This window comes from Aotus nancymaae, unplaced genomic scaffold (genome assembly GCF_030222135.1).
Source record: "Aotus nancymaae isolate 86718 unplaced genomic scaffold, 86718_ANA_hifiasm-v0.15.2.pri h1tg000048l, whole genome shotgun sequence".
NCBI classification, from domain to species: domain Eukaryota; kingdom Metazoa; phylum Chordata; class Mammalia; order Primates; family Aotidae; genus Aotus; species Aotus nancymaae.
Window position 1 is genome coordinate 13,194,727 of NW_026988462.1, and position 72,089 is coordinate 13,266,815.

Here is a 72,089-nt window from a genome sequence, read left to right on the forward strand (position 1 = left end):
CACTGCTCAAAGAAGTAAGAGAGGGCAATAACAAACTGAAAAACATTCCATGATCATGGATAGAAAGAATCAATATTGTGAAAATGGCCATACTACCCAAAGTAATTTAAAGATTCAATGCTATCCTCGTCAAGCTACCATTGACTTTCTTCACGTATTAGAAAAACTACTTTAAATTTCATATGTTCTCATTCTTATATAAAGACTTCAATGGACTGGGCATTTGGGGATCAGAGTCTAGGTCTGCTAACAGGAATTGCAGAGAGCAGATAAGTAACATAAACCTGAGGTTGGTGAGGAACACTCCAAGAAACAGAGTGAAGTTATGCCATGTTGTACCACTGTAGTCATGATAAGGATCGGGGACTACAGGCGTGTACCACCATGCCCGGCTAATTTTTTGTATTTTTAGTACAACAGGTTTTTACCATGTTGGCAAGGCTGGTCTTGAACTCCTGACCTCAGGTGATCCACCCACTTCAGCCTCCCAAAGTGCTGGGATTATAGGTGTGGGACACTGTGCCGGTCCTTCTGATTCTATTTTAAGTGAGGGGATTAGTCATTGGAGATTTTGGGTGAACAAGTATTTCATTGTGATATTTTAAAACAATTACCTTAGTTTTTTTGTAGACAACTGATGGTTGGAAAACGGAAAAAAGGAGGAAGAGCAGTAAGAAAGCATTCACAGTAGTGTAGATGAGAAATGATGGTGCCTTGAACGATAAGTCCACTAGCAAAAGTGATAAGAATTCTTAGTAGCTGGATGTATTTTGAGTTATAGATAACTATCATTGACAAATATTGCTGTAAAAGAAAGTACAGCTAAAGATGTTGGCCAGGTAAGATTATAGGCAACAAATAACAAAGAAGAAAAAAATACAGGTTTTTGAAAATCTTTTTTGATTAAATCACATTAAAGCAAAGAGACAGATGATGAAAAAATACTATAAACTGAAAACCAGTAACATTTCTAAAAATAGGATTGATATTTTAATAAATAAGTCTATAGGTTTAAATAAAAACAACTAAATAAAAGATGTAAATTCACAAGTTAAAAATAAATTTTAAATAATTAAAAAGTTATATCATCTGGTATAAAACATCTATAATTGGACTTAATGCTAATTAACTGTCATGTAGTCTTTAACTCTATTTTATTGATTTGCAGCTTAATAATGCATTTGCTTGCTAGGTAGTTTTAACAAAGGAAACAAATCTTGCTATGTAACTGCAATTTTTAAATTTATAGAAGATATCATATAAATAAATGTGCTTGTTCATGGGATTTCTATATTGAGAATGATAGTATAATGGCAGATTTATTTGGGGATTTTATATGTAAATTTTGAAAATGCCTTATCACATGCAGATCTGAATCTCAACACCTAAGCAGATTGCATTTCTCACATCTTTCCAGGAGAGCATTTAGATTCAATTCAAAATTCTATTTTTGCTGGATATGTAGACCCAAATCACAAAGCTCTGGCTTAGTTTATTGTCACAGAGACAGCATAGCAGAGCCTCAGGTTTTCTTTAGTAGAAAAACTGTAGATGGATAACATTCATTTGTTTATTATGTATAAAAATTTTCTGAGTCAAGTATTGTGCTTGCTTATTAGCAGAACATGAAAGACACAAAAGTCCTAAAGCACTGAACTTTTTAAAGTTTTGGGCTCTAGGAAGCTCAGACTCTACCTGTTAGGGACATAAATAGTTATGTTTTAATAAAAAACTGGTCAATATAATATTCGTATTTAAGTTTGTTAAGTCTGTTAAAAAATCAAGCCCAGTAAAAGTCAAATATATTTTCAAGAAAAAATATTTAGATTAATTTTTATTGTTAAAGTTTTTAAATTAAAATTTACAAATTCTGTGTTCCATGTGTATAATCAATTTTGATTTTTACCTAAGATATGCAAGTATTGAGAATAATTAAGGAATGTTTGTCTTGGAAAGTGTCCAATAATTAACATCTATTTTCCCTGTGTGTTAAATTGGTAAAGGTATATTTCCTTCATGTAAACTACATGTACTGTGTTTAGACTAAGACATTTTCTATATCTTGATGCAAAATTTACTGAAATTCACATGTGTACAGATTACAGTTGTCACAAAACCTCTGAGGAAAAAAAGTAGGCATTTTCCTTTGGGATTCCTAGGGTATTTTATTATCTTCAATTTGGCTACAGTAATATAAGTAAAAAAGCTGATAACCATTGAGACTCAAAATATACTTATTTCCACAATATGCAATGCCATATTAAAATAGCATTTTAAAATTTTTTGAAAAGATCAATAACTTCATGTATTATTCAATATAGTATAGGGATAGGGAGACACTACTGTACACTTATATATAAAAATAAATTCAAAGTTTAATAAATTTAAATAAACTTAAAGATAAGTATAAACAAGATCAAAGTGACAAGCACTCCATAAAAATAAGTGGAAGAAAAAATATAGTGGAAGGAATAGGATTTTGAATTAAGGTTGCATTCATTTTATGTTGGAAATCATGACAAGAAATAAAATTGTTCAGATGGCCATTGTAAGATAAATCTATAGTGTATTTTTTTCTTAAGATGTATTAGTATACACTGAAAATCAAATATTAATTAAATGAATGACATTGTTTATTATTACTCTATTTTAAATATAATTAAAGTTACCTAATATTGATTTTTACTTCATTTCTTAGTACTAATTTTAATAATACTTTTATTCTCAAAACTGGCCTTGAATAAATGCTGAAATACGTGACCACCTATATATAAAATATCATTTACTATAAAATTAAGAGAAAACATAAAATTAATCCAATGAATGTTATAACGTAACTACATAGAGAGAGTAGAAATAGGAAGTGTAGGTGTGGGTGATAAGAGTGTAGAAGAGCAAAGACAGCTTTTTATTCATTTTCCCAGTGAGAGGGAAAGCCTCAAACTAAAAAATCAAGAAAGAGCAGAATAAGCATGTCGTATATACATAAATAAATGCCAAAGGAACAGCGTTTTCCTTTGAAACTCTGTTCCAAAAAGTTGAAAGAGGTTGCCTCTGGGGAGTTAAAGAATGAAGGTGGTTGATGAAGCCAGGGGGTTGCTGCTTTTTATGATAAACCTTAAAGAACGATTTGATTCTCTAAGCTATATGCATGTACAACTTTATTTTTAAAAAATAAAAATAAAAGCTGTGAAATTATATTAACCAAATAATTGGTGAGGATTCATAGGAAGTGATGCTTGAAGGATTTTTTTTTCCCTTTCAAGATATTCATGTAAATGGTATGAATGAAGCATTCTAAAATTCAGGCTATTAATTTTTTTTCAAATTCTGGTTAATAATAATGACAGTTTACTGTGAGTCAGGTACTATGCTATGGTTTTGAAATTATTTTACTAAATATCAGAAATAATTTAATAAAAATTGAGGCCCAGATAGTTTAAATATAACAGAAGGTAACGACTATTAAATGACAATAGTAGGATTTAAACCAAGAACTTTGAGTCTTGAAACTGGGTTATTACTACCTTAAGCCATATAATGTCAATTATCTTTATTAATCATTCTTGTTTAGAGGGAATAATGTCCCCCTAAACATATATCCAACTGTATCCCCAGAACCTATGAATATTTTACTTCACACTCCTAAAGAGACATTACAAATGGTGATTAATGATTAAGTTAAGGGTTTTGAGACGGGCAGGTTATTCTGAACAACCTGGTTTGGCCTAATGTAATAACAAAGATTACAGGGGAGTCAGAGACAGAGATAGAAACATGAGAATGGAAGGAAAGTTAATTGTGTGTATGCGTGTATGTGCATATGTGTGTGAGTGTGAGACAGAGAGAGACAGAAAGAGAGAGAGAGAGAGAGATTAAGATACTATGGTGCTGGTTTTGGCTTTGAAAATAAAGGCATGGGTCATGAGCCAGTGAATGCAGGGAGTCTCTAGACCCCAGAAAAGGCCAGGAAAGACACTCTTTCTTGAGATCTTTGAAGGAACACAACTCTGCTGACCAGTTTTGTATTTCAGACTTTTAGAACTCTAAGACAGATAATAAATATGTGTTAAGTCACTAGTTTTGAAGTAATTTGTTATATACTCAACAGAAAATGTACATCTACATCTTGTATAATATGGCATGGCTGCAATAGGATCATATCAACTGGGGAACAATACATAGGGAAGTTCAGTCTCAATGCATTCACCTAAGAACCTAGAAGGACTCTTGCTTATAATGAAGTATTTGCCACTTAGGTGTATTTCTTTCCCTCCTCTTCTATCAGAAGCGGGCCTTAATTCTCAACTACTTATCTCATCAGTGGTTTATACTGTGGATCAGAATACCTGGTTTCCAGGGCTTCACTGAGCTGATTTACATCATCTTCATCCATGAATACCAATATTTATGTTATCTATTTAAATTTGTAGAAACTTTTATATCCAGAAACAAATAGATGTCAGAGTATACTGACATAAATATTCAAAAAGTGGCAGCGAAGGAGGAAAAAAAAAAGATTTTGCAAGATTTAATAAATTCTTATCCTAATCCTCAGATAACATGGGGAGAAATAGAGGGAGAGGGAGAAGAAGAGGGGGAGAGAGAGAAAGAGAAACAGTATCTGAAATTAAAGACCCTGGAAGTAATTTGGTAATGATAGGTTTTTTACTAACTTTCTTTTTCCTTCCTGTTTTTGTACATTTTGATATCATAACTTCTTTAATGAGCATTAATGTTTCAAATGAAACATTTTTAAAATGGAGAACTTCTATTGATTTAGTCAGACAATTTATTAAATAGAACTAACTGTGTAATCACTACTGAGAACTGTGATAAGACAGTATGTAAGCACACTGAGGACGCTGGCATTCTCGTCATCATAATAGTCTGGGCCATTTAGAAATGTGTTGCACTTTCCCTCTTCTGCATATTACTCTTGCTAAACAAACTGAAATTGTCTTTTCTCAGCTCCTAGAGTGAGAACATCAAAAATGTTGTAGAAATACACTTACAGCTTAAAACTATGCATATTCCTGCTCTTCAATATTTCATTTCTACAAGGTAGTTAAAGATAGGCAGGATTCACTGCTCAAATACAGCAATTTAACTCTGTATTTATTACTAAAGAATATCCTAACAAGAGATCTCAAAAATAAAAAAACACACATATATATGCCATGCTTATTTGAAATAAAATATTTACATTATAGGTTTGCATGTTTGTTATATATAGGTACATGTTCACATATAAACTTATACATATATGCACAAATACTTATATGCACATATACACATACACATAACTATCTCTATATATGTATACTAATCAAAATATTAAAAGTAGTTATATCTAGTCTATCATTGATAGGCATTTGGATTGGTTCCAAGTCTTTGCTATTGTGAACAGTACTACAATAAACATACGTTTGCATGTGTCTTTAGAGTAGAATGATTTATAATTCTTTGGGTATATACCCAGTAATGGGAATGCTGGGTCAAATGGTATAAAGAAAATGTGGCACATATACACCATGTAATACTATGCTGCCATAAAAATGGATGAGTTCATGTCCTCTGCAGGGACATGCATGAAACTGGCAACAATCATTCTCAGCAAACTAACACAAGAACAGAAAACCAAACACTGCATGTTCTCACTCATAAGTGGGAGCTGAGCAATGGGAATACATGGACACAGGGAAGGGAACATCACACAGTGGGCCTGTGAGGGGTTGGGGGAGGCAAGCATTAGGAGAAATACCTGATGTAGATGATGGGTTGACCAGTGCACCAAACCACCATGGCACATGAATACCTATGTAACAAACCTGCACGTTTCCCAGAATTTAAAGTATAATAATAAATAAATAAATATATATATATTTTTTTTAAAAAGTGGTTATATCATGTTCATATTACTTTCTTTGTTGACTAAATTTTAAAATATAGGACATTCATAATTAAAAATTATTCATTTCTATTTTAATATGATCAAGCTTCAGAGAATTTGGATTTAGAATTTCTCATAATGTGGTGATGTAGATATTGAAAATGGTCTTAGTAATTGTTAGGTTGTGCATTGTTCTTAATGAGGATTTCTGAGATAGTTCTCACAGTGACCTCTGTGGGAAGCCTTAATAATAGCTTGGAGGAAACTACTATTTGCCTCAAGGTCTTGTATACTCTAAAGAAAACCCAGTTATACAATCCTCAGGCTGTAAGTCCTGCACATCTGGTGCTGCATTCTGCAAGTTTCTATAAATCACCTTCAGAAAGCAGTAAAATAAATGTGAATTTATTTGGTTACAGCTGGGCAAAGATTGAAGATAATGATGTTATCGAATTCAATGGAAATGTTTGTCACAGAGATCTGTAGGATCACTAACTTAAAATGATGACACTACAGTGTGCACAGTTAGAAAGCATTTACAACACAGGTTTTCATAAATAAATCAGAGGGAATTAAAAGTCCTGCCTGCTACATATAGGTGGTTATAGCAGGATGTGTATTCTGAAGTTTGCCGTGTATTTTGAAGACAAAAGATTTACTAAGTTGAAGTAGGACCTTTCATTGTCAATAAAATGTACTAAGTTATAGCAATGTGAAAATAGAGAGGAGGCCAATAACATGAACACTAGGAAAGGGAAAACTATGAATAGAAGTCAGTGGCTCAAATACCAGTTAGATCCAGGTTACTAAGGATGGATGTTATAGTGATATTAATGAAGAAAGTAAAGAAGGTACAAATCACATATGAAGTGTGAAAGGTGAGTCTGAAAACAGATATGAGTAGATGACAGTGTGTTATGTGTGATAGGGAAAATGGTTCCCCAAAGATTTCCACAACTCTAATCCCTGAAACCTTTGAATGATTTATATCACATGGCAAAATAGACTTTGAAAATATAACTGAGGTCTTACATCAGAACCTGAAATTACTTTGCATTATTCAGACCAGGACAATCTAATCACATGTACCCTTAAAAAACTTTCTCCAGTTGGGAGAAGAGAGCAGGAAAGTTGGACAGATTTCGAGTTTAAAGGGGCCACATGTAAGAATTAGCAAGGGGCACTTAAAAGTCGAAGACAGATCCCAGCTGACAGCCAACAAGGAAATGGTGACTGTGAGTACCCCTCCTTCAGGAACTGGATTTTGTCAAACACTGGACTGATCTTGGAATCAGATTCTCTCTAGAGTCTCTTGATGACAAGTCAGTCTGTTGACACGATTTCTGCCTGGAAAACTTTGAGCAGAGAAACCAGCTGAGCCAACACAAACCTATGAACTACAATACTGTGAAGTCATAAATATACGTTAAAAATAAAAATGTTATTTCAAGCCTCTAAGTAGTTATTAATATATTGAAGTAGCAAGAGGAAACTATATAGTATGCTTTGCTAGAAAGGAACGGGGTTGTTATTACAAACAAAGGAACAGCATGTTAAAAGTGGGGAAGGGTGGTATGGGTAACAAAGAGTGTGTGTGTGTGTGTGTGTGTGTGCGCGCGTGCATGCACGGACATGCACATGTGCATATGTACATGTATTAGGCAAATACACGGTCGCCGCAAGGGAGTTAAGTCAGAATATTTCAAAAGGAATAATAAAAGGAGTAAGATTAATGATGTCAAAACATTTGGATAATGACAAGTAAAATTAATGATGTCTAAAAGTTTGGGTAATGACAATTTTATGACAATTATTAAATTGATGTTTGATATGTAGTTACCCTGAAAGATATGTTAGTTGACGGACATTCATAAAGAGAGAAGTCTTCATGTGAACAGCTATTTTTTTCTTCTCAACTTTTATCAGGGGGTGCATGTGCATGTTTGTTACATGGGTAGACTGTGTGTCACTGAGGTTTGTTGTATGAATGATCCTGCCAGTCACGTAGTGAGCATAGCACCTCAAAGGGAAACTTTCAATTCTCACGCCCCTCCCCACACTAGTAGCCCTGCAGTGCCCAGTGTCTGTGGCTCCAAATGAACAAATACATTCTGTAGCTTTTAAAAATATTTCAGGTACTATAAGTCCGTGGCAGATTAAAGGAGTAAATCAGAACTGCTATTTTTTTTTTTTTTTTTTTTTTTTTTTTTTGAGACGGAGTTTCGCTCTTGTTACCCAGGCTGGAGTGCAATGGCGCGATCTCGGCTCACCGCAACCTCCCCCTCCTGGGTTCAGGCAATTCTCCTGCCTCAGCCTCCTGAGTAGCTGGGATTACAGGCACGCGCCACCGTGCCCAGCTAATTTTTTGTATTAGTAGAGACGGGGTTTCACCATGTTGACCAGGATGGTCTCGATCTCTTGACCTCGGGATCCACCCGCCTCGGCCTCCCAAAGAACTGCTATTTTTTTTCAGACAGAAATGACAAGCATGTGCTTGCATAATGCCAAGATGTGAAAATGACATCTTGAAGGGAGAATAAAAAGTAAGCCATCTTTATACTTTAATTTTCATGAAACAATACTTCTCTAATATCTATAATGTTTGTTTCCTCTTAACTATAGAATTCAAAATCTGATCAACTGTAATTTTATCTATAATTATAGGTAGGCCTGTATTATTTAAATATATCTTTAATTTTATATTATTTCATAAGTTTTCTCATTTCTAAATGATTCTTCCAATGCCCTCTCTTTCCAGTGTTTAAAGTTGTTTCTGTCATTGATGTTACACCTCTCCTTATCTTAGACACTAACTCTTCCAGTTTTGACTTAGTCAAATTGTGTCACTGCCAATCACCATGACCCTTAAAATTTCCATTTCTATTATTATATTTTACAATTAAAATATTTATTTATTTTTTGAGATGGAGTCTGACTCTGTGCAACTCTATGGCATGATCTCTGCTCACTGCAACCTGCGCTTCCCAGGTTCAAGCAATTCTCCTGCCTCAGCCTCGTGAATAGCTGGGACTACAGGCGCCCACCACCATGCCCAGCTAATTTCTGTATTTTTAGTAGAGACACGGTTTCTCCATATTGGCCAGGCTGGTCTGGAACTCCTGGCCTTGTGATCTGCCTGCCTCAGCCTCCCAAAGTGCTGGGATTACAGGCATGAGCCACCCGCCTGGCCAACAATTATTATATATTTTTTTATCTCCTTCCTTCTACTATACCTCATACCACAGCTGACTTACTCTCTCCATTTTTCATGCCTTTCTCTCCCCATATTCATGCCTTTCCTACTATTTTTACCTAGTGTATTAGGGTTCTCTAGAGGGACAGGACATACATACTTATATATATGTATGTGTGTGTATATATATGTATGTATGTTCTGTCTACATACATGCATGTCTATATATACACATATGTATATGTGTTCTATCTACATAGATGTATACATATACATACATACATATATATATGTATGTTCTGTCCCTCTAGAGAACCCTAATACACTAGGTAAAAATAGTATATTTTTATATATACTATATATATATGGGGGTTTATTAAGTAGTGTTAACTCACACAGTCACAAGGTCACACAATAGCCCATCTGCAAGCTGAGGAGGAAGGAAGCCAGTCTGCATCTCAAAACTGAAGAACTTGGAGTTTGTTGTTCGAGGGTAGGACATCCAGCATGGGAGAAAGATGTAGGCTGGGAAGCTAAGCCAGTGTGGCCTTTTCATGTTTTTCTGCCTGTTTTATATTCTGGCTGTGCTGGCAACTGATTAGATTGAGCCCACCCAAATTAGCATGGGCTGCCTTTCCCAACCCACTGACTCAAATGTTAATCTCCTTTGGCAACACCCTCACCAACACACCTAGGTCTGATACTTCGCGTCCTTCAATCGAATGAAATTGACACTCACTATTAACCATCACATTTAGTTTATATGAGCAACTAATATCCATCCCAGAGGTCCCAGTAGAGCTTTTTATCTCCCTTACAACTCCATCCTCCCAGTTACTCCAGCCAGAAATCCTGGACTCTTTTTTTTTTTTCCTCACATAGCATATCCAGTCCGTCATTATTTTCTGTAGACTTTGACTGCAAAATATAAACAGACTACGATCAGTTCTGTTTCTATTGACACCCTTACCCAGACACTATTTCTCATTGGGATTTCTGAAATTTTCTCCCACCTACTTTCTGCTTTTGCCCTCACTCTTACATAGCCTATTTTTTTTTTTTTTTTTTTTTTTTGAGATGGAGTCTTGCTCTGTAGCCAGGGTGGAGTATAGTGGCACAATCTCGGCTCACTGCAACCTCCACCTCTTGGGTTTAAGGGATTCTCATGTCTCAGCCCCCTGAGTAGCTAGAATTACAGGCATGTGCTAACACACCCAGCTAATTTTTGTACTTTTAGTAGAGATGGGGTTTCCCCGTGTTGGCCAGGATGGTCTGGATCTCCTGACCTCATGATCAGCCCACCTCAGCCTCCCAAAGTGCTAGGATTAGAGGCATGAGCCACCGCGCCTGGCTAATAGTCTATTTTTAAAACAGGACTCATAGTGTTCCTGCTATTTTGTAAATCAGATCAGATTATTTCATTCATGTCAATCTGCTCATTACTCCATCACTTCTCTCACTTCTCAGTGTAAAACCAATGTAATAACATAGACTAAAAACTTTATCTGATCTGATTCCAGTACATTCTTAGACCTGATCTTCCAGAAACTTCTTTTTCAGTGTACCTCAGTCCTTCTCCCTTCCTTGCTCAAAGTTGAACATTTGCATCTCTTTGTACCCTCTTTTCCTCTTTGGGATGTAATGCCCCTGAACAACTGCCGATCCTTCCTTTCAGGACTGTAGAGGACCTCAATGAAGCCTTCAGGAGTTTTGGTAGTAAAAGTACATATATTTTCACCCTTATCTGTCACAATCTCCTTAGCTTTCTGGTTTTGTTGTGGTTGCCAAATAAGTGTTGAGTATCATCTATTACAATCAAATATGTTATATATTTGTTACTACATATTTATTAAGTGACTGTCTCTCCTAATAAGATTGATAGTATGTGGGAGTTGGGATTTTGTTTGCTTAATTCATTTCTATCTACACATACACATGTATACACACACACGAAAGAAGCAAAATAGGCCAGGTGTGGTGGCTCACCTTTGTAATCCTATCACTTTGGGAAGCCAAGGTGGGTAGATCACATGAGGTCAAGGGTTCGAGATCAGCCTGGCCAACATGGCGAAAGCCTGTCTCTTCTAAAAATACAAACATTAGCTGGGTGTGGTGGCACATGCCTGTAATCCCAGCTACTTGGGGGCTGAGGCAAAAGAATCATTTGAATACAGGAGGCGAAGGTTGCAGTGAGCCAAGATCTCACCACCGTACTCCAGCCTGTGTAACAAAGTGAGACTTCATCTCAAAAAAACCCAAAATCAAACAAAAACAACAAAAAACAAACAACATAAATATGTAACTAGTAAAAACATAATGAAGCAACTTTAATCTATATACTTTTATGAGTGAAGGAAATGTATCAATATCGGTCAGTGGGGAAAAAAGCAGAATACTATTCTTATGTGCTACTATTGGGTAAAAATTATATTAAAAGGTAGAATGTTTAGTTTATTCTGGAATATCTCCATATACATGCAGAAAGAATCCTAATAGAGGAAGATAAAGAAATGCTGAATGAGTAGTAAGACAGAACTCTTATATTTTACTTTCAATATATAATCTGTTTCTTTGATCATGCACAAGTTAGATATTTCCAAATATATACATTACTCAGAATAATAAAACTAACAAAATTCGACTATTCATGCACTGAGTATGCCCCCAAAACAGGTAAATTTGTGAAACTATAAACCAACACAAATTTATTATCTACTATACTTAAAAGCTGAGGTAGGTGCTTCAAGGATATTAGAAACATGTAAATTACACCTCTTTCTTAATAGGGCACACAATCAAGTTGAAAAGACAAGATGTAATTTTTGAAATTTTAAATAAATACCTGATATGAATTTAGAATTTTAATCCAGGAATATCTTCTGTGAATAGTACATGCATGGATATTTCTGGGTTATATGAGATACATAAATCTATTTTGGTATTCCAAGCATTCATACTCTAAATGAAAGGTAAGAACATACTGCCGTGTCCTTCCTCAATAAACACAGGGATTCTGCATGTTGTTATCCAGAGTGCACAGTGACCCAAGTCCTTAATGAGAAAGTGTTCAAAGAGTTACTGATGATGATGGAAAACCAGAGTTGAACCAGAACACACAAGCCCCTTTAAGTTTGCACTGTTTTTCCATTTAAAAGTCAGGTTTGGACAGCAAAATTATCAAGAAGAGAATTCCATGAGAGAATACCCTTCCCTCACATAGCTTGTTATGTGTGTATGCTATCCCAAAACAGGCTAAAGCATCTTTATATTATTTGCAACAGGAAACATGACATGAAAACTCAATCCAAGAAAACAAATGTAGAGCTCTACGAGAGAGATTTCATATTAACCTTGCTGATATTAGTTAGATGTCTGGATATTCCTCTGAGAACCAGTTTAGTGCAGCTAAACAGCCCTGTGCCAGAATACATGGAACAGAAAAGTATACAGGAGGAGCCATTTACCCACAGGCTTCTCTCTTCTCTCTCCACTCTATCACTGATCCAAAGAGTCCTATTAGATGTATAGTTCCCAGTCTAACATCACAGTCATTTGAACTTTAATGGGGCCTTCAATGCCTGCTTGCAGAGCTAAAGATGTAGCAAAATTCAAAAGATTACAAAACATATGACATAAAGTCTATCACACCAAAACCAATTGGGACACTAGAAATGATCTGCCTGCTCCTTCAGATATTTCATTGAGATTTCAATTTGAGCTACAGTATTGCAACTGGGGGAGCGTCCCCAGCTCCCAGTTCCAAAGGTTGTTGGCCTCTCTTACCCCAAAGAATGGGGAAAGGGGCCCTGGATACGTGGTGAGCTTACCATTTAAATAAATATTGTGGATCTAAAGAGTTCTACAGGAGAGTGATTTATTAGAGAGAGAGACAGCTCTCATTCTGTTGTTGGAGGGGAGCCCGGAGTGGGCTATCTGTTCAGGTAAGGAACAGCTGAAGTTTTAATCCTTGAGTTTTCTCCCCATTCATGTTCTCACTCAATGAGGGGAATTCTTTCAAACTTCCTCTGCAGTGATTGATCTTTGACTCTGATACCGGATGGGCTACTTGGTCCACAATCCTGAGTTACAGAGCCCCCTCCTCCCAGAACTTTCGACAGGTTTTTTTGGGACAAAGGAGCCTCATCTGACTTTCTCTTCCTAGCCCACAGGTGGGAAGCCCAGAGAAAGAACTTTACATTTGAAACCCCTCTGGTTCTCAGATGGAGGTGTGGAGCTGGGAAACTCCTGCCTTTGAAACCACGCCCTCAGGGACCCAGGAAGAGAAGTCCCTCAGTCCCTCCTCTGAACAGGAAAGTCCAACTGGTGCTGGAACATGGGAGTTAATCACTCTTTAACTACTTCCTGCTGAATTGGGGCATAGAAGGGTCCCTGCAGTTGAGGTTTCCTCCAAAGGGGAATCTTCCCGGGATGCAGGTTGATCCAGAGGTTCACAATAGAACTCATGAGCCAAGGCATTTGGGGTTTCATTTGCAGGACCATTTGTAGCCTTATGGCCTCAATTTTAAAAGAAATGAATTTGACAAGAAGGTTAAAGATGAGATGCCCGAAGGCCAGCAACAATAGAATGGTTATAAATGGGCCTGGAAGAGGGTAGAGCCAGGACAGCCAGTTGTTAAACAAGCTCCAGGATCCTGTTTTTTGAAGGTTTTTAGCCCTGCATTTGATTCAGTCCCGTCCCCATGTTCTGAGTCAGGATCCTCGCGAGGGTTCATGCTAGGGACTGCCTGTCTACTACCTGTAGGGAATCTATCCTTCCCCTCTGATGTCATTTGATCATGTACTTGACTAAGGTACCACGTGTCCCCAAACTCTTGAGCCGCTCCTAGAGCAGCCTCTCTCTCATTGCTGGTTAGGGTCTGACTAAGCAGTAACATGGTATCTTTCCAATCTAATAGAAGGACTGACCCAGGCCCTGCAGAACATCCATGTACCTGTCTGGGTCATCTGAAAATTTTCCTAAGTCCGCCTTGATTTGCTGTAAGTCAGAAAGTGAAAAGGGAGTATGTACTTTGGTTGGGCCAAATTTTCCTCCTACTGCCTCTAGGGGGCAGAGCTAGGCCATCCTAGTAGCCTGTGGTGCTTGGGCTATTTTGGCCTTCCCTGACTCCTCTTGGGTTATAGGAGCTGAGGAGACCTGGTCATCATCGGTGGAGGGAGGAGCCACAGGGAGTTCTGGATATGGGGGTAGTCCTGAGGAGGGGCCAGTAGTGCATAGGTTACAAGCCTTACACAGCTGAGGATTATCCCTTAGAGGAAAGAAAATTTGCACATAGGGGACCTCAATCCATTTACCTTCCCTCTTACAGAACAGGTCTAATTGTAGAAAAGTGTTATAATTTACACTTCCCTCAGGAGGCCAGGTTTCTCCACTCGGCAGAGGATATGGCAGCAATGCTGTTTGGCAGGAAAAAAATGAGCCACTTCTTCAAAGATTGTGGATCAAATTGGTCCCAGTTATCCAGGATACACTTTAAGGGTGATTTTTGCCTTGGGAAGAGTAGTACCCACCTGAAATTGAACACAGGGATGCCCGCATCCCTGGTTATTCCTTGCAACTGCTAGCCCTGGAGCATCCCCCAATTTTTAGGACCTTGTAGTTTCCTTGGGCCCTAGATGCATGTTCATCTTCAGGCCCCCCTCCATGTTCCAGGTTTAATCATGCTTACCAGTGTCATGGGCACACCCTCACTAGCTAATGTCCTACCATAAGGACATGGGGACTGCCAGGTTTAGTGGCCCTGTACCAGTGTATCCTTGAAGAACTAGGCCAGTGAGGCTTGGGCAGTAGGTGCCAATATTCCCTAGCAAGAGTTCATTTAACATAGGCGTGACCATAAAACTGCCCCAGGAGGATAAACTCCTTGGGAGGGGCATCTAAGCACAACGACCTTAAAGAAGGTAATGGCTGGCATCATGGTTGAGGCTGGAACAATGCCCTCAGGACCCAGGCCTGCTCCCCCACCCCACTGTAATTAACTATTTGGGCCTTGGACCAGGTCTGACTATGGTATTCTAGATGGAGAAGTTCTGCCATACAGAGAGACAATCCTAGGCAAGACAAATTGCATGTCATCGGATTCTGGCACCACTCGGTTGGACTCGGAAACTGCGGGTGACAAAAAACACAATGTCCTCTAGCCTCCAGTACCCTCTGATAGACTCTGGCTCCATTGGGACATAACCTAGCACAGCAGACTAAGGAACTGGCCCTGTGCATGTATACTGTAGGAGGTCCTCATAGGCATAAGCCTGAGGGCACCACAGGCAATGGTCCCTGGACTGCCACCCCAAGAGCCTCAAAGTCCTAGCAGAAAGACTAATAGCCTCATGTGTAGGAAATATCTTAGAGGAAAGAGCAGGGAAGAAGTTTGCCTTACAGATATCTGGACCCAGGACGTTGGGGTCTGAAAGGCTGGGTGTGGCTCACATAGGTGGCTTTTTCTCAGGAGATCTGAGCAGGGCCACAGCTTCAGCCAGACTGAACTGGGAGTTCGGGACCATGACCCTTTCCTCCTCCTGGCCCTCAGCTTGGCCCAGAGAAAGAACAGTAAGAAATGGAAGCTGGTTTGGGGCTGACCAACCCTCCCAGTTCCAAAGGTTTGGAAGAGCTGGGGGTTGTTGAAGAGTCCATTTCCAGAGAGCCTGACACCCATGTCTTTAGACCAGCACAGTGCTAACTACATTTAGATGGCTGACAGGTGCCCGGTTTTTACCTCCTTAACAAATTTCAAAGAAGGGAAAGGACAGATTAGCAAGTGAGAGGCGTCCGATAGCATTCACCACTCTGAAGTCCAATGTTCTCCTAGCTGGCTTGCCGAAAGATGTAACCAGGAGAGCATCTCCAGCTCCCAGTTCCAAAGAGATTCTTGGCCTCTCTTAACCCGTAGAATGGGGAAAGGGGCCCCAGAGACACGGTGAGCTTACCATTCAAATAAATATCATGGACCCAAATAGGGAAGGTGTTCTCTTTCCAGGTCCACAAGGGGATGTAGTTGTAAGGGCAGGAATTTCCCAGTGCCATGCCCCCTTCCCATCTCTCTCCATCCCGGAGATTTAATGGTTTATGTTTGAATTTCGAAGGCACGGGAAGAAACTGAGTCAATCACTCCAGCAGAAGTTCTAAGGAATTCCTTTCATTGGCCAGGAGTCTTAGAGAAGGTGGGGGTTCCTCCCAGGTGAAAAGTACCCTTCTTCCACAAGCCTTCGGACTCCATGTTTGGGTCCCCTTCCATGAACACTCCCTTTATGGAAGCCGTCTTTCTCTGTCCTGGATTTCCCCTCTGGAGTCCCCTTCCACACTCTCTTGTGGAATCCTGTCTTCCCCTCCTAAACTCCATTTCTCTCTATTCCCTAACACTCTCATGGAAGCTGCTTTCCTCTCCTGAATTCCATCTTTCAGAATTCTCTCACTCAGTGTAAAAGTTAACTGTTTCTTTCACTCTACTTCCCGTTTCTTTCTTTAAATAAATCACTTTCTACAAACACTTTAAAGTCCGGCATTTACCACCCACTGCGCTGTAGTCCCCTCTCTCATTCTTAAAAGGGCAGAAAACCAAAAACCTCAAAAAACATCCTCTCAGGGGAGCTAAGGGCACCCTAATCTCCTAAACCCCAATATTACACAAAGAGTTTTGCGGGAGAGCGATTTATTAGACAGAGTGAGAAAGCAAGAGAGAGAGAGACATCTCCCATGCTGTTGTGGGAGGGGAACCCTGAGCGGGATATTTGTTCAGGTAAGGAGCAGCTGAAGTTTTAACCCTTGAGTTATTCCCTCTCCATTCATGTTCTCCTCCAATGAGGGGAGTTATTTCAAACTTCCTTTGGAGTGATTGTTTTGACTCTGGTACTGGATGTGTTACTTGGTCCACAATCCTGAGTTAAAGAGTCCCCTCCTCCGAGAGCTTTAGATGATTTTTTGGGGACAAAGGAACCACACCTAGCTTCCTCTACCTAGCTGGCAGGCAGGAAACTCAGACAAAGAAAAACTTTACATTTGAACCCCTCTGGTTCCCGGAGCCACCCGCCTCGAGGACCCGGGAAAAGAAGTCCCTCAGTATTGACTCAAAAGTAGTATAATACTTAAGACATTTTATGGCCCTCTTCTTAGAGATCCTTCAAGAGTTCAGGGTCAGTGCAACCTAGACAAAGTAGTATCTGCTGTGCTTAGCATTAGACCTAGGCTATCTGATCAGAAAATTCCCATACAGTGTCCCATAAACTTGAGATAACTCACTGGGCTTCATAATCATCTGTGCTTAATGATGAAAGCCTGTGCATCTCAGGCTTTTATCACTCAGAAAAGCTGTGGTGTTGACACTAGAGACAATGAAAAGAAGTGTCACTAATGATTTCTGGGTTTTTAGCAATCTTCAGAAAATAAGTGTTCAGGTCCAACACGGAAGCAGGGAAGTCCCTGCCATTTGCAGAAGAAAACAAGTCCCAGAGGCACAAAAAGTCCCGCCCACAGTTGTATTCAAAACAACATCTGTGTCTATCCAGTATTTATACTTATTTTGGTGGGCACACAGCTTGGGGACTGTTAGAGAGTATAATTAAGGTAGCTCTTTGATGGAGAAAAATATGTCCAGGGCATTAAGGAGCAGCTCTGTTTTTTTCCAGCTATTATGGAGAAGTACTGATTCTTTTGGGAACCGAAATATTCGGGTGAAAATATCAGGGATAAAATTAGCAACTACAAAGGAAAAAAATAGAGGGTATACTCTCTTTTCCTAAGACCTTCTGACTTCATACCCCTAACACACGGAAATTCAGCTTAGGTAGAATGAGAATGATTGTCTGTAACTCATAAGCAGCTGAAAACAGTTCTTATAGAATTTTTCTTCATAGAGGCTGGCATAGGTTGTAAGTAGAATAGACCTCGTAGTTCTTTGTGATAATTCCATTGCTGTAATATTTTGAGCCTAAATCCGCCAAGCTATAATAGAATTGAGTATATATGCTAATTAAATCTAGAGGATTTTCTTTAAATGATTGCTCTCTGTATGACAGTACATGTGAAATGTATTTTTATATAAGTTATACATATATATAAGAGAGAGAGTCTATAAGCTAATCGTACATTATATCACTACAGACTTTGTTACCAATGCCTTGATGTCATAGTGGCCTCATGATAGAGCTAAGCCATTATTAGTAATTACCCGTAAGTCTCCAAAAAGATACATTTCAATCAGTCTCTTTATGCTTCATATCCCAGAGCAGGACCTGAAATTAAGCCCATTATAAAGAATATCCAGTACTATACACAATCAGCTGTTTGTTATTTTTATGGGAGATTCTTGTAGTATTCCACTACATATTCCATGCTGGAAGTGGGTTTTTTCATCAGCAAATCATGCTGTCTTATCTGGTGACAAGTTTTACAGCTGAGATCCTCTTATACCAGTAGTTCAGACAATACAGTAAGTGGTACTGATTCTGCTGATCATGGGTCTGTTCCTTGCATCTCTTTCTTCAAATTGGCCAAGGATTTGAGGACTTCTGCTGGCCTTAACAGGATACACCATTTTCACTTTATAATGGAGGACAGTGGAATACCAGGACTCTAAACTGTATTCTCATTCAAGGCCCAACCAACTTTAATCACTGCAGTGTGAACAGTTTCCTCAGTGGGAGTCACCATCAGAATGTCTTCAACGAAAATAAACATTTTAGCACATATCGGTAGCTCATACAATGCTAAATCTTGTCAACCCTTTGATAAAATACTACAGAATAATTCACATACTAAAAGGAGTGCACAGATATATTGCAAGCTTTGCCATATGGAAGCAAATTGATCCTTGTCGTTTTTTGGAAGAACAATAATAAAAAATTACAAAGTGTTGAATGTCCAAAGCTTCATACCAGCTACCAGACATGGCAGCGGTCTGCTTAGTCACAGTGATAACATCAGCTGTTGCCTGTGAAGCAGGAGCTAATTTTTCATTTTAGCCTTGGTATTACACAGAAGGGACCCAAGCATCAGTGATGTTCACTGGTAACGGAATAGCATCTCAAAGATCTCCTACGTTCATGGAATATCTTTGAGAAGAATGAGTACATTTTTTCCTGTTGTTATGAGATATTGTGTCAACTGTATAATCTTGACAAGTTTTGTAAGTGCTGCAGGTACCCGGCAATAAGCTTCAAATATAGTAACAGAACCTATCAGCAAGAGTTCATGGATGTGTCTAACTAGCTTGCTTATACTCGGTGTTTTAACTTAAAATGTCCATATTTAGTATAGTATTTATTCAATGACCATGAATCACAATTTAATTAATGACCCAGGAATACGTAAAATAATTTTGATAGCTGTCTCTTGGCCAAAAATAATGACATTCCATGATAATGAAAGGGGAACTTTTTAAGACCCTGCTTTGCTCTAGGAATAATAGCTATCCAACCTTCAATTCCAAGCAAGCTCACAGTTACCTGGCAAAACCCAACATCCTTTTTGTTTGCTTGGGATGTTGTTTGATTTTTGTAGGGTACATAATTTGGACAGCAGAGTCAAGAATTCCATTAAGGGTGGCAAGAAAACAGGCTTGGTTACTAGTCTTCATTTTGCTAACATGATCTCACTGTTGGGTTAGGGAACGGTCCACAATGAAAATAGAGAAAGAACGGGTCACATTCAGCTGCTCAACCCAAAAGGACATCACAGGTTGCAATTCCAAGGTGTCCACTCTACTGTTACACTAGAGGGTTCCCTTTCTCTGCTTACAACTTGAAACTTCTTCAAAGTGGCGAGAAGCAGCCAGGGATTCAAGATTTAAGCAGACACACTACCCTTGGTTGCTCTCTGCAGTCATATTCTATTGCTCCCCTTAAAAATCACCTCAAACTTAGTGGCTTAAAACAAAACATCCATAATCTCATAGATTAAGTTTGTCCAACCTGCAGCCCACGAGCTGCATGTGACCCATGACAGCTTTGAATGTGTCCTAAGACAAATTCATAAACTTTCTTAAATACTATGAGATTTTTTTGGATAATTTTTAGCTTACCAGCTATCATCAGTATTAGTGTATTTTATGTGTGGCCAAGACAATTCTTCTAATGTGGCCTAGGGAAGCCAAAAGATTGGACATCCCTGTCATCGATTTTGTGGGCAGAATTCTGAGCACCATGTTTTACCTACTTGTTCTATTCCAGGACTTTAAAGATCAAAATTGAAGTTCCGTAGGGTTGCTTTTTAGTGTAAGGTATAGGAATGAATCTGCTTCCAAGCTCATTGAGGTTATTGGGTAGATTCAGTCCCCATTTTTTTAGTGGCTGTCAGCTGACCTTTGCTCCAGTGGCTGCCAACAACCTGCTTTAGAATTTCCTTCATCAGCAGCGACAGCTTCTCATCCATCTGGATCTGGATATTCCAATTTAGCCAAAAGACTGACCATAGCCCAAGACTGTGGTTGGGATTAGGAAAGCCCAGTTAGAAATCTTTTCCAGTTTCAAAAATCCTTTAACACTGATTACAGCATGGAATTCCCTCTGGTGATCAAATCTCATGCAAGGAAAGTGTGCAGATATTTAGGCTAATGCTTCTCACCTCTAAACCTACCCTTTTAAAATCTGCTTGGGATGTTGAGCTGAAACCTTGAAGGCTAATTTCCCCTTTGTGTTATGTCTTTCTGTCAGCATCTGAAATACGCAGCAGTAGATGCTGGCTGAAAGAAAAGGGGAGGAGAAAAAGGAGCTCCCTTTTTCACTTTCTGTTTTTTTCTCAGTGTTGGCATTGCAAAGACAGTTGGCCTTGCAAGTGGACATTGGTTCCAAGTTCTAGATTGCTCCTGCTCTAATAGAACCACCTGATCCCTCACCCTCATCCCACTTAGCAGTGCCAGCACCAGCCAGCATCCTCTCATCAGAGGTCTGGGCCCCAGACATAGGCTCACGAAGGCCCCTTCTCTAAGCATCTAGATTCGAGTAATGCCAACTTCTTTCCCTTGTTTCTTTCAGTTCTTGGGTTACCCACAGCTACTTTACAGTTCCTTGTTATCTTTCATTCTCTCACATGTTTAATCAATTACTGATACTAAAATACCTTTGTTTAAAAATTAATATGGTTACTATTCTTCTGACCTTGCTTTCGTTAATATATCATAGAGGAGTAAGACAACACACGTCATCATCCCACGTTGATGGTGCTGCTATTGGCTGGAGGGACTGCTGCCTTCTACAAGCAGGGTCTGTGCAGGGAAGTGATGGCAAAAGAAGTATGTCCAGCCATCCACCCAAGGCTGTGCCTTTCTTCTACAACAAATCAATTTATTATTTGCTTAAAGAAAATAAATTGGTGTATTAAGTACCTGCAAAATTATGTGCTACATATTTTTAACATATTCCAGAATAACCAAAGCAATATGTATCAAAAATAGCATTGTTTTCTTCATTATGGAATCTTTCTCACAATGGGTAGATACATTGTCCAATGAAATAATGACATTTATCTGAAATATGACCATCATTTGCATTACATATATAATTAAAGTGTTTCAGATACACAGCTGCTTCCTAATAAATAATTTCACATTTTAAAAATGTTCAGATATCAAACTAAAGAGGTCAACTTCTTGAAAAAACTTAGCAAAAAACTGTTTTAGTCAGATAGAAATGTACGTGCAAAAGGTACATTTATTGATGGCAAGTTACTGTCTCAAATCTTTTATATTCCTCTAAGTCAGTGATTTGCTATTGTAGCAACAAATTTATCTATTAAAATGCTGTTTACTGACATTGACTATTTCTGCAGTATCATACAAGTAGTTTTGGATAAAAGCCCTTCAAAGTGCAATTAGTAATAATGAACATTAACTCATTTGGAAAGGCATTTCATTTTAAAGCACCTCCAGCTATGATTAACCATGGTATAAATTACAAACAATAACATTTAATTATGTCATGTTTGTACAAAATAATAGAATTAAGCATACATATAGGGTGTTCGCATTGTAAGAAAATTAAATTCATTAGAAATATTCTGAATTATTTTTAATTAAGTGAGATATTAGAAATAAGAATGGAGACTTGTTTCTTTAACATGCAAGGCATATGTAAATAACTGTCAGGAGCTTGAATTAAATGCAAGTTTGACATATTTGACTTATAAAAATAAATACTACATATGCACATAAACACAACACACACACATAAAAATAATATTAACTCTTCCACTTAAATTACATCTGTTGCACATTTGATTATAAATATCAAGAAATTACAGTCCCCAGACCTATTATAAATGAGGTCAACTATAGCTTAACTTCTTACTGGCTAGAAAAGAAACAAATTGTCTCTCTCTCTGTGTCTCTCTGTGTCTCTCTGTCTCTCTCCTTCTCTCTCTCTCACACACACACACATATACACACACACACACAGAAACACACCTGGGAGCTCATGCCTACTTTTGTAGCAAGGAGCATAATAACAGTAGAACAAATTCCTTCTGCTCTTAGACCACATATTCTATTTATTCTTTGAGCTGCTTTTTCGTTTCTATCTTTGTTGATCTTCCTAGACTTGGCTAGATTCTGTCACCCTTTTGCTGATTAAGATATTATGATTTGGAGAAATTTCCTTAGAATTTAGAATGCCTTCAATAGATGCCTGGAACACAGGTGTGTGTTCTGGTAAAGAATTGGTTCATAATCTCCTTCTGCTCTTCCTTTCTTCCTCAAAACCTTGGGACTATGTGATGATTTGTACATTAAAATTCAGTAAAAACCTTTCAGTGCCATTAATTACTGGGACTTATGGTTTAAGACCCTTAAAGAAAAAGAGAAATAACAAGAAAAATACTAATTACACATTCAGCATGCCCAAATAATTTCTTGCTTTCCTTTTCTTAGTATCAAATCAGGCAGAACAAGAATAAATATGTTTTGTTTGCTCCAAAGCCTATATTTGCTGGAGAATTTTGTCTTAAATTTTACTTCTAATTTTAAAGAAAAATACAAAGTTATGTTAATATTAACATGTATTTCCCTATCAGGTGTCTCAAGTATTATTTAGAAACATATCTTAGATTTTTCATGAAGCCTCCCTCTCCAACATACTGTGAACAATAAATGTGCTTAAAGTCTTTATTTCAGAAAGAGAGATACAAGGCATTTTGCTTTTTTCAATGTATTTAGGTACAAGAGGCCAGCAAAGCCCCAACAGCATCTGAACAATGTTAACACTCTTGGTCACAGCTAAGTAATGTTTGCCCATGTGACAGTACCTTAGGAAATAGACATTTTATCTTGAAACCAAGATTTGAAATTCATTGTTATATCTCTGACTTGTTTCTCAGAGCCTGAACCTAGTATCTTTACCTTCAAATTTGCACTCTTATAATGTTTCCAACTTGATATATTTTTTTCTTATAAATATCTTTCAGCTCCTGTTTTATCAGCCCCAAGCAGATACTGCCCCACTCCCCATCTCACCCCTGGCTCAGGATCAACAGTCTATGAAATTTGTGGGAAATGTAATGAAATATAAAATGTCTTTGCAACCCAGAAAACCTCTCTGCGATGGTAGTAAAGAAAGAAAACCCACATTATTCTTGAGTAATCTTTAAGCCAGAATGTGATACACATCACAGGCAGATCCCTATAGGAAATGCAAACACAAGAAAAAAAACAACCTTTTTATATAGCCAAGGAGATAGAACCTATTGCATGCATGTTCTCAAGATAAACAATAGCTAGTCCTAAAGCAAGAAGGCTTGACAGAACTATTTGTTAAACATAGTACATCCTAGATTTACCTGGCAATTGTGGTGACCATGTGTGTTAGCTAATTAACTTTATCCAGAGAACAAACAAGTTTCTTATACCTTTATATCTTATATTTTTTTGTAACATAAGGTAAGGTTCCCACTGAAGTTAGTCTCTTACCAAGGCACAGAGAGTGGAAGTTATAGTCCTATCTTCCTTAAAGATTCCATTTCAAAAAGATCATACCCAGGTCCTTGAGAAAGTAATTCCTGCATCTTAAAGCTGACAGGCGGCTTGTTTAGCTCTGTAAAAGGCTTACATGCATTTCAAAGCAGCTAAGAAGGAACTTACATTAACAAGTGATATAATATGAAGTAAATGTTTTAAGAAAAGGGGGAAGATTGCAGAGGCTGTCTTTCCCTGGTTTCCATGCTTCCTGTTTTTTTTCTTTGTCCCCCTATTTGTAGTTATCTTACAATATTAGTATCATGGCCTTGGGAGGTTTATTCAAGAGGAAATGCTGAATGACAGGACCCTCAAAGGTTTTCTAGTTTGGGTATATTCAAGCAAGGACTCTATTTTCAGTGATTAACTAATGACTGGCTAATGAGAAAGTAGACAGGGTTTTGAATCTTTGCTTGCCTTCAAGAGGAGTGTGGAATGTGATGATCTAGAGGTGGGAAAGAAACAAGAAGGACATATTTTCTTTCCCATTCTTGATATTTGTGAAGTGTAAAATACATTTTTCATTAATGTATTAGAGCTGTACTTAAAATTAAGTAGAATTAAAAATTAAAAAAATTTTTTAAAGGATACAAATGCTTCTCTTCATCCTACAGAATATGGCTTAAAGTTCTATCTGTGAACATGTAAGCTTGCAAGATGAAAATGAAGGTGGGTATAAAGCTTGGAGAATGTCACTGAAGAATATTTCATAATTTCCCCTTGCAAGAGAACAGTGGAACTCACATATTACTTTTGGAATCAAATAGTTGAGGCATTTTATTTTAAAGAGTTGTTTATATATAACTCTGTGCTAGTTAGAAAGATCTGTCCAGAGAAACAGTGATTTATATATTATTAACATTTAAACCTCTAACAAGAATAAACCTCTAACATTTAAACCTCTTGATCCAAGAATAATTTTAGATCTCTTACATCTCTATCTAGGCTTTGGCGGTAATTGGACTAATGAAATAGAAGCCCTCAATTTTATGGTTTTAGAAACCACGTAGGAGCAGAGTTTATTTTTAATGAAGCAGATGCTGGGGATAATAAACAGAAGGAAAGAGTATCATAAAGTGTTTGGGGCTTGGCTACAGAAGCGTCAATGAAAATAGGGTTCTAGTAAGAGCCAAGGTGAGAACTTTGTTGTGTTTATCTCCTCTCCTTAAGTCTCCTGTCTCCCTAAGGCTCCCTTCTTGCACATGGGGCAATTTTCTATATCTAAGCTATACCAAGTTTATTTCCACCTTAAAGCCTATACACATTATGTGTCCTACACGCAATGTTCCCACCCACATCATTTAAAATCTTTGCTAAAATGTTAGCTCTTCACAAAGGCCCACCCTGTGGACTATATAAAGCAGCCTTTCACCATCCCACAACATATTGCCTGCCCTGCGGGTTTCTCCATAGCACTTAATTATGACCTGGTATCATACCAGTTTATAATTTATTTTCTGTCTACCCCATGAAAATATAATTTGTCTGATAGCAGAGACTTTGTATATCTTATTCACAATCAGCCCGGAAAATATTACCTAGCACAGAGGCTGGGAAATAAAAAAGTACTCAAAAATACAGTTAAAAAGGAAGGATTTATAATATGAACGTTGATAATGGCGAGGTGAAATTTGGATAAAAACAAAATTAGTGAAATTTCAACATTTTATTTTTGCTCACATATAAAAACAGGGTCTTTAAATACATATTTTGATATTTGCTTCATAGTGCTTAATTTAATTGAATGATGTTGGTCAGGTAAGAGAATGGAAATAAGTTGAATCTATTTGGAAACCTTTGAGTTTCCTGTGTTAGGATGTCCCTAACTCGCTAAAGACTTGGGTTGTTTTCAGCTGTTATTTTATTAATTATGTTTTCTGTTAGGTTTTCCTATATTTTCTTTGTGTGGACATCTCTTATGGCAAATAGTTGTGTACTTAATGGTGTCCCATATGTCCCATAGGTCTTCTTCATTCTTTATTATTTTTATCTTTTGTTTTTGTCTTACTATTTCAAGACACCTGTCTTCAATTTCAGAAATTCTGAATAGAACAGTAACAAATAAGAATATTGATTCAGCACTTTTTTAAAAAATTCTCACAACAGCAATAACAAAAGAAAGCCCAGGACTGGATCACTTCACTGCTGAATTACAACAAACATTTTAAAAAGAACTAGTACTATTTTTTCTTAAATTATACCAAAAAATTGAAGTGGAGGAATTTCTTCTAAACTCATTCTACAAGTACAGCATTATCCATGTGCTAAAACCTGACAAAAAACACAACAAAAAGTAGAAAAATATAAGCCAATATTGTTGATAAACATAGATGTAAAACTTCTAGAAAAAATACTAGCAAACAGAATGCAACAACACATCAAAAAGAGTATACAGCATGATAAAGTACGATTTATTTCAAGGATGCAAGAATAGTTCAATACATGTAAATTGATAAAAGTGATATGCTATAATCAACAGAATAAAGGACAAAATGTGATTATCTCAATAGATGCAGATAAAAACATTTGATACATTTCAACATCACTTCATGATAAAAATTCTCAACAAATTAGATACACAAGGAATGTATCTCAACCCAAAAAAGGTCACAGCCAACATTATACTGATTAAGGAAAAGTTGAAAGCTTTTCCTTTAAGAAGTGAACAAGACAAAGATGCTCACTTTGATACCCACTTTTACCACTCTTATTGAACACGCACTGGAAGTCTTTACCACAGCAATTAGGCAAGTGAAAGAAATAAAAGCCATCCAAGTTAAAAAGGAAGGAAAATTGTTCCTGTTCACATATGACATAATTTTATACATAGAAAAGTCTAAAGATTCCACCAAAAACTCTAAGAACTGATAAATAATTTCAGTAAAGTTACATGATGCAAAAATCAACATACAAAAATTAGTAGCACTTCTATACACCAATAGCAAACTAGCTGAAAAAAAATCAAGAAAGAAATCTCACAAAAATAGCTATAACAGTATAAAAGATACCTAAAAATATATTTAACAAAAGAGATGAAAGATTTCTATGAGGAAGACTATGAAGAAGACACAATAAAATGGAAAGACATACCATGTTTATGGATTGGAAAAATTAGTACTATGAAATTACTCAAACCAATGTGTAGATTCAATCCTATCTCTAACCAAGTACCAAAAACATTCTTCACACAAATTGGAAAATAATTCTAAAATTTATAAGGAACCACAAAATGTGTCAACTAGGAAAGCAATTGAGAGTAAAAAGAATAAAGTTGGTGACACACACTACCTGACTTCAAAATATGCTCTAAAGCTATACTAATCAAAACAGCATGATATTGGCATAAAAACATGGCAGAGAATAGAAAATCCAGAAACAAATCTACATATTTACAGCCAACCAATTTTCAAAAACTGGGCCAAGAACTTAGGTTGTGGAAATAACTATCTCTTTGATAAACTGGGACCTGGATATCCACATGCAGAACAACAAAACTAGACCCCTTTCTCTCACTGTATGCAAACATAAACTTGAAATGGATTAAAGACTTAAACACAGGGAACTATGAAACTATTAGAAGAAATGGGAAACACTTCAAACATTGGTTTGGGCAAAGATTTTATGAATCAGATATCATAAACATAGTCAATGAAAGCAAAAATAGACAAGAGGGATTATAACAAACTAAAAACCTTCTGCACAGCAAAGGAAATAATCCACAGAGTAAAGAGAAAGCCTGCAGAATAGTAGAAAATACTTGCAAACTATTCATCTGCAAAGGATTCATATCTATAATATACAAGAACTCAAACAACTAAACAGCAAAATACCAAATAAATTGGTTTACATATGAGCAAATGATACAGACATTTCTCAAAAGAAAACATACAAATGCCCAACAAGTGGATAAAAATAATCAACATCACCAATCATCATGGAAATGCAAATCAAAAGCACAATGAGATATCACTTCATTCACGTTACAATAGCTACTTTCAGAAAAGAGAAAAAAATGATAAATACTGGTGAGAATGTGGAGAAAAGAAAGGTAACACTTGTACACTATTGAGAATGTAAATTAGCACAGCCATTATGGAAAATACTGTGAAGAGTTTTCAAAAAACTAAAAATAGAACTACCATTAAATCAACAAATTCATCTATTGTACATATATCCAAAGGCAAGCAAATCAGTATGTCAGAGATATCGACAGTCTCATGTTTATTGTAGCACTATTCACAATAGTAAAAAAATGGAATCAACCTGTCCATCAATACATGGACTAAATATATGATATATATGTATATATAATCATACATAAATTAAAAATACGATACAATATACATATGTACACAATGAAATACTATTTGGTTATAAGAAAAACTGAAATCCTGCCTTTCATGGCAATATGGATAACCCTGGAGGACATTTTGTTAAGTGAAATAAGCCTGACATTGAAAGATAAATACTGCATGTTCTCACTTATATGTGGAAGCAAAAAAAAAAAGTTGCTCTCATGGAAGTAGAGAGTAGAATAATGGTTACTAGAGGCTGGGAAGGGTAGTGGTGAGGGCAGGATAGGGAGAGTTTGGTTAAGGGATATAAAATTACAGCTAGATAGAAGCAATAGTTTCTAGTTTTCCTATAATACTACAGGGTGATTACAGTTAACAATAATTTATAGTATATTTTCAAATAGTTGGAAGAAGGGATTTTGAATGTTCCCAACACAAATGAATAATAATTGTTTGAGGTGATGGATATGCTAATTACCCTGAAAATACCACACTGTAAGCCATAAATATGTATAATAATGTGCCAATTAAAAATATTTATGGAGATAAGCTCTCCGAAGCTATGCCAGCACATTCACTCTGCCCTTTGCCCCATATGAAAACTAGGATTAGAAAGGGTGTAAAAAACTGTTTCTGCTTTCTCTAGTCCATTTACAATATGAATTCTTAAGCACATGTGCTAATGTAATGTCCTGAGTTAGTAGGCCTGAGTAATATGCACTGGTTTTAAATTTACAAAATTTTAAAAATAATGGCTTGATATACCTGTTTTTGTGCAAATATTTAGAATTATGTTCTCTTTGCCTCAGCAAGTAATACCTATTTAATAGGTATTTGTCACTAGAATAAAAACATGTATTTTATGAACAATGAAATTGAAAATTTGCAAAAGGTCAAAACAAAAGCTGGCCTATGATGCAAAGGGGCAATAGACAATGGACTGAAAATGTGAATGAACTAACAGATAAATTAAATAGAGGAAAAGCGAATGGATTATCTACACTTTAAGGTTTATTTACATTAAACTATATAGTATTAAACCAATTTGTGATTTAACCAGTCAAGAAGTGTTCAGTGAGCAACTTCTAAGGACCTACCTCCTCTTTACATACAGTAATAATAAAAACAGAAGGTCCTTTGACACTTCTGTTTTGTAGATTCTGTATTGTGATAGAGTATACATAGACAGATATGTATACACACATATTATGGTACTTTAAACCAACCAAATGTAGATTAATCCAACACATTTTTACACTACTTTAATTTATTTGTAGCTTTTAATGACAATGAAAAATTAAGCAGTTTTCTCTGACTTACCTAACCATGAAACCTCTAATTCATAGCTTCCGTAATTTTTTTTTTTTTTTATTGCACTTTAAGTTCTGGGAACACGTGCAGATCCTGCAGGATTGTTGCATCTGTACACACATGCCATGGCGGTTTGCTGTTTCCATCCCCCCCACATCACCTACATCAGTCATTTCTCCCAGTATTATCCCTCCCCAACCTTCCTGCTCCCTGCTGTCCCTCCCCTAGCCCCCCACCTCCCAACAGACCCCCGTGTGTGATGTTCCCCTCCCTGTGACCATGCGTTCTCATGGTTCAATACCTGCCTATGAGTGAGAACATGCAGTGCTTGGTTTTCTGTTCTTGTGTCAGTTTGCAATGGAGAAAGGATTCCCTGTTTAATAAGTGGTGTTGGGAAAACTGGCTAGCCATGTGCAGGAAGATGAAACTGGACCCCTTTCTTACACTTATACACAAATTAACTCCAAATGGATTAAAGATTTAAACATAAGACCTAACACTATAAAAACCCTAAAAGAACACCTAGGCAATACCATTCAGGACATAGGCATAGGCAAGGACTTCATAACTAAAACACCAAAAGCTTCCCAAATTTTAATGAATAAGAAGTTGTAGAAAGAAAACAGAACACTTAAAACCGGGTATAAAAGGCAAAATGAGATATAGGCCTTTTACCTGTAATTAGACGTTTAAATTATTAATGGTGTTTCTTAGCAAAGATTTCGGAATAAAGAGAATGCATTGCAGTCATCACCATCTCAAAGTGTTCTTGGCATAATTTAGGAAGGGGCAATTTATTTAATGAAACTATATTTTTCAGTTCTAAAAAAATTTAAAAACCATCTCAGAAACAATCTGATTATCTTTGCTAGTGCTTGGCAGAGTAAAACATAGCTACAGTGAGCACAGTCTCAAGGGATAATTAATTAAAGAAATTAATTAATTTAAAAAGCTGCAGGAGTTAGGTCTTTATTATGTAAGGTACTTTCTTTTTCATGTTTTCTGTCACTCCTGAGATATATTTTATAAACTGATAGAAGCATACGAGACTAAAACATGAAATTCCCTTTTAGGGAATAACAACGTGATGACATTAATATGTTATATTGACATTGCCAGGATAAACTCTATCCTCAGCAACGAGAATATATACAGGTCTGAATCATAACTCTAGCTTCAGATAAAGCAACAACATTCATGATCTATTCAGTCATGTGCCGTGAATCTGAATTGCTCATAAAAGACAGATTCAGAAAATATCAAATTCAGGTCTAACATGCTACTTTTTATCTTTTGATACTTTAAAAATACTTAAAGCATGGGATATCAACATGAGATTTTAACATTTGAAACTTACTTGCAATCATGGTTATTCTACAATCATCATTAATGAAAACTGAAACTGATACCTAGCATATGCTCCACACTTAACATTTACCATTATACTTATTAGATGAATCCCTTTTATTTACATTTTCTCAATTAGTTTGAGAAACAGGCTCATGGCAACATTTTTTATCTTTGCAAAATTAATGAAAAATTGTAAAAGCAAAAATGTAAAATTAAGTAATTGAAGCTTGGAGAGTTAAAAGAACTTCTCTGTTAAACACCTGAGTGGTAGTTTACTTACTCCAAGAGACTCAACTCTAAAGTGCTATTTTATACCAACTGGCCTATATATCAAAATTTCAGCTCTGTGTTTATCATTTCATCAACTCCTTCAAAAAACAGAAATGCAACATATGTCATCTATAATAATATGTAATTTAATTACTGCATTTGGTCGGAGGAAATAAAGATTATTCAGACTTAATTACTATTCTCAAGTAATTATTAGACTTGCAAAGACTTACTTTTAAGAAAATGATTAGGACAGGCATGGTGGCTCACACCTGTAATCCCAGCACTTTGAGAGGTCAAGGTGGGCAAATTACTTGAGGTCAGAAGTTTGAGACCAGCCTGGCAAACACAGTGAAACCCCTGTCTCTACTAAAAATACAGAAGTTTATCTGGGCACTGTGGCACACTTCTGTAATCCCAGCTACTTGGGAGGCTGAGACAGGAGAATCTCTTAAACCCGGGAAGCAGAGGTTGCAGTGAGTTGAGATTGTGCACTCCAGCCTGGGAAACAGAGCAGGACTCTGGAGACACAGAGACAGAGAGAGAGAGAGAGTGAGCACGAGAGCACAAGAGAGAGAGAGTGGAGTGAGAGGAAGGAAGGGAGGGAGAGAGGAAGGGAGGGGTGATTATATTTACTGTGATAATTGATCATAGAAGCATAAAGTGCAGTATAATAAACAACTAAGCAGGGCCCAACTTTCTCTGGCACAGCAGGGTTTGAAAGGCAGCATAGGCAGAGAGAAATATTATATCTGCAACCATACTAACTTTGTTAAACATGAAGAGGTGGATGCAGCTCATCCCCTACTAGATGCATTTTGGCTGTGATACCCATCACCAGTGAGTGAAAATGTTGGCAACTCATGCCATCCTGCTTCTCTGGAGAATTGGCCCTTGCACCTTGGCCAGACGTTTACTCCCTGTAGGCTAAACCAATTTCACTTCTGCAGGCTGATCTCTGCTCAGGTCTGAGTGACACATAGGATGCTTATGCTCCCTGTTGTTTTCAGGGGGAGTATTGTCTGTGGTACAAATTTTGCTTCATAACTTCTAAGTGTTTCAGGCTAATTAGTCCTTAAATGATAACTCATATTTGTTTAGCTTTTTTCTCTGTTTTCTAGCCTGCTTCATTCATTCTCCTCCTTGAGATCCTCCTTGAGATCATCTATTTAAATAATATGAACAAGAATTTCCATCTCAGGCTCACCTTCTAAGAAACCAAATAAAATATATGGTGTCATACCAATGAAAGGTTAAGATGTAAGATAGCTGAATAAATTAGGCTAAATAAATTAAGCAAGTAACAATTATGAACTTATGCTTTCATAAAACATTGTGTATTTATATGTATTGTTGGTGTGTGTGTGTGTGTGTGATCATAAGGTCCTTGAAAGGAAAGATCTTCCTTTCTTCACCTTTATGTCTCTTCCTGTTACATCCCTTCAGTCTTAGATTGGTCCCACATGGGTCACATGTCTCACGCCTAGAACTATATACTTCACATAGTAGAGAATACTAAAGCCTTTTCAAACAAATGAACAAAGATGTAGGATTCTAAATTCAACAGTGATGTTGTAATCTTTTATTAATTTACCACAATGCTTGACAAAATATTTTACCAAACACTGTTTATCAAATGTCCTAATATATTTAATATGTTTAAATAGATTGAAGGATAACTGTCATAACAAATTTTCTTATTTGGATATGTTAGTGTTCAAATGCAATGTGGCAACTCTAACAGTTTGTCACAAAATACAACTCAATTGAAGATTATTATATAATTGAAAAGTCAGAAATTATAACGTAAACAGTTCTATCTTAACCCATTGTCAAACTTTGTCATCAGAAACAGAGTCCTTTTTCTCTCCTATGTGGCTTTTCTCCAGTTTAAAATGAAGGCATAATTCTGCCCACAGTCCCAATCCTACATTCACCCAGGCATCCGACAGCAAAACAAGAGAGCTTCTACTTGAGTCTATTATTGTGCACTTTTTTCATGATTGACTTGCTTACACAGTGGTTACTAGTCCTATTTCTGAAATAAATGCTATGGCCAGGATATAGTTCTATGTAAATGGACTAGAACTACCATATCCTCTGGTGATCTACAAATAAAATCCACTGAGGGTGGGAGGATTTCGTTCTTGAGTTGACATAATGTGGATCACTTGTCCCAAGTCCAGTCTAGGGGTGGAAACTCTTCTTATTCATATGGACTGAGAAAATGGCAGGTGGGGACATTTTCAGAAAGTAATTACGAATGATAGGCCCTGTAATCCCAGCACTTTGGGAGGCCGAGGCAGGTGGATCACGAGGTCAAGAGATCGAGACCATCCTGGTCAACATGGTGAAACCCCGTCTCTACTAAAAATACAAAAAATTAGCTGGGCATGGTGGTGCGTGCCTGTAATCCCAGCTACTCAGGAGGCTGAGGCAGGAGAATTGCCTGAACCCAGGAGGTGGAGGTTGCGGTGAGCCGAGATCACGCCATTGCACTCCAGCCTGGGTAACAAGAGCAAAACTCCGTCTCAAAAAAAAAAAAAAAAAAAGAATGATAGGCAGGCCCAAAGCAAAAGGTTTCTCCACAGAAATGACATTTATGTTGAATCAATTAATACTCAGCCAATGTATTAAAAGTATACCTGAAAATTACACTACATTACAGAAAATAGTTAAGAATATTATGTTTTAAAATTTTATAAATGCAATTGAAGATTTTTAAAACTTTAACTAGAATTACCTAAAGCACTTAGAGTGAGATAAAGTATCTCTATCTCTATAAATTTAGTAAAACTGTAAACTATCTCCTTTGTATAAGTGAATTTTGAATAAATAGAATATTGTCACCAACCCGGTTATGAGTACTTTGCTCCCAATACTTTTGTTGTAAATAAAACACAGATATATGAAAAATGTATAAAAATATGGTTTAGTACATTTTTATGAAGTATACACTATTCTAACCTACACCCAGGTCACGGAATAAAACTCTGCCCAACCACCAGCAAATTCCTGTCTTGTGTTCAGTCCCAATATCAAATCCTTCCTCTCCCTTACAAGTAACCACCATCTTGTTTAATCATCAATTCTTATGTTTCTTTATAACTTTACCTTATATGTATAATTTTATTATAATCTTTCTATAATTTGTTTACCTAGACACTAGAATCTTTGTGATTTGTTTGGTATATTTTACTTTCAACATTCTCCCTTCATCTTGTAATTTCCTCCTTACAATGGATCAGTTAAAGTGCCTGTTTCTTTTGACCTAAGGAGTTTTCCACGGTTTCTGGGTTCAGTTGTTGCATTTCAGCGTGTTCCTCTGTTCTTTGTAGTTACCAAAACTTGTCATAGGATCTCAGACGTTAGATTAAGCTTGATTTTCATCCCTTTGCCCAGATTATTAGTGTTATGTTATTTTATAAGGAGTCTTACGATATCTGCTATTCCTTTTTGTTTTTTTGAACATCATTAACCATTGATGTTCACTGCCAGATATATTGATTTGTTGGAGGTTAACAATTGGCAATATTCTGTTAGATATTATTTATTTGTGAAATCATGTTACAAATAACCACATATCTTCATCTATCCTTTATCTAGTGGTGTGGTTCACAGAGAAAAGGCTGTATAAATATTTTGCTTTAGTCACCATATTAGAAACTACTGAAATGGTTAATATTTTAATAATCATTATAAACTAATGGATTTGAACACATTTCATAGGTTTTAATTCACTGCAATTGTATGTGATGAGCTCAAATGATCTCATATTTGACACCAGAAAACTTTCAATTTGTTGTTTTGACCTTTTGACAGTACCCCATAAACTCTGATAGCTTTCTTGCTATCTGATTTAACAAGATACTCCAGGGTCGTCTTGTAAATTGTTTGCTCCATTACTGGAATTCATCATTTTTCTAAGAAACACTGCTTTCTTTAAGTAAGAGATGATATTTGATAACCACAGTTAGATGACATTTTATGACCACTAGAGCTGTTCATTACTATTTGATTATTTACTGTTTCTAGGCATTTTCAGTGGTCACATATAGAAAAATACCTAATACACACAAGAATACACATACACCATAAAATATCTTGCATATTCATATGGGTAATTCAATCCAAACTCTTAACTACAGGATTTTTACTAAAATATCTCTGAATTGCACCTGTGTCTTCTCTCTTACACATTTACAGTACTGCTTCTAAGGATTACAGAGATTAAGGAATTACAAAATACCATAATTATTTCCTTTATTGAAATAAATAGTATCTGAAGCATAATCATATTAATACTCTTAATCTGTATCAGTCAGAGTTCTCCGATGAAACTGAACAATCAGGATGAGAGGATAGATGGACAAATAAATATGTAGATAAACAGAAACATCAATAGATACATGTATAAATACATGAAATATAAAATACAGCTTAATAGATTTTATATATACTCGATTCTATCTCTTCCATTTATTAGTCACAGTATCTACATTGACAGAACACAAATCTATTACATAGTATTGTTTGTAGCTTATTAGAAGTTCATTATTCATTCACAGGTAAGAAAACATGTTATCATAAAGGACTAGATAGTGTACATTTAAGATTTTTGGGCCATATAGTCTCTCTTGCAATTACACAGGCAGGCCATTCTACTGTGAAAGCACTAATAAGGAATATGTTAATAAGTGAGCATGACTGTGTAAATATAATACCTTATTTAAAAAAAGAAAAAAAGAAGCAAAGCAGATTCGGCTCATGAATTATAGTTTTCTACCGCTTACTCTGCTAGATTGCCCCGGAAGTGCTCATGAAAACATTATTCCCTCAGCTTTCACATGTTGATAACAATTTGTCTGTGGTCATTATGCTTGATAGTCAGTTTAGCTGGACATACAATCTATGGCTCACACTTTTTTCTTTAATTTCTTTAAATGTTTTATAAGATCTCCTTTGGCTATAAAGCATTACACCTATGTTTTCTGATAATTCATTTTTTTTCCTTTTCTATTTCATTTACTCTCTTTGTTTAGATGCTTAAGTGTTTTGATACTTTTTCTTAAAATGTAGTAATTTTATATGCTTTATGCTAAAAATGCTCAATAAACTAGGTATTGACGGAACATATCTCAAAATAGTAAGAGCTATTTATGACAAACCCACAGCCAATATCATACTGAATGGGCAAAAACTAGAAGCATTCCCTTTGAAAACTGACACAAACCAAGAATACCCTCTCTCACCACACCTATTCAACATACTATTGGAAGTTCTGGCCAGGATAATCAGGCAAGAAAAAGAAATAAAGCGTATTCAATTAGGACAAGTGGAAGTCAAATGGTCTCTATTTGCAGATGACATAATTGTATATTTAGAAGATCCCACCATCTCAGCCCAAAATCTCCTTAAGCTGATAAGAAACTTCAGCAAAATCACAGGATACAAAATCAGTGTGCAAAAATGACAAGCATTCCTATACACCATTTACAAACAGAGAACCAAATCATGAGCTAACTCCCATTCACAATTGCTACAAAGAGAATAAAATACCTAGGAATAGAACTTACAAGGGATGTGAAGGACCTCTTCAAGGAGAACTACAAACCACTGCTCAGGAAATAAGAAAAGAAACAAACAAATGGAAAAACATTCCATGCTCATGGTTAGAATGAATCAATATCATGAAAATGGCCACACTGACCCAGGTAATTTATAGATTAAATGCTATCCCCATCAAACTACCACTGATTTTCTTCAAAGAATTGGGAAAAATCATCTTAAATTTCATATGGAACTTAAAAAAGAAGCCCGCATAGCCAAGACAATCCTAAGCAAAAAAAAAAAAAAAAAAGCTGGAGGCATCATGCTACCTGACTTCAAAATATATTACAAGGCTACAGTAATCACAACAGCATGATACTGGTACCAAAACAGATATATAGACCAATGGAAAGGAACAGAGGCCTCAGAAATAACACCACACATTTACATCCATCCGATTTTTGACAAAGTCAACAAAAAAGAGTAATGGGGAAAGGATTCCCTATTTAATAAATGGTGCTGGGAAAACTGGCTAGCCATATGCAGAAGGCTGAAACTGAATCCCTTCCTTGCAGCTTAAACAAAAATTAACTCAAGATGGATTAAAGATTTAAATATAAGACCTAAAACCATAAAAACCCTAGAAGAAAACCTAGGCAATACCATTCAGAACATAGGCATGGGCAAGGACTTCATGACTAAAATACCAAAAGCGATGGCAACAAAAGCCAAAATAGACAAATGGGATCTCATTAAACTAAAGAGCTTCTGCACAGCAAAGGAAACTATTATTAGAGTGAACAGGCAACCTATAGAATGAGAGAAAATTTTTGCAATCTACCCATCTGATAAAAGGCTAATATCCAGAATCTACAAAGAACTTAAATCTACAAGAAAAAAAAAAAAAAAAAACACATCAAAACGTGGGTAAAGGATACGAACAGACACTTCTCTAAAGAAGACATTTATGCAGACAAGAAACATGTAAAAAAAAGTTCAACATCACTGATCATTAGAGAAATGCAAATCAAACCACAATGAGATACCATCTCACACCAGTTAGAATGGCGATCATTAGAAAAGATCAGGAGATAACAGATGCTAGAGAGGATATGGAGAAATAAGAACATTTTTACACTGTTGGTGGTTGTATAAATTAGTTCAACCATTGTGGAACACAGTATGGTGATTCCTCACAGATATACAACTAGAAATACCATTTAACCCAGCAATCCCATTACTGGGTATGTACCCAAAAGATTATAAATCATTCTATTATAAAGACACATGCACAAGTATGTTTATTGTGGTGCTGTTCACAATAGCAAAGAATTGGAACCAACCCAAATGCCCATCAATGATAGACTAGATAAAGAAAATGTGGTACATATACACCATGGAATATTATGCAGCCATCAAAAAGAATGAGTTCATGTCCTTTGCAGGGGCATGGATGAAGTTGGAAACCATCATTCTCAGTAAACTAACACAAGAACAGAAAACCAAACACCACATGTTCCCACTCATAAGTGTTAGTTGAACAATGAGAACACATGGACACAGGGAGGAGAACATCATACACTGGGGCCTGTCTGGGGGTGGGAGGCTAGGGGTAGAATAGCATTAGCAGAAAAAGCTAATGTAGATGACAGGGTGATGGGTGCAGCAAACCACCATGGCACTTGTATAACAAAGTAACAGACTTGCACATTCTGTACATGTACCCCAGAACATATATATAGAGATAGATAGATAGATAGTAATTTTATTGGAATCTCTCATGATATTGGTCATTCTGGATTGATATTCTCAAGTTAGTGATGTGTTCTTGTATATGCAGCCTCAACACTAATTTTTTTCCTTGGATTATGGTTTTTAGAGTTTTTTGTGTGTCCCTGCATTTGGCTTTTATCTATAGGAACTCCTATGATTCACGCATTGGACTATCTTTGAATATATTAAATACTTGTTAGTTGTCTAGAATCTGTTTTATGTTTGTGCTCAATTCTATTTTTTTCCAGTTCCAATAAGTCTTTATTTATTCATTGTATTTTCCCAGGGAAGGAGAAGAGAAGAGAAAAAGTCAACATGTATGTTATAAAACGATTAGAAAATGGGAAAGAAAGTTTCCAGTAGAGCAAAATCAACCATCAAATAAACACCCAGTGATGGGGTCACCAAAGTCCAAAGGGGCTCAGTCTCCTGCAGTTCAGGAATGAAGGGAAGGGATCAGGAAAATAACAGACAGATATAGGCTTTTCCACCCTCCCACTCTCTCCCTGTAAATTAAAGTTTTCCCACAAATCTTTGGTTTCTACAAGTAAACATGAAGTTACATCCATATGTCTCCTATTAAAATATCTTGTGGTCACTTTGACATGTTTCTTGCACCTGCATAAAAGTCCCTGAGTCACTTGGATACACATTCATATTCCCTTTCTTGGCCTCCTTACCCCACTTCCTTCCTGGAAGGTCCTTAATTACATTTCTCTGCTTTAGGATTAAAGTTTATGTAGGTTTGATCCATCCAAAATAAAACAGTATCTTAAGTGTTTAGCATGAATCATGTCAAAAAATGGTCTTGACTAAGGAGTTTGGGAACAAGAGATGTACGTTTCCTAGCTTCTTCAGGATTTTTGCATAATTTGTTTAAGAGTTGTGGAGAGGGAGGCCGAGGCGGGTGGATCACGAGGTCAAGAGATCAAGACCATCCTGGTCAACATGGTGAAACCCCGTCTCTACTAAAAATACAAAAAATTAGCTGGGCATAGTGGTGCATGCCTGTAATCCCAGCTACTCAGGAGGCTGAGGCAGGAGAATTGCCTGAACCCAGGAGGCAGAAGTTGCGGTGAGCCGAGATCGTGCCATTGCACTCCAGCCTGGGTAACAAGAGCGAAACTCCGTCTCAAAAAAAAAAAAGAGTTGTGGAGATCATCCAAAAATGAAATGTGTATGCATGTAGGTGTGTAGGTTTTCTTTTTGAGAGAGATAGAAAAGAGGGCAAAATAAGAGACACATTTTTGGAACAGATGTGGTCCAATAGGTAAAAGGAGTAGATGGGGAACACAAAAGAAAGGATGGTTCAATATCCCAACTTTAAGAAGGGGCCGCCCAGAATGAATGTCTCAGATCATTTTGTCTGGTACAGAACCATCTTTGAATGCTTTGGCTACATTGCTGTCAATACAAACAGTTTGTAAACAATAAACCCCAAAAGAACATAGAGAAAGACCAACACATTATACTTACACAAACTAAGACATCTGGCAATCACCAACTCAGTGATTTCCTACAAAGCCCAGACAAACACAAAAACCAGAATGAGGGTGGCATTTAGGGAGACAAGAACCCAGTATCAAACCCACACCACCCAACGAGGTCTATTGCATTTGTCCATTTCAACACAGTGAAGCAGGTTTGCAGTGATCTTACAGCAAGCAAATGAAACTCTCATTACTCCTTTAGCTGCCATACTACTAATCATCACTGCAGCTGGGCAGAACACAAGCTTCAGGCACCACAAAGAAGCCCTCATTTGTGGGTCTCCCTGGAACCCCCACATTTTGAAATGTTGAGGATTTTAGTCCTTGCTTTATATATCCATTCCTTGACAGCAAAGGATGAGTACAGGGATATTAATCTTAAAACCACCTGTTAATCATTCAAGGTGTGCACTGGGTTGAACTTCCTGTCCATGACCACATGCTCTGGAGTTACACTTGAGCCCCCAGGGGACATCACTGTGCACCACAGTAAGCTGCACATGGAGGGCTTCCAGAGCCTGAAGGAGGTTGAGGCAGTAGAGTTCACCTTTAAGAAGTCTTCCAAGGGTCTGGAATCTATCTGTGTCACCAGACCTAGTGGGATGTTCTGTATTGAAAATGAGAGGTGGACACAGGGGAAGAATATGCAGACATCAAAAGAAGGCAGGCAGGTGCTATAAGGGTGGAGGTCTAGACCATCATGCCAAGGAATGCAAGCTGCCACTCCAGCCCAAGAAGTGCCACTGTGCAGAGCAGCAGCCATATGATAGCCTCATGTCTGCTGAAGGCCCAGCAAGCCCCTAGCACACAGAGGAAGCCAGGCTACTTTGGGGAGGAAGAGAAAGATACACACAGCTCTGCCCTCCTCCCTGAAGCCCAGAATTGAGCCACTGTGGGTAGAGGCTCTTCTTTTGTTACCAGGAATTTTCAAGAAGCAGGCACAGTGGAGAAAGTGGGAATAGCATGAATTGGGGCTAGTTAGCACTGCCTTGTATCTCAGGCTGCGGTTCACAGCATCACACCTTCTTCCCTCTTAATCAGGGAAAGAGGTGAGGCATAGGAACTCCAACCGTGCTCTGTCCAAATACAAGTGAGGGCTTTTGGGGGAAAATCACCCTAGAACCTTTATATTTTATCTGAGTTTCCATCCCCAGAATTCTCAGCTTTTGAAAATGGCCTGAACAAGGAAGTCATTTTCCTTTACATGACGGTAGAATAATAATTCCTATGTTAGATTCAGAGGATTGGGTATAGGACCAGATTCGTGGACCTAAGCCACTACATTCTGTGGGAGAAAGTCTCTTAGGAGTAAGGCAGTGTTTTGTTTTCACATCTTGTGTCCTCATATTCACTCTTGTGATAGGGCACTGGGAACTGTCCCCAACAATGGACAGTGATGAAGGCAGAAACGTTAGCTGGGGAAACAGCTGCAGTTCCGCTGCTCCTATGATCACCTCTACCCCATTCCGATCAATGTGATTTTATTTATTCACTCCCCTGGATACTGCACCTTGAGTCCCACCTTCTTCAGGAAGCCAACTGTACACTAGCTGTGCACAAATGACGCATCTTGTGCATTTTATTTTTTTTCCTTTAGTATAAACATGTTGTTTTGTATTTTTGTATATTTCAATCTAACGCCCTCGTTCCTGCACTGAATTCTCAGGTACATGAGCAATCTCAGGGATAAGTCAGCAGAAGCTCCAGGTCTGCACAGCAGGAATACTTTTTGTTGCTTTTATCACCCTGGAGAGTAACTACTTGGTGTGCACAGTCTATTGACCTACGTCATTTTTGCCAATGACAGCTGACTTTTCTGTCATATTGTCCTCTTAAACCCCCTCCACCTTGAAAGTGTTTCATGGGAGACTCAGTTTTAACTGGGTTGCTCCATGACTTGATTGCCTCCTTCTGGAAGACTGGAAATTAGTCTAAATAGGAAAAAGTGGCACAGAGAGGTTAGGAGAGGCTAAGCCAGAGAGGAAGCCAAGGTTAGGTGAGGGTTGTCTAATTCTAGGACACAGGACATGTTTTACATACCAGATTCATTCTTCACAAGATTAGGCTAGAACCATGTACAACAGGGCGGGAGCGGGGAGGAAGGGAGGGAGGGAGGAAGGGAGGGAGGGGGGAGAGAGAGAGTGTGTGTGTGTTTCTAAAAAAATGTGTATTTGTTCACTGCTCAACGAAATAAGAGAGGACACAAACAGATGGAGAAACATTCCATGTTCATGGTTAGGAAGAATTAATATCGTGAAAATGGCCATACTGCCCAAAGTAATTTACAGATTCAACGCTATCCCCATCAAGCTACCAATGACCTTCCTCACAGAACTGGAAAAAACCACCTTAAAATTCATATGGAACTAAAAGAGAGCCCACATAGCCAAGTCAATTCTAAGCAAAAAGAACAAAGCAGGAGGCATCACACTACCAGACATCAAACTCTACTACAAGGCTACAGTAATCAAAACAGCATGGTACTGGTACCAAAACAGAGATATAGACCAATGGAACAGAACAGAGGCATTGGAGGCGACACAACATATCTACAACCACCCGATCTTTGACAAACCTGAAAAAAACAAGCAATGGGGAAAGGATTCCCTGTTCAATAAGTGGTGTTGGGAAAACTGTCTAGCCATATGCAGAAAGCAGAAACTCGACCCCTTCCTGACACCTTACACTAAAATTGACTCCAGATGGATTAAAGACTTAAACATAAGACCTAACACCATAAAAACACTAGAAGGAAACCTAGGCAAATACATTCAGGACATAGGCGTAGGCAAGGACTTTATGACCAAAACACCAAAAGCATTGGCAACAAAAGCCAAAATAGACAAATGGGACCTAATCAAACTCCACAGCTTCTGCATGGCAAAAGAAACAGTCAATAGAGTGAATTGGCAACCAACAGAATGGGAAAAAAATTTTGTAGCCTACCCGTCTGACAAAGGGCTGATATCTAGAATTTACAATGAGCTAAAAAAGATTTACAAGAAAAAAACAAACAAGCCCATTCAAAAATGGGCGAAGGATATGAACAGATACTTTACAAAAGAAGACATACATGAGGCCAACAAACATATGAAAAAATGCTCATCATCACTGGTCATTAGAGAAATGCAAATCAAAACTACATTGAGATACCATCTCACGCCAGTTAGAATGGCGATCATTAAAAAATCTGGAGACAACAGATGCCAGAGAGGATGTGGAGAAATAGGAACACTTTTACACTGTTGGTGGGAGTGTAAATTAGTTCAACCACTGTGGAAAACAGTGTGGTGATTCCTCAAGGACCTAGAAATAGAAATTCCATTTGACCCAGCAATCCCATTACTGGGCATATATCCAAAGGATTATAAATTGTTCTACTATAAGGACACATGCACACGAATGTTCATTGCAACACAGTTTACAATAGCAAAGACCTGGAACCAACCCAAATGCCCATCGATGATAGACTGGACAGGAAAAATGTGGCACATATACACCATGGAATATTATGCAGCCATTAAAAACGAGGAGTTCACGTCCTTTGTAGGGACATGGATGAACCTGGAAACCATCATTCTCAGCAAACTGACACAAGATCACAAAATCAAACACCACATGTTCTCACTCATAGGCGGGTGTTGAACAAGGAGAACACATGGACACAGGGAGGGGAGCACTATACACGGGGGTCTGTTGGGAGGGGACAGTGGGTGGGTGGGGAGTTGGGCAGGGATAGCATGGGGAGACATGCCAGATATAGGTGAAGGGGAGGGAGGCAGCAAATCACACTGCCACGTATGCACCTATACAACAACCTTGCATGTTTTTCACATGTACCCCAAAACCTAAAATGCAATTAAAAAAAAAAAAAAAAGAAAATAACACACACACATAAAAAATGTGTATTTTTAAGGATAACTTTTAGGATCATTTATATTTCTTAATATACTTTTTATTTTGGAATAATTATAGAGTAACAGAAGAAGCAATGGTAGTAAAAAAAATTTATGTCTTTTCCATGCTTCCCCTAATGTTAACAATTTACATAACCATAACACATTTGTCAAGAGTATAAAATTAAAGCAGGTATAATATTAGGTATATTACTTATTCATATTTTTTTCAGAATTTAACACAGGACACTGCATTGCGTTTAGGTCCACAAACTTTTTGAAATATACTTTTTAATTTTAGAATAGTTTCAGATATATAGAAAGTTTATGAAGATAGTAGGGAGAGTTGCTATTATCACACACTCAGTTTCCTATGCTATAAGAATTTATATTAGTATATTTGTCACAATTAATTAATCAATACTGATATGTTATTACTAGTTAAACCTGTATCTTTTCTTTTTGTAGTTTTATTGCGTTTTGACACATAATAATTGTACATATTTGTGGGATACAGTGTGATATTTTAATGCATGTATACATTGTGTAATGATCAAATCAGGGTTATTAGCATATCCGTCACCTAAAATATTTATTATTTCTTTGTGTTGAAATCACTTAAAGTCTTCTCTTACTGCTATTTTGAAGTACATAATGCAACATTTTAAACTATGGTCACCTTTCTAAGCTATAGAACACCAAAACTTATTCCTCTTATCTACCTATAATTGTGCAGTCCTTGACCAATCTCTCTTCAACCTCCTTTTCCTTCTACCCTCCCCCAGCCTCTGGTAACCACTATTCTACGCTAGTCATCTATGAGATCAGCCTTTTTAAAGATGCCAAATGAATGAGATCATGCTGTATTTGTCTTTGTGCGCCTGGCTTCTTGGACTTAACTTAATAACCCTTCATGTTCATTCATGCTGTCTCAAATGTTAGGATTTCATTCTTTTTTTCATGCTTGAATAGTATCCCATTGACTATATGCCATATTTAATTATTTTATAATGTATTTTTGCTATGCCAGGATTCCGTTCATGATACCAAATTACACTTAGTCATTACGTCTCTTTAGGCTTCTCTTAGCTGTAACAGTTCCTAAGACTTTATTTTTGATTATTTTTTAATTTCATGAGGAGAAAATACTGGAGAGGTATTTTGTAGATTTCACTTAAATGGGATTAGTTTGACGATTAACTGTCTAACGATTAAACTGAGTTTATGTGATTTGGGGAAGAAGACCACAAAGGTAAAATGTCTTTCTCATCAAATCACACTGGAGGTGCACACAATCAACACGCCTAACATGACGTACCGCTATGAGTTTTAACCTTGATTACATGAGTGAGTTCATTAGCTCTTTATTCTTTCCCCTCCCACTTTCTATACAGTACTCTCTGCCAGAAGTTACTATGTGCAGCCAACTTTTAGTGAGTGGGAAATTAAGAGCTATCTGCCATAAATTATTTAATATTCTTTAGTACAGGATATTTTTTTCATGTTTAGTCTTTCCAGTAGATTCACAAATATTTACATTATGGTATTATAATCCAATACCACTGTTTTTATTTTTTGTTCAATTTTTCCAGCCTTGCTCATTCTCAGCTCTTTCACTGATTTCTTTGTTCCTTTATTTTTTTTTTCTTGGAAAATATTTTCTTACTTTCTGGAACTAAAAGATACTCCAGGCTCATATTGTATATTTACTGTCATTGTGCTAAAATAAGCCATTTATCTAAAAAGCCTTGATACTATTCATTGGAGAATGATATTAGAAACAAAAGTACTATGCTCCTGGGCTGTAATTGCTTTTTGGATTTCTACACAAGAAAATATACATGTGTATTACTAACCTGTGTATATACATATATCTATAGATATTTTAATGTTTCCATCTGTATGTATCTTGAGCTTATACTGATGTTTCCAAAACTAATCGATTACCTCTTGATCATTCAAGTTTATCTTTAATAACCTGCCCTAACATTAAGAAATATTGCTTTAGTTAGTATCTGTTTATCTTTCAGATATTTGAATTATAATATGCATTGCTCACATACTTTTTATATAGTATATATATGTGTATGTTCTCTATCTTTTATGAATTGACTACTTTTACTGTCCTGAGTTATTTACTTTTATAGAATACATAGCACTTTGTTCTTTAGATAGTGAATGTCTAGTTAAGAGTTATTACGTTCCCTTTCTTAAGTCAGATAGTTAAAAGAATTCTAAGTCTGATAGCTCAATTTTATAAAATATATGGCTCAATTTTTTAATATAATTTTTTAAAAATTTATATTTTAAGATATGTGGTACATGTGCAGATCGTGCAGGTTTGTTACACAGGTATACACATGTCTCAAGTGAACATATGTATAATTCTCTATCAATAGGGTAAACTTATATAATGCAAACCAATAATATTATATGCTTTTAAAATATAACTATTGATTTTTGATAGTCATAATTTATTGAAGCTTAAAATCTTTGAGTGAAACAAAATATAATATCTCAACTATACAATTTTATCCTTAATATTACCAACTTTCAATAAATCTTAAATTTTCTTATATGTATAAGAAAATTTGGCATGCTTTGATATAATACAATTGTATACCAAAAATGATATTTCCGTCTAACAATTCCAAGCTTCACTGCTGATTACTTGCTTACAGTTGACATAAATGTTATATTGTTGCCTTTCAGGTAAATTTAATCAGTAGGTAGCCTGAACCCGTCAAAATGATTTTGATAAAAAGCCAGCTTCAGAAGGTTCTTTCTTTCTTTCTAATTTTTTAACAGATGCCTCTTAAAATAATAAATATATTCCCTGGAGATAATTCATCACAGTGTGAATTTAAGACATAATTATTTGAAAATATTAAGCATTTTGATGGACCTTTATAATATTAGATAATTTCAAAATATATTTTGTCTCAACAGTTACTCTGCCTGACTTGCAAATATACATATATATAACTTTTGTGAAAATATGTAGTCGTTTGAATTTTCCTATGATTATGTACATATATATGTACAAATTCTATTATGCGAAGAATATGTACTAAATTTGGATCTTTTAAGGAATAAGTTGAGGAAATGGTAAGTAATGCTAAATAAGTATTAATTTATTCTGAAATGTCCATATATACATATATATATATTACTATTACATATATTTAAATATATTTGCAGTTGCTTGCTAAATTTACTTTCATGGTTATGGTTTTTAAATGATATCCTCCTATTACAGCAAGTTTTTATTTGTAGAATATTATCAGCTAATGAATGCAGGAAAAAAAAACAGAATCAGTAGGATCAACATTTAGCAAACACTAAAGAAATAATTGATTTAAGAAAAGAATATAAAGAATACAAATGAGTGCTTTTAAAAAAAACTTAGATCAAGTATTTAAGAGAAAATAACTCCCATCACTTGCCAGATTTCACCTGCCAATGATTTGCTGGTCACAGGGAAAAAGCATCTTTACCAACCAGGACTCATATCCCACCACCTGAAACCACTAACAAAATTAACTTGACTAATCATTGTACAACCAGGCATTTTATACCACCTGCCTGATGAAACATGAAGTAAACCATACACAATATTTTTTCTCCTCTTTTTTTGCAATGACAGAAAATGAATTTTCAGTTTATAGAATATACAAGCGGCAGAGGAACATGCTAAACAGTAAGAGGGCAACAAGATAAGGTAGAAAGGAGGAGATTCTGTAAGACAAGTAGGGAGACTTTCAGCAAGTTAATGGCATAAAAAACAGGTGATACTCCAAATTAAAAGATTTACGAGACATCATCTCTAATGCCCTATGTGTACTTTAATTAAAATATAGTGATGGTTTAAAGAAAAAAAGTACTTTCACATACACGGAAAAAGCACTTTCACATACACGGAAGAAAATCAGAAAATAATCTTGAAGATGGGTGGGATATGATATGAGATTACTAAATTGCTGTTGCTAATTTTGTTATAGTTGATAATGATATTTTGATGGTACAAGAATATATCTTTACTCTTACAGAGACAAAATGAAGTATTTTGGTGTAAAATGCCATGATATCAGAGCCATGCATTGTAAAACTTCAACAAAAATAGATTAATATGGCAAAATGCTAAATTTCTTATCAAATCAGATATATTATGAGGGTTAATTATGATAGTCTATTTGACATACGTTTATTTAACATAGAATGTTAAAATATATAGTGAAATGCAAACAAAAAGTAAACACTATTTCCTGTAATTGGATTTTACTTGTGAAGCTTCTGTTTCTCACGCTTTACCAAATTTTTTTTTCTAGTTTTTACTCTAAAGGTTGACAGATAAAAGCAGCTTATAAATGAAATAGTGAAAGAAAGAGGTTTATCCTTCTTCTAATTGCATGTTTTTAGTAAACTCAGAATCAAATAATGGAATTATGAACCTGCCATCTGAAGAAACATGACTCCCATTGGTACAGAAGAGCCAAATTTCAGCTGTTGACTGGTAACAGAAACACTGGAACCAAAATGAAATGACTCCCAAATTCAGTTTTCACATCTGGAAATTCGGAAAATTGCTATCTATGCATTATATTTGTTGCAAAGAGTAAGTTAATTGATACAAGCAAAGTGCTTAAAACATGACTAGTCAAGCACCTGTAATCCCAGCTACTTGGGAGGCTGAGGCAGCCAAATGCTTGAACCCAGGAGGCAGAGGTTGCAGTGAACCAAGATCAAGCCACTACACTACAGCCTGGGTGATAGAGCAAGACTGTCTCAAAACAAAAAACAAAAATATACATATGCCTGGTATGTAATGAGAAATAAACAAAACACTAGCTAGTATCATTTTATTGCTATTTATTATTGATATGGACAGTTTTCTATAGAAAGTGAAGAAGCACAAATAATTCATAGTCCCAGATGAATTATTTGCTGGTCATAGGGAAAAAGCAGTTTTATGAATTACTTGAATTAGCTAAAATGGCTTTTTGTAAAACTGCAAAGGAAGAAGGTAGCCATTAAGTGATGAAGCCGAAGTCTTTTTGTTTGTCCAAATAAATGCTAGGTAAAAATGATTAGAGGATAAATTAAAATACAAATAACCTTATTATTACTCATGGATTAGACTGGTCAGAATTCCTTGAATTTCTGGCGATCTTTAATTAATAAAAAACCAGAAAAATGTTTTATAATGCATATACCTTTAAGTAATAATAAAATATGTTGTTCAAATGATGTTAATTTTTCCATATAGTTAATATAAACAATTATAATTTTAGTCAATCTTACGGTTAAGAAATTACTTTTTAAAGTTTTCACTTTTGTGTCTATATTTTTACACGATCTTAGCCAAAAGGCTGAGAAGTAATGTGTGTCTATATTTTTAATATCAATTTACTATCTCCAAGATTATCTAAAACCCACAGCAAATCTTATATCTCTAAGGTATGTATCAGTGTATCATAGCACTTTTATTTTTCCAGTAGTTTATGTGATTCTACAGACTCCAGTTTTTTTTTTCTCCCAATATTCCTAATCTTTATAGATCTGTCTATCTATATCTAGCTTCTTGTATGCCATGTATCTCTGTAAAACCTTTATGTTTATCATATTATATATAAAATAATCTCCTTATTTTGATAGTGAAAACCTGGTCCAAAATGGTCACTGTCTGGACTTAACATTTTTCCAACTACTTTTCACATAAAGAATCTGCTAAACCAAATTAATCTTACACTTTCCATTTCAAGAATACTAGGTTTATTGCTGCCTGGTATGACTCCTTCTGCCCCAATGTATGTATTATTTTCAGTTATTTTCTAGAGTGTACCAAGTCAATTTATATCATCATAGTCTAGCAAGATCTCTCCTTCACCTGAGACTCTTATTAGAGTAGCACTTCCCGAAAACGTAATTAAAAGCTTATCACAGTGTTGGATATGGATGCCAATTTCTCCTTTTCACATTTCTATAGGAGAGGCTTCAAATATCCACATTCTTGTCAAGGAGAGTATCATTAGGAAAACAGCGTGTTTTCCTATATATTCTCCATTGTCTCTTCCTCAAGGGAAGAAAAACATACAATTTAATTGATGAGAGTTTACTAATTTTAGGGTGATATTTCTTAGTGAGTTTTTCCCCCTTGTTTTCTTTAAAACTTATGTAGTAAGGGCTCTTGTCCTGTTGCCTCTCCTCTCCAGAGACAGTCTCTGAGGATACTTACGGGATATCCAACATTATCTTACCTATTCGATGACAACTAGGACTGTATTTTGATTTGGAAGTGGAAAGTAATAGCCCCAGCTATATTCTCTAATTCTGTTCTTCCTAGATGGCCATTGATAACTGTTATACATGAACAATGCTTTGGCACTGTGTGTGTGTGTGTGTGTATATATATATGCGTGTATTTATAGATATATATATATGTACACACACAAACACAGAGACGTGTGTGTGTATATGCATATTTATATACACACACATACATAGAGAGATGTGTGTGTGTGTGTGTGTGTCTCAAACCTTCCAAAGTGAATTATAATCACATTTGCTTCATTTATTTCTATACTTAACAAGCAGTGGATGTTAAATAAATGTGTTGTGTTGGGACATACAGATTCTAGATTTTCTTCATAAGGAATCCTTTATCTATTAGATCATTTATCTGTTAAACACTAAACAAAGTTGAAATACAAATATTACAGTGTAGGCTTTAGGTCAGCCTTCTCTAAGGTTAACTCCTGGCCCTATATTATATTAGATATAAATTTACTTTGTTTATTTACCTTGCAGAGGATTGTGGTAGGGTTAAACAACATGGTAAAAGCAAAGTTCCTGGTATTATGTTTGATACAGAATAGGTAGTGTAACATTTGAGGAATTTCTGTATGCCAGAATATCTGCTCACTAATTCACTTAGGTTAGTTCTCTAAATTCTCATACAACTGTTTGATAGAGGTTCTATTATTATTGTCATCTTACAGATAAGTTTGATATAAAAATAATTTTCTTAAATTGTACATATAGTAAATCTCTTTCAGAGTTGACACTTAATCCATACCATATAAAATGTTTAATAAATATTGATTCTTTTTATTAATATTAGGTGCAGCCTGTGCAGTAAATGCTGATGACATAAAAAATGAGTAAAGAATAAATACTGATGTTCTAATAGAGAAAAGCAGGAGAAAAGAGTGAAGTTTCACATTTTTACATTCATCATTGAATGTAAAAATTAATATTGGCAGAAAACATATAATTTCCTAAAGGTATATTCCAAATTTCTTCATATGCAATACTAGGTATGTATGCAGGTATGCTTATATCACATATCATATATAGCATATATCATCTGTCAATTTTGAGTAAAATTGCTAGCACAATATTATGTTTATTTCATCATCAAAATACTTGCTTATCTTCATAGCAAGGAAGAAAAGTTTTACTTTTTAAATTATATCCAAATGTAAAAATAAGGTGAGATTAGGAAATCACTATTGAAAGAACTATTAAACGCATACTCACACAGCTTCATAAGTGTGCACAATTGCCCTAACTTGTACAGTCTAATTCTCAGAAAACATTTCAGAGGAGTATTAAAGGGGTAAGAATTTATCACCTATAAATGTATAATTCATTGAATTTTCTGATATTAGATGTAATGGTTGGTTGGTAAGTGATGGAAGATAAAGCAAGTTCTATTAAAGATTCTATTTTTATTGACTGATAAAAGCACTGTTATGTTAATAAGGGCACATATTGATTTTGCAAACTCAAGGCTTAAGACAAAAGCAGCTAATAATAACTATGTTTTAAAAACATATCCAGAGGCTAATACAGGTAAAACCATACTGTGGATTCAATCTATACTCTGATACACTAGTATGTAGACATTTTGGTAAATTTCTATCATTAGCAGCAAGTAAGGAAAAGAAGTCAAATATGTTAATTATTACTCAAATTTCATGGTGTATAATTTACAAAAAAAGGGAGAAAGCAAGTAAAAATATTTAATTCTAAGGGCACAGCTACCACAAAATGTTGAGTGCAATGTTAATGCAAGTGCAAAATAACTACTGTTAGAGATAAAGCAAAGATTTTTGTTCTGCTGTTGAAAGAGGAATATAAAAATATTATTTATATTTCTCTTAAAGAATTTTTATACGGTAGAGGTAAACAAAGTAAACAATAATTTTGAATTAAAAAGGAATTATGCAGGATACCCATCAGTAATTCTATACAAAATGAAATACTGAATAAAGGATTGAGCATACTTTATCTGTGATGAGAACATAAAAACTCAGAGGTGAATTTTTAGCTGAAATAATCAGATACATATTCAACTCAGTTTCAGTGTTGGTTTGTTTGTCAATGGTGATGGTAGGGGGTGTTTATGGGTTTAAAAATGCAAAAGGCTGTTGTATGATTTAATTTGGTGGGGGAGAAATTTGAAGCATAACATACTAAAATCTCACCATAATAGTTGCCCAATCAACATGGTTTACACCTTTTTGACTCTACAGTACCCATTTTAGTAATTTTATACAACTAATGCCAATCTCTGCTTGATTTAAGAAATATAAGTTACCTATATGTTGGTAGAGCAAAAAACTTAAAAATATAAATTCATTAATAGAATTGAACACTAATGAACTTAATCCTCCCACTCAAAGGAGAAATTAGATATATAAAGCTGCTAAAAGACATCCAGTATCCCTTTATATATAAGTATCTAAGGCCATCTGTGTTACAACCATGAAAGAGGATAAGCTGAAGAAAAAAGTCAGGAGCAGGTAGACATACAATTGACAGTTCTGAAAATTCTTTTTTGCAATTAATACTTATCTTTCCTAGATTAAAAGTATTCTGTATATTACCAAGGAAACAGCAGTAAGCAAAGCAGAGAGGGTGCCAACACTCAAATCCTGTAAAGAAGGCTTTCCCTTAAAAATGTTTCCTCACATCCACTCTGAAGTTATCTATAAAGGTCTATGTTCAATAAACTCATTAAGAAAGCATTATTAGATTTATACAAATTGAGAGAAAGATAAATCTTTTGACATTATCACTGGTTTCAGGGTAAAGCCCAGGTAACCTTGTTGACTGCCAAGCTTAATAATTCTAGGATCTCTAGGAAATATTTCTCAGCCACACAATATAAACTGTATATATATCATAGCAAAAGTTAATCCAGAATATCGATAAATAACTGTCATAGTATAAATAGAGATCACAGAAAAATAATCTCCTGAGTATAATACTGTGGATTTTGTAAAATACTGATGCACAGAAGGTTTGTGGTGAAGAGGAAATGGTTGTGTGAACTGAAACTTTATGCCAGTTGATGAGTAACTCCTCATTTCCCTTTTCTCCCAGTATCTGGCAATCACCATTTCAATCTTTGATTCTTTAAATTCAGTTATTTTCAATAGCTCATAAGGGCAATTATGCATTATTCTTTCTGTGTCCGGTTTATTTCCTTAGAGTAATATTCTTAAAGTTCATTCATGTTTTCACGTGAATGTGACATGTCCCAATGTGTTTGTGTGTGGTGGTGGTGGTGGTGGGGCAAGCATTGTTTTTAGCCAAATGCTGAGGATTTTCAAATGTTTATACAATATCCCCATGGTAATTAGGAAGAGATGATTAACAAGCATCTAATTTATTGCTAATGATTTTGAAGAAATGACTTTTAATGTATTTTTAAAATCAGAATTTTGTTAAAATACTTTAGAATTTAATGAAATTATATATATATATATATAATGTATGTATGTATTTTATACCCGATATCATTCTAAGCAGTTTTACACTGATTTTCTTATGTAATCCTCCGTATAAATTACATATCATTATCCCTATTTTATATTAAAGAGAATTGAGGCTTAGAGAAATAAAGTAATTTAGCCATGGTCATGTAAGTAGTACATAGTAGAGCCTGTATTCTAACTCAGGCAAGCAGAATACAGTTAAAGAAAAAAGACAGTAATGACCTATGGCTTGAGGTAGGCAAAACTGCAGTGCAAACTACGAAGAAATTACCAATCATGATGATACAATTTTTGCTTAAAAATACTTCTTCCCTCTTAAAAATGTTATTTTACTGTGGTAAGAACACTTAATATGTCATATACCCTGTTAGTAGATTTTTAACTGCATAATGCATGATTGTTGACTATAGGTACAATATTTTATAAATCTCTAGAGCTTATTCATCTTGATTTACTGAAAGTTTATGCTCATTGATTATTAACTTCTAATTTTCGTTTTCTCGCAGCCCCTGGCAATCACCATTCCAATTGTCAATTCTACAAATTTGACTATTTTAGATACCGCATATAAGGGCAATTAGGCATTATTGTTCTTTCTGTGCCTGGCTCATTTTCTTGGAGTAATGCTTTTAAAGTGCATTCACATTGTCACATCTTGCAGAATTTTCTTCTTTTTTAAGGTGGAGTCGTATTGTCATACATGTATATATCACACGGTTTTTATCTACTCATCTGCTGCTGGACATTTACTTTGTTTCCATATCTCTGCTGTTGTAAATAGTGCTGTAATACGTGGAGAGTACTAATACTTCTTCAAAACTTTGATTTCAATTATTTTGGGTAAATATTTAGAAGTAGAATTGCTGGATCAAACTGTTAAAATGTTCATAATTTAAAATGACCCTGAAAATACTGTAAATGGTGTACAAAATCTTAAAATATAATCAAAGAGTAGATTATATGTGCTTTAAATTATATAGTATAGCCAGATAGATTTATAGATAAATATCTAAGTATAGACATCTATCTATATATAGAAATCTAGGTATATAATATATATCATAAAAATAAAGAATATAGACTAGAATAACATGCTTCTTGTCATTCTTGTCACTTGTAATACTTATATAGAATAACATATTTGTTTCTTATTTTCCTGTCACTTGCAATATTTAACAAGTAGGTAATAAAACACTACATATCTTCTCTATAGCTTATTTCCATACAAATACTATACTTGTAGTACAATAAAACTTGCATAAGACAAACATACAGAAATGCAATACTTTCAAAACATAATGTAAAACACCTTTCACACAAAATAATACAATATTCAAGCCATATATCCAGCAGCTGTTGACTCAGGATAAATAGTGGTAAGAAAAATGGTAGCAACTATTTAATTCTTGGCTTTATCTAAGTCTGTTGAAACAATGCACAACCTCTTTGCTCTCTTTTTTCTTTCTGGGATGACATTTATATAAATGTATGAAATATATTCTGTTGGACTACTGAACATGAGGCTTTATTCATTTTTCTCTTTTTCCCATCTGTGCTTCAGTTTAAACACTTTCTCTTGACCCATCTTGTAGTTCACAGATCTTCTGAAGTATCCCATCTACTTTTTATGCCTATCTGATAATTCTTATTTTAAAAAACTGTGAATTTTCAAGTTCTGTAATTTTCATTTGGTTCTTTTTTATACTTCCCACTTTTGCCTTGAGGTTTTTCATCCATTTCATTATAATATTCATCTGTTACTTCAAATCACTGAATATATTTACAATAGCTCTTCTGAGATATTGTCAGCCAAATCCAACATTTAGACATATTTTTATTGGTTGTTTTTATCTTCTATTTATGCTTCAGATTTTTCTGCCTCTTTGGATATATATTTTTAAGTTTTATGCTGACATTATAAATTTTACATCGATGAGACTTTATGTTGCCTTTTAGGGAAAGTATTTTTTAAATTCACAAAGCAATTAATTTACTGACTGCTCAAAATGATATTTTGAAGTTCTGTCTTGTGATTCTTAGAGCATGTTAGAATCGTTCTTATTCTAGAGCAAGATTAGGTCATTTCAGATGTTTAGCCTATTTGTCTTAACTGCTTCAGGGAGATTTTTGTGAAATTTCTAAACACTGAATGGTTGTAACTTCCGTGTCTCCTAGCATTATTTGAACTTCTGAATGTCCGTTTGACTCACAGTCCTTCAGTAGCTGATTCTTCCAGGCATCATAATTTTTTGTTCTGTACATATACAGCTATGTAGTTGGCCAAATGCTTGGAGAAACTTCTATGCAGATTCTGGTGTGCTTCTTTTTTGCTCTCTTCAGAACACTGATTTGCATATTTGAGCTGTCTCCACAGTACTAAACTCTGCTACATGCTTTTTATGCCAGTGGAATTGCTGATCTCTGTTAGCATTTCACTCCTCAGTGCTTCTGTATGAAATTGGTTCTAAGACAGAAAGTCCAGCCATATGGAGCTCATATTGTATATTTCCCTTATCAAATGAATCAAAGACTTGCAATATTTGTTGTCTAAGACCTGAAAACAGTTGTTTTCTATGATGGGTTTAGTGTTATCATTGTTTATGGTATTCTGATGTTCATTTTTCCAGCATAGCTAGAACCAAAACTGCCCAAGTTACTAAAACTGTAAATAACTGTGATTAAAAAACTGTAAAAAAACTGTGATTAATCTATTCTATTTTATACATAAATTTTTATGTCTATTTTTTACTATACAACCTATTTGGAAGTAATTTCATATTGTTTGTTAATGTTACTTATACTATTTTACTACACTAAAATATATTCTATGAAATTCTTAAATATGTTCATGTGGTTATTTTTTTTATGGAAATTATAGTTTACATTTATCTGTTTTATTTCAATAACTACAATGTAATACTCAAATATTATCTTACCAAAATATTCAGTGAATAACTTTAATTTCAATTAATTCAGACAGTATTTTTTAATCATAAATGTATAAAATAAAACCACATATTTAAAATGAATGACATTTTGTTTTATAATTGCTTAGTGTTCTTATTTCTTCACATTATTAGATATGTTAGGTAAATAAATTATTTTGAATTGTTAGCAATGAAAATTTACTACACTGAACATATTTATTTTTAAAGATATAGAAACGTAGACTGAGGGAAGTTTAATGATATCAAAGACCAGACATCTACTTAAAGACTGAACTACAGTTCAAACACTGGTTTTCTGACTTCTAATCGAATGCTCTTTGTGCTAAACAGTCTGAGTGTGAACTTTCTATGTGACTTATAAAGAAACAGAAAATTTTTTAAACCTGGTTCATGGAAAGTATACAAATCAATTCAAACAATTGTAGCAATAGAACACAAAATCATTTACTGAATTTCTTTTGAGATAATTTTAGAACAATTTCTGAACAATTTGAACTTTAGGAATAGATACAAAAATAAGATATAATTGTATTTTTCTTCACTTACCCCCACTCTGCTCTGAGTACTTTGGCTTCTTTATTGAGTAGAAGATCTTACCGAAACAGTAGTGACTCCATTTTGAATCCCTGCCATGTTACAGAAAAAAAAAAAAAAAGATTTACTTGAGTTTTAATTATTTCTTTGCTTAACTTTGTAGTTTATTCATTAAGAATATAAAAATCTCAGAACAACAGGACCTTCAATATAGATAAGAGAGAATTATGCTGACCAGAAATTCCGGAAACAGACTGACCAGCAGTCTTGGCCATGACTAGATAAGAACAGCCTAAAGACGCCAGCAAAGGTCCCCAGACACCACCCAAGACGGCAACGACTGCCTGCCTGCCTGCCTGAGATTGCACACGTAGCTCCTCCACAAGGACGCTCTGATTATGACTTACACCTACCCTGATTTCCCTTAAAAACTCTCGGTCCAGAGCTATGTTTCAGAAAGTTAGTCTTGAAACAAGTTCACTCATTTCCCAACTTGCTTGCTTCCCTAATAAAGCTAAGTTTCCTTCTTACCAACAGTAGTCTCTTGAGCATTGGTTTTTCAGGTGTCAAGTGGTCCGAACCCGAGTTTGGTTACAGTTTTGGATGAGCTAGTCAGGAGCCTCACATTCCCCAAGCTGTTCGCTCGGCTCCCAACAGATGAAGCAATTGGCCACAGCAGTGCAGGAGGGCTAACTTGTTCAGATTACGGAGAGGATCTTTAGATTCCTTCCAGGTGGAGCAGCACGTATGGGCACAGCAGACTGTGGCAGCGCATATGGTCTTGCCCCCTCTTGCTACCAGAGGTGAGCAGCAAGCCTTCAGTAACACCAGATACTTGTGGTTAGCCAAGCCCGAAACTGGCAAACTACAGGGACACTCCTAGTAGCTGCCAAGGCTCTTTCTCGCTTTGGGAAACGCCTGTTTCCCTCAATTGATGCCAGCTGCCTATTTTCACTTCAAATTAGTAAAAGGGAACAGGGTTTCTAGATTAGCTGACCAGCGCTATAACAAAGTACATCCACCAGTGTGAACACCTGAGGTCCTCTTTCCTTACCCTTTGGGCCTTTGCGGCCATTTGTGGTACAGTTGGTAGAAGAAACAACTTGTAGTGACTCCGTACTGGTCTCTTCCCTTGAAGGAGATTGTGTTTGGGAAGTACTTCGTTTGTTTTGATTGTGTGTGGTTTCCTTGTTACCCTGGGAGGTATTTCATAGATTATCTTTCAAAGAGAGAATATCAGCTAACTGGTCAGCCTATAGCTATGACCTCAGGACAAAGGAAAAACAAAACAAAATGAGATTTTATTGTAATACAGCATGACAGATGTATGTGTTAGAGTCAGAAGAGAGGTGACCTTTAAATAGGCTCTTTGAACTTTTATACAATCTTGCAGCTTGAACAGTTTCATCAAAGATCAGGTAAATGGGAAAATACCTATGTTCACCTGTTTATTCTATCATGGAATAAAGACGTTTCCCAGAAAGGTTCCCAGTTAATGGTGCAAAGAGGACAGCATAAAGTTAAATCTCGTTGGCCTCTACTGCCTGAGGAAGATACAGAAGGGAAAAAGAAGCAGGAGGATAGGGTAACTTTATCAGTCTTAAGCCCACCTCAAGGAAATGACGCTGCGATGTTGCAAGTGCCTTCCCTAGCGCTGCCCACTCTGGCACCTGTGCAGGTTCCCACGCTGGCCCTGCTGGCATTGGACCCTGAGCTGCCCCGTCCTCTACCCACTTCCCCAGAATTTAAATAATCCAGATTTACAAGATGCAGTGCACCTCCCCCCTACCCCCACCCCATCCGGCACATTAGGCAAGTAGGCCAGAGACAGTCTCCTCTTTTAAGACCTGACAGGGTCTTAAATGCATAAGGCCAATGGGTTTCTCCTTTTAAGATCCAACAGGAAATAAAGGCACAGGGCCAGCCCATGGGATATTTTTTGGATTATATTCACCTTTCTCCACTTCAGACATAGTAAACTAAAAAAAAATAAGGCCTTCCTACAGAGATGACCCACAGCACATGGCTGAATTATGTACCAGTATATTCACCACTCATTTCCTCACTAGGGTAGACATTCAAACACCATTGAATTTCATGATAATGGCTGGTAAAAGGAGACTAGTTATATATAAAGGCAATGATGAGGCCAGGCAGCTACTTCAGAAAGACCCAGCTGGGACCCCTGATCCCACAGGGATGATTCCCTTAACGGAGCTCAGCTGTGACCCTAACAATGCGGGGAAAGCCAGACTAGAACATTACTAAAAATTCGTTTCAGTGAGACTGAGTAAAGGAGTACCTGAGAGGTATAGCATCAATAAAATCCATGATCTCCAACAGAAGGCTAACGAAAATTCAGCCACTTGGCTGGACCTAGTGTATCAGGCTTATAGGGCTGGGCATGGTGGCTCACACCTGTAATCCTAGCACTTTGGGAGGCCGAGGTGGGGAGGGGGGCGATCACAAGGTCAGGAGTTCCAAACCAGTCTGGCCAACATAGTCAAACCCCCGTCTCTACTAAAAATACAAAAAATTAGCCAGGTGTTGTGCTGTGTGCCTGTAATCCCAGCTACTTGGGAAGCTGAGGAAGGAGAATTGAGTAAACCCGGAAGGCAGAGGTTGCAGTGAGCTGAGATCACACGAGTGGACAACAGCCTGGGTGACAGTACGAGACTCCATCTCACAAAGAAAGAAAAAAAAAAACACCTCAGATATGGATTTAGAGGCCCCGGAACATATTTTGGCAGTCAATCTGACTTTCATCAGCCAAAGCACTTCAGATATCCAAAGAAAATTGAAAAAATTAGAAAGATTAAACCCCTTTCTATTGGTAGAAATTGCTTACAAATTCTTCAATGCCAGAAAAACAAGAAGAGCCAGACAAATAACCACTTTTGTAGAAAGCGTTCAGAAAGGTAAAAGAGGGTCTGAGAAGAGTGAGGGACAAAACAGAACGGGACTCCCAGAGAAGGATCAACGTGCCTACTGTTGAGGATCTGGACATTAAAAGCATGATTGCTACAGGCTGTAAGGGAAAGATGACACTAAAGAAAAGGTAAGAGAGAAAAAGAAAAAAAATACAAAGAAACAAGACAATACAACAAGACTGGGGCTCTGATAAGACTGAGGAGGCTCAGGTGCTCCCCTTGATATAGTGGAGCAAATAATCATTTCCCCACAGGAGCCCTGGATACAAATGATACTGAGTATAAAACAATCGACTTCTTAGTTAATACTGAAGCAACTTACACAGTTTTAAATACAAAATTAACTAAAAGTACACAAGATACAGGAGTCAACAAAAAACTGGAGCAAAGACCTTTCCTTCAGCCTTTAGAATCCAAATTGGGAGATAGAAAGTTAAGACCAGGTTTTTTAAATATGCCTAATCCCCCTATTCTGTGGTTAAGATGACATTCACTATGCTGAACTAAATGCTTAAGTAAACTTTTCTCCTAAAACCAATGTCTCTTGTAAACAGTGCCACGATGAGCATACATGTGCATGTGTCTTTATAGTAGAATGATTTATAATCCCTTGGGTATGATGATGGGGGGATGGACACAGCAAACCACCATGGCATGTGGATACCTATGTAACAATCCTGCATGATCTGCATATGTACCCCAGAACTTAAAAAAAAAAAAAAAATCTAAGTATCCAGATCCCACCCAAACAGGCCTTGTGTTTGCAGACATTAATGACTTAGCCTAAAAGGACCAAGAACTGTTTCCACCTGAAGTCTACTATAGAATAAGCAATACTGTTTGGGCCTATGGGGAATCCAGATGAGCTACTAGATTTCAGATTATCTGCGTTACATTCAAAGAAGGAGATACAGCCCCACATAAAAAAAAAAAAAAAATCCTCTGAAAAGGGAAGCATTAGAAGGCACTCGATCAGTATTACAAAGGCTTTTGAAATAGGGTTTATTCAACCCTGTCACTCTCTATACAATACTCCTGTTTTACCAGTAAAAAATGACATTCAAATGTATATCAATTTGTGCAACACTTGAGAACAATTAAAGATATCATTCAAGATATCCATCCAACAGTACATAAGGTGTGTGCCCAACTCACTATTATCCCAGGAGACCACGGCTGGTTCTCAGTATTAGACTTCAAAGATACTATCTTTTGCATACCAGTTAAAGAAAACCCGAATTATTGTTTGCCTATAAATGGCATCCAAAAACTAACACAATTTTCCGATATTACTATGCTATGTTATTCCAAGGATTTAAAAACTCCTCCACCATTTTTGGGTAAACTTTGGCTAGAAATCTGAGGGGCCTACAGTTAAACAGAAGGGTACTATTTCAATATGTATATGACTTACTAATTGCCAGCCCCACTTATAAAGACTTCCTGGAAAACACAATATTGGTTTTAAATAACTACTATATAAATGAATGGGGTTATAAAGCATCCTTACATAGGTCCACATATACAAAAAAGACGTAGTCAACTTGGGGTTCCACCTACAATGTAAGCAGTCTTATGACTTGAGAAGAAACAGGCAGTAGCTGCCATTACAGCCCTCCCCAAAACAGAAACAACTAAGAGAATTCTTGCGGATGGCTCACTTTTTTTGACATTTGGATTTCTAATTTTGGATTGACAGTAAAATTTTTGTATGAGGCTTTAAAATGACTGAGTCAGAACCCCTGCATTAGACAATGATATGCTGAAATGCATTTGATAATATCAAGAAAAAATTAACATTAGATTTTTGCCTTGGGGTTCCCTGGTCCCCAAAAGCCCTTTTCCCTATATGTACATTTTAAAAAGAGAATTAGACTAAGAGTTCTGACCCAAAAACTCGGGTAACAACTATAACCCATTGCATATTTTTAAAAACAGAATCCTCCTTGCCAGAGAGCAGTAGCTGCCACATGTGACTTATTACAAGAAACCAACAAATGTACTTTAAGGCAACCCATAACTGTGTATGTTCCCCATCAAGTGTTAATCCTATTAAAACAGAAAGGAGATAACTGTGGGGCATATGGAAAAAAATCAGGCCATTTTGCTGGACGATCCTAGTATCACCCTCCAAACCACTGCAACCCTTAACCCCCACAACGCTGCTCCTTGGCAGTTCAGTGCAAGACACAGAGCCTAAAAATAACCTTTTATAAATAATTTAAACAGTTTATGCCAGCCACTTAGACTTATGTGATTCAGCTGATGACTCCAGACTAGAAATTGTTGACTGATGAGAGCAGTTTCATGAAAAATAGACACTGGCCGTTCCAGAACAGATCATCGAAGTCCCTGCACTTCTTGTTACATCAGCCCAAAAAGTAGAATTAGTAACCCTTACCAGAGCCTTAACTTTATCGCAAGGGAAAGAGGTTAACAGCCACACAGACTCTAGATATGCCTTCATAGCATACAAGCAAATGGGTCAACAGTATATGACCATGCTGGACCGTTTAGTATGTCCTGCATACCATAAAAAAACCAAGAGTTACATATATTGTCAGAATCATTCATTTCACCTCTGAAAAGACACACAATCCCATGCCTATTCCAGAGGGATAAAAACTAATGCCAACTAAACAAGCTACACAAGGACTCTAACAACAGGGAACCTGTAATCCTATCCATACAGATGATTTAATAGATTTCCCAGGAAATACTTGGGAAAAAATAATACATCCATTTAGATTAGTAAAACAAATAGTATATGTTTTGCCCCTGAAAGATAGATATTTATATACATTCATAATTGAGTACATGGGCATATCATTGCCTGTAAAATGCCACACATTCAGGATAATGCCTACTAGACATGATAATAACTCCTTTCACCTGTCACCCACCCAAAAATTAAAAAAAAATACTGGACAAGCTCTCTCAAGACTTGAAAGACTTTCTGACCAATATTCCCTCAGGACCCATGTATTTCTTTGGGTACTCATTTCTGCCTTCCTGGGGAATGGCTTTATATTATCATGAACTAATGAATCTACCCAGGACTTTAATCATAATTGCTACTGAAGCCACTAAGTCTCTTGCAAACTTACAAAAATTAGTAGATTGATTAATACAAGTAGTGCTAAAACAGAATAGCCTAAGACTGTATTTTAATAGAACGAGGTGGTATTTGTGTTGTTACTAATTCCTCCTGTTGCATATATATCAGTTCTTCCTCTCAGGTAGAAACAAACATTTAACAAGTTATAGAGCAAGTGCCCTGGTAACAACAAACTCTAAACCATTATATTTCCTTGTTTGTAGGAGGCTGGGATCTGTTTTCTAGCCTATTCTCTGAACTAAGTATCAGTATAATACTATCTGCTGAACTAAAATCAGCCTGAGAGAAAATTTTTAAATTAAAATGAACAATTTTGCTAATAGTTACTGATATATTCTTAAGATTTAAGTTGGTAATGACATGCTTTATCAAAATTTACAAAAAGGTCAGCAATGCCATTAATGAAAAGTTAATTCTGATTTATCTCCTAAACTAAAAACTCTATATGACACCATGTCAAAACCTTCCAACTAAAATACCCACTACGTCCACGTTCAGCAGAAAGTAGTTACAGAAGATGAGACCTTCGCCCATTTTCCATAGATAGGGAAAGATACATTGGCAGTAGGGAGTTGATAACATCACTGACTCCATTTTGAATGCCCACCATGTTAAAGAAAAAATGTTGCTTATTTGAGTTTTAATTACTGTTTTGTCTAAGTTTGTAGATTACTCACTAAGAATAGAACAATCTCAGAAAAACAGGACAATTGACAGAGATACAAGAGAAATATACTAACCAGAAATGTTGGAAACAGACTGACCAGCAGTCTAGGCTGCGACTAGCTAAGAACAGTCTAACAATGCCAGCAGAAAGACTCTGCACAAGACGGCAAAAATTCGCTGCTTGCCTGAGACCCTACGTGTAGCTCCTGCCACAAGAACTCTTTGATCACCACTTCAGTTCCCCTTACTTCCCTTAAAAACTTTGGTGTGGAGTCACCATTTGAAGAAGTAGTCTGCATGTAAGTTCACTATCTCCCATGTTGTTCTCCCTAATAAGGTTGACTTTTCTTCTTGCCAACACTTGTTTCTTGAGCATTGGTTTTCCAAGCAGCAAGAGGCCCAAACTTAAGTTCAGCTACATTATCAGTAATGCAGGAAAATACCATAATTTTCCATATGCTTTTAGTTATTTTTTTAAAAAAATACTTCAGTTGATTCTAGTTCTAAACTCTAATTTTATATGCAATTTAAATATGATTTCTTCTCCATGCATTGAGAATTGAGATGTTTGCGGAGTGTGGTCTTTTATTTCTTCTCTTCTTTCTGCAGCCTTTAGGGGAGGGTATATTGTCTGTACCTGGAACATCCCTTCCCCTTCATTCTCTAGGTTAATGGAGTTCAAACGAAAAAAAGGAGGTGCCTTCTAATTGCCTAAACTTTTTCTGTCCTTTCTCTGTTAATTGTGATAACATTTCTGGCTCTATTTCCTTTGTACTAAAGATGATAAATGGGAGTTATCTTCAGAGAAGGGTGTAAATGATTTTGGAGTCTCCATGTAAGGCCTTCAAAGTGATGTTTCCCTGTTTTGCAGATTCTGATATATTTTATCTCTCCACTTACCTCAACTTTTACCTTCACATCTCATATACCACCTAGACACTATTCTCTTCAATAGTGTAATAGTAAGATATCAAATAGGTACAACATTAGGAAAACTCTGAAGATAAATAACGTAAATAAGAAACCCAGAACACACACAAAAAACTATCCCTATACATTAGTTTATTTAAAAATTTAAAACCGCTTTTTCAGTAACTGTTGAAGCTAAACACAAATTGTTTTAGTGACTCCAAACTAAAGCAACTATTGAATATGAAAAAAGTCTACACAAGAAGAGATATGTACTCTCTAGTCCTTTTAAATCAAATTTTAATTGAAACGAAAATTTTTTCATAACATGTTCACTCAGTAAACATTATCATTATCATCATAACAAATTATCTCTCATATTTGTTGAAAGTTTTCATGGAAACTAAATGAACTGGACCTCTTATGTAAATATAGTCTCTATGTGGCCCTGTAGTCTCCACATAATATAAGAATAAGGAAAGCAGGAGACTTCCCTAACCACACAGATAGTATTTCATTTTCTCTACATTGTGACACCTAAATGCATTATTACTGCCAAATTTTAATGACTGAATAATATATTTCTTTACTTTTCCTCATACCTGATATAGTGGGAAGGAAACTGTGGATCTCTATTAATTATTTGTTAATTTGAAGTTAATCTAGAAATAGAAATCATCTTGTGATTTTACACTGATTTTGATCATAGGGAAGAATTATATATAGATAGATCAAATTGATATTAACAGTAATAGAAATGAGGTAGTTTGGTTTTAAAGAGCAAGGTTATGTCCATCAGAAGATCTAGATAAAGTATCTTCAGTTAGTCACTACATATTTATTTTCTAAGTTAACTATCCTTTAGAAAATCTCCTGGCTTTTTTCATATCTGTATTATATCAATTTGTATCTATGTATCTAGCTAGTTAGCAATCTATCTATCTCTGTCCCTCTACCTGTTTATGTATATTTCATTCATATAGCAAAAGCAGATACTCCCGTGGTGATATGATTACTTAATTCTAGGGAAAAAAAACAAAACAATTTCCCAGTATATTCTTTCTTCTTTGCCACAATCAAGATAACCACTGGAAAATGCCAAACTATGAATTTAACATTTGATTGAGCAAGGAACTAAGATGAGGTGTTGGTAATAAAGAAGGCAACCTAAATAACAACTAAACGGTGAAATAGCATTTTTCCTAAAGAAAACGGAATTTTAGGAATTTTTTCCTAACCCTGTGCCTAACGACTTGGTAGTTTGACAGGAATTGTGTTCAATCTGTAGACTGCTTTGGGCAGTATGGTCATTTAAACGATATTGATTCTTCTAATGCATAATCATGGGGTGTTTTTCTATTCATTTGTGACATCTATTTCTTTCTTTAGTGTTTTGTAGTTCTCCTTGTAGAGATCCTTCACCTCCTTGATTAGCTGTATTCCTAGGTATTTTATTACTTTTGTGTGTGGCTACTATGAATGGGAATGAGTTCTTGATTTGATTCTCAGCTTGAACATACTATGTTGAGTAAGAGTATTGAAAATGGACATTTTTTTCTTGTTCCAGTTCTTAGGAGAAATGTTTTCAACTTGTCTCTGTTCAGTATGATATTGACTATGCGTTTGTTGTACATGGTGTTGTTATTTTGAGGTGTGTTTCTTTTATGCCTAATATGTTGAAGGTTTTTTATCATAAAAGGATGTTCAATTTTGTCAAATACATTTTCTGCATCTATTGAAATAATTGTATGGTTTTTATTTTTAACTCTGTTTATGTGGTGAGTTACATTTATTAATTTGTGAATGTTGAACCATCTTGTATCCCTGGAATAAAACCACTTGATTGAAATAAATTATCCTTTTGGTATGCAATTGGATTTGGTTTGCTAGTATTTTGCTGAGGATTTTAGCATCTATTGTCATCAAGGATATGGGCTTGTATTTTGTTGTTGTGGCCTTACCTGATTTTGATATCAGAGTGATACTGGTTTCATAGAACACTGTATGGAAAACAATAAGGAAATTTCTCAAAGAACTAAATATAGTACTGTCATTTGAACCAGCAATCCCATTAGTACATATTTACTGAAAAGAAAAAAATATATATATAAAATGGCACCTGGAATTTTATATTCATCACAGTGCTATTCATAATAGCAAAGTCATGGAATCAACCTAAGTCTCCATCAATGGTTGATTGGATAAATAAAGTATAGTATATCTACACCCATGGAATACTATGCAGCCATAAAAAAATAAATCATACCTTTAGTGGCAACATGCATGGAGCTGGAGGCTGTTATACAACCTAAGTGTAACAACTCAGAAACAGAAAATCAAATACTTTATGTTCTCCCTTATAAGTAGAAGCTAAACAATAGTTACACATGGACTTAAAGATGTAACAATAGACATTGGGGATTCCAAAAGAAGGGATGTTGAGAGAGGGTGAGAGTTGAAAAAGTACCTATTGGGTTCAGTGGTCACTATTTGGGTGCTGGGTACACTAGAATCACAAACCCCACTATTATACAATATATCCATGTAACACATTTGCACATTTACACCCCAAATCTAAAATATAATATTTTAAAGATAATTTTCTTATTGTTATGATTTAAAAAGTGTTTTTCTATTATCCAAATACATTTAATATGCAAGGGTGTTCAGAGAGCCCGCTAGCAGTACAGATTACCATAAATTAAGTAAATGAGAAAGAAGGAACACACTGATTTGATGGTTGGAAAATACATATAGATTTACGGGAGCTGAGCAATTTGATACTTATGCTTATATGTTCTCTCTACCATGTAATTCTAAACAGATATTGTTAGTTTCACAAAAGAAGAATACATAATTATCATTTCTATTGTGATGATTTTTGAAATTTCAATAGTTTTAAAATTGTGATGACATATTTCTCCTGATTTTATGGTAATAGCAAAACAACTACCAATACAAATATGATAGAATATTCTAATTACCTGAGATGTGTGATGAATCATAAGCCAAACTAGTTTTCTTTCTTCTGATAACTCCATGAGAATTTATAAGGCAGGAATGCCTAAAATCCAGGATACATTGAAAGTTTATGAGCAGGAAAATGTGGAAAGTAGAAAAAAGAAAGCATGCTTTCTCAAATTCAGTTTATTTGGCTGTAAAATGATACCTTCATGTTGAATAAAATGAACTCGCATGGTCTATTTAGAGATAATGTGTAAAAGACACTTATTTCATAGGTATAGGCCATAAGTCCTATACTTCTGAAATAGAACACAATGAAACCTTTACCTTCACTTCCGTTCATTTTTCCATTCTTGTATCCTATATGCTGATTCTTTCTTTTTCTCCTATTATGTATATATAAATGAAAACTTACTTATAAACCACAGACAGGAGCAATTTGGTCTTGTTTTCTCAGCTTAAAAGTACCTGTTGAGCAGAATTTTGTTGATTTTTTTTCTGTGTGATAGCTTTAGTTTTAGACTGATTGTAAATTTTAATTTCAATATAAGTACAAATATTAAATAAAATATATTAAAACATGTCCATTTTTTCCCCAGATCTAATTATGTATTGAAGTTCATTATTTTCATCTCAGGATTTATTTATATATATTCTATATTTCTATTATTTCAAAAGTTAAGCAGTGAATGATTTATTGCAAAACCTTTGTATATTAATAAGATATCCTGACGTGTCCAACTCTGCACAGTGGAAGTGCTAATTTGACAAATCTGGAGGATTATGACACATGAGTGAGAATTACAATCATTAACCATTAAAGACAATAAGCTATACAGTAGAATTAGGAGTTTTGAAATATAGCATATAATTAATTACAGGAATTGTAAAGAAGTAAGTTTACTGTCTTATTGCCTTTTATAGCCTCTGTGTTTACCAGGAACAAAAACACTCTTAAAACTTCTATTACAACAAAGAAGTTTCCTGTTACAATGCCACTTTAAATATATGATAGTCTATTTAGACCAGATAATCAAATGTTTTAATTGAAAAGGAAACAAACTTATGGACAGTCTTGGAAAAATTAATGTTTATTTTGTCCTGATTCAAAGAACCTTAGGTTTTTCTTACCAGAAGAAAGGACAATGGGAAGTGGTTGGCTCACAGTGATAAAGTTTCTGATGTTTGAGGGCAGAAAGCATTCAGCACGGGAGAAAAACGTAGGCTGGGAGGCCAGGCCAGTCTCTCCTTTCACATTTTTCTGCCTGCTTGTATTCTAGCCACACACTAGCAGCTGATTAGACTGTGCTCACTCAGATTAAGGGTGGGTTTGCCTTTCCCAGCCCACTGACTCAAATGTCAATCTCCTTTGGCAACACCCTCACAGACACACCCAGGATGTGTTGTATTCTTCAGTCCAATCAAGTTGACACTCTTGTATTAACCTTCACAGTTATCTAGGCACTCAAAACATTCTTTTAACTACAGTCTGCATTGGTGTGGTTCTAGCTTTAATAATCTACCTGCTGCTTATGAATATTTTCTGTCCCCAAAAATTATAGCAAAAACTCATCATTACCAGAGCCCATCTTGAAAAAGGCCAATGATAGCTTATACAGATGCTTGTAAATCTTCAAATTCATGCTTCTATAACACAAGAAAAGCAAATTCCTCCTAACTCTGCTAAAAGGTGTACTGTGTGCCCAAAACAAGTATAATTGTGACTAAAATTTTATATCAACTTCCTTGAATACTTCTAGATTTTCTGTCTTCTGCCGCGTGGACAATCGTAGACTATAAAGACTCAAAGTTTAGTTAGAAACCTAGACTAAAAAGAAATTTACAAGTCTGACTATTGTATGACATTTTTTAGTACAGTGTACATAAAGATAGATGGATGGGCTCAAGCAAACAGGGATACATGTTCACCCTAAATATAATACAGTGTGACATTTTGTTCATTCTTAGAACACTGTAGTAAGCTCAAATTCATGTCTTGGTTCCCAAGGGAGGATTTTTATTTCCCCACTCAGGGATAAGAGCACGATTTAGCCATTAAACCTGAAGTAGATACTGGCACCATGCCATTTGAGACTCCTTTTAACATCAGATTAGCAGACAAATAAGGGAATTATTGTACCAGATGACAGAATTATTCCTGACTATCAAGGAGAAATAGTGTTGTTTCTCAATATTTGAGATTAAAGCAGTATGTCTGTAATCCAAGAAAATTATACTTCCTTGTGTTTCTGCCAACCAATTTTAGAGTAAATGTATTTAAGCAACACATTTTGTATCTAAAGCTATATATATATATATATATATATATTAAAAGGAATATCTGAACCCATTGGCAAAGTCCTTCACCAAAATCCACCCACTGCCTGATTTACATAAGTCCTCCTACTGATCATGGGACCACATTTGTTTGGACAGAGTGACTAAAATTAGCTCAGTGTCAGTACCCTCTTAGTTTCAACATTATGGAGAATTACCTTTGCCCAGTGGCATAATTCCCAAATAAATAGTATTAGGCCCTTTTTAGGGAGGAGTCTGAGAATACTTAGTGAATCTTCATAGTGATTTTTTTTTTTTTCGAGACGGAGTTTCGCTCTTGTTACCCAGGCTGGAGTGCAATGGCGCGATCTCAGCTCAATACAACCTCTGCTTCATGGGTTCAGGCAATTCTCCTGCCTCAGCCTCCTGAGTAGCTGGGATTACAGGCACGCGCCACTATGCCCAGCTAATTTTTTGTATTTTTAGTAGAGACAGGGTTTCACCATGTTGACCAGGATGGTCTCGATCTCTTGACCTCGTGATCCACCCGCCTCATAGTGATGTTATTATTACAAGGTCCTCTCATTGATCCTCTGACTTTCATGCATTGGCTTTGATGTCTGTTTTAACTTAGGCATGAAAATTGATTGACAGGACATCACTTTTGATCATGGTGGCTCAATCCAAGCCTCTTCATAAATAAAACTTCTTTTTGGTTACAGAAATGGCAAGTACCAAAATATGCTGTCCAACTATTTCAGATGGAGGCATCCCATAATCATTTAGTCACATCGCATGATTCTGGTGTGAAAATATTCTGATTATTGATAAGAACCTGCTATCCTTTATAAAAATTAAGTCCATCTTACTTCTGGGGGTTAAATAAAATTTTTTTGATTAAGTTGCTCCAGGATTTTATATACCATGCATATTAGATATCCCATTTAAATAACAGTATAATAGACTTCTACATTAATCCTTGGACTATATAGAATATATCATACTGTACTTTCAGAAGATGTTGTTGTTCTTATCAATTTCTTTCTTTCTTTTCCTTTCTTTTCATTTTTTTTTTAATTTGAGATAAGGTCTTGCTCTGTTACCCAGGCTAGAGTACAGTGACAGAGTCATAACTCACTGCAGCCATGAATTCCTGGGCTTGAGTCATCCTCCTGTCTCAGTCTCCTGAGTAGCTGGGACCACAGACATGTATCACCATGCCCAGATAACTTTTTCTTTTGAAGAGATGTGGGTCTCACTATGTTTTCCAGGCTGGTCTCAAACTCCTGGCCTCAAGCAACCCTCCCACCTTGGCTTCCTGAAGTGTTGAGATTACAGGCATGAGCCACCAAGTCCAGCCTCTTTGTTTTCTATTAACCAATATGTTTGGTCCTTCACCTTTCACATATGTTGTCCTCAAAAAAGTATGCAATGAAAAATCAAATAGCTTAATGCCAAAAATGCAGTAAAAGTTCTTGTTTTTTCTCGAATTAGTCAAGAATTATAAGCTAATAGAAAGCCGTTATTGAAATACTAAAGAAAATTTTCCTTTCTGGGACAAAATATTTCTAAAGTGCATTTAGTAGAATAAACATATCAAATAGCCAAGAATATAGGGTAATGGAAATATAGCTTACCAAATGCAAATATATCTCAAATCAGGTACCTCCCTATACTGCTATTATACATTAAAATAAAGCCCAAAACACTAACATCTTTCTCATTGACAAACTCAACTTGCTCCATTTTTGTACCTTATTTAAATAATAGCCATTTTGATCATGTATAAATATAAGTTAGATGATGGCAATTGCTACAGATATTCAAAAATCTTTCAATAGCAAGCAATAATACAAAATCCTTAATTTGGCCAATAAGAATCTCCATCAGGAAGTCTGCACACAATTCCATAAACTCATCCTGTTCCTTCATTCCATATGTTATACTCCAGTCATTCAATGTTGTCTTATATTCTTGAATGCA

At 35.9% G+C, this 72,089-nt stretch overlaps 1 pseudogene; it reads left to right on the top strand.

Annotated features, from left to right (window-relative positions):
• Positions 1-21,253: 21,253 nt before the first annotated feature.
• Positions 21,254-40,965, top strand: LOC105712342 (protein lin-28 homolog A-like; annotated as a pseudogene).
• The last annotated feature ends 31,124 nt before the right edge of the window (positions 40,966-72,089 follow it).